Source organism: Chiloscyllium punctatum, chromosome 14, assembly GCF_047496795.1.
Source record: "Chiloscyllium punctatum isolate Juve2018m chromosome 14, sChiPun1.3, whole genome shotgun sequence".
Taxonomy (NCBI): domain Eukaryota; kingdom Metazoa; phylum Chordata; class Chondrichthyes; order Orectolobiformes; family Hemiscylliidae; genus Chiloscyllium; species Chiloscyllium punctatum.
The window spans coordinates 45,927,043-45,993,706 of record NC_092752.1 but is presented as its reverse complement, the minus strand read 5'-3'; positions in this window follow the sequence as shown (position 1 = coordinate 45,993,706).

Sequence of the window (66,664 nt, the reverse complement as noted above, 5' to 3'; positions counted from 1 at the left end):
TTCATTTCTTTACCCTAAACTTTTCACTTTTCACTTTTCACTTTTCACTTTTCTTTTCTCTTTTCTCTTTTCTCTTCTTTTGATTTCTTTACTCTTTTCACTTTTCATTTCTCTTTTCCCTTTTCTCCTCTTTTTTCTTTTCTCTTCTTTTCTCTTTTCTTTTTTCTCTCTTCTCTTTTCTCTTCTTTTCTCTTTTCAGTTCTTTTCTCTTTTCCCTTTTCTCTTCTTTACTCCTTTCCCTTTTCACTTCTTTTATTCTGTTCTCTTCTTTTCTCTTTTCTCTATTTTCTTCTGTTCTCTTTTGTCTTCTTTCCTCTGTTCCCTTTTGTCTTCTATTCTCTTTTTCTCTTTTTTCTTGTTTTGTCTTTTCTCTTTCCTCTTCTTTTCTCTTCTCTCTTCTTTTCTCTTTTCTCTTGTCCCCTCTATTTTCTTTTCTCTTTTTCCTTTTCTCTTCTTTTCTCTTTTCTCTTGACCCCTTTATTTTCTTTTCTCTTTTTCCTTTTCTCTTCTTTTCTCTTTTCTTTTTTCTCTTTTCTCTTTTCGCCTCTTTTTCTCTTTCCCCTTTTCTCTTGTTTTCTTTTTTCTCTTCTTTTCTCTTTTCTCTTCTTTTCATTTCTTTACCCTTAACTTTTCACTTTTCACTTTTCACTTTTCTTTTCTCTTTTCTCTTCTTGTCTCTTTTCTCTTTTCTCTATTCTCTTCTGTTCTCTTTTCTCTTGACCCATCTATTTTCTTTTCTCTTTTCCTTTTCTCTTCTTTTCTCTTCCCTCTTTTCTCTTCTTTTCTCTTTCCTCTTTTCTCTTCTTGTCTCTTTTCTCTTTTCTCTATTCTCGTCTGTTCTCTTTTCTCTTCTTTTCTCTTCTTTTTTCTTTTCCGTTTTTTCTCTTCTTTTCTCTTTTTCTCTTTTCTCTTCTTTTGATTTCTTTTCTCTTCTTTTGTCTTTTCACTTTTCATTTCTCTTTTCTCTTTTCTCTTCTTTTCTCTTCTTTACTCTTTTCTATTTTCTCTTCTTGTGTTTATTTTCATCTTCTTTTCTCTTTTCTCTATTCTCTTCTGTTCTGTTTTGTCTTTTTTCCTCTGTTCCCTTTTCTCCTCTATTCTTTTTCTCTTTTCCCTTGTTTTGTCTTTTCTCTTTCCTCTTCTTTTCTCTTCTCTCTTCTTTTCTCTTTTCTCTTGTCCCATCTATTTTCTTTTCTCTTTTCCTTTTCTCTTCTTTTCTCTTTTCTCTTTTCTCTTCTTTTCTATTTCCTCTTTTCTCTTCTGTTCTCTTTTCACTTTTATCTTCTTTTCTCTTTTCCCTTTTCTCTTCTGTTCTCTTTTCCCTTTACACTTCTTTTCTCTATTCTCTTTTTCTCTTTTCTCTTTTCTCTTCTTTTCTCTTCTTTTTTCGTTAACCTTTTTTCACTTCTTTTCTCCTTTTATCTTCTTTTCATTTCTTTTCTCTTCTTTTCTCTTTTCACTTTTCATTTCTCTTTTCTCTTTTCTCTTCTTTACTCTTTTTTCTCTTTTCTCTTTTCTTTTCTTTTCTCTTCTTTACTCTTTTCCCTTTTCACTTCTTTTATTCTGTTCTCTTCTTTTCTCTTTTCTCTATGTTCTTCTGTTCTCTTTTGTCTTCTTTCCTCTGTTCCCTTTTGTCTTCTATTCTCTTTTTCTCTTTTCTCTTGTTTTGTCTTTTCTCTTTCCTCTTCTTTTCACTTCTCTCTTCTTTTCTCTTTTCTCTTGTCCCCTCTATTTTCTTTTCTCTTTTTCCTTTTCTCTTCTTTTCTCTTTTCTCTTGTCCCCTTTATTTTCTTTTCTCTTTTTCCTTTTCTCTTCTTTTCTCTTTTCTTTTTTCTCTTTTCTCTTTTCTCTTCTTTTTTTCTTTTCCTTTTTCTCTTTTCCCTTTTCTCTTGTTTTCTTTTGTCTCTTCTTTTCCCTTTTCTCTTCTTTTCATTTCTTTACCCTTAACTTTTCAATTTCCCTTTTCACTTTTCATTTCTCTTTTCTCTTTTCTCTTCTTGTCTCTTTTCTCTTTTCTCTATTCGCTTCTGTTCTCTTTTCCCTTCTTTTCTCTTCTTTTTTCTTTTCCCTTTTTTCTCTTCTTTTCTCTTTTTCTCTTTTCTCTTCTTTTGATTTCTTTTCTCTTCTTTTCTCTTTTCACTTTTCATTTCGCTTTTGTCTTTTCTCTTCTTTTCTCTTTTTTCTCTTTTCTCTTTTGTCTTCTTTTCTCTTCTTTTCTCTTTCCTCTTTTCTCTTCTGTACTCTTTTCACTTTTATCTTCTTTTCTCTTTTCCCTTTACTCTTCTTTTCTCTATTCTCTTTTTCTCTTTTCTCTTCTTATCTCTTTTCCCTTTTCTCTTTTCTGTTCTTTTCTCTTTTCCCTTTTCTCCTCCTTTCTCTTTTCTCTTCTTTTCTCTTCTTTTTTCTTTTCCCTTTTTCTCTTCTGTTCTCTTTTCTCTTTTCTCTTCTTTTCATTTCTTTTCTCTTCTGTTCTCTTTTCACTTTTATTTTCTTTTCTCTTCTTTTCTCTTTCCTCTTTCCTCTTCTGTTCTCTTTTCACTTTTATCTTCTTTTCTCTTCTTTTCTCTTTTCCCTTTTCTCTTCTGTTCTCTTTTCCCTTTACTCTTCTTTTCTCTATTCTCTTTTTCTCTTTTCTCTTTTCTCTTCTTATCTCTTTTCCTTTTTCTCTTTTCTCTTCTTTTCTCTTCTTTTTTCTATTCCCCATTTTCACTTCTTTTCTCCTTTTCTCTTCTTTTCTCTTTTCACTTTTCATTTCTCTTTTCGCTTTTCTCTTCTTTACTCGTTTTTTCTCTTTTCTCTTTTCTCTTCTTTTCTCTTCTTTACTCTTTTCCCTTATCACTTCTTTTATTCTGTTCTCTTATTTTCTCTTTTCTCTATTTTCTTCTGTTCTCTTTTGTCTTCTTTCCTCTGTTCCCTTTTGTCTTCAATTCTCTTTTTCTCTTTTCTCTTGTTTTGTCTTTTCTCTTTCCTCTTCTTTTCTCTTCTCTCCTCTTTTCTCTTTTCTCTTGTCCCCTCTATTTTCTTTTCTCTTTTTCCTTTTCTCGACTTTTCTCTTTTCTCTTGTCCCCTTTATTTCGTTTCTCGTTTTCCTTTTCTCTTCTTTTCTCTTTTCTTTTTTCTCTTTTCTCTTTTCTCTTCTTTTTCTCTTTTCCTTTTTCTCTTTTTGCCTTTCTCTTGTTTTCTTTTTTCTCTTCTTTTCTCTTTTCTCTTCTTTTCATTTCTTTACCCTAAACTTTTCACTTTTCACTTTTCACTTTTCTTTTCTCTTTTCTCTTTTCTCTTCTTTTGATTTCTGTACTCTTTTCACTTTTCATTTCTCTTTTCCCTTTTCTCCTCTTTTTTCTTTTCTCTTCTTTTCTCTTTTCTTTTTTCTCTCTTCTCTTTTCTCTTCTTTTCTCTTTTCAGTTCTTTTCTCTTTTCCCTTTTCTCTTCTTTACTCCTTTCCCTTTTCACTTCTTTTATTCTGTTCTCTTCTTTTCTCTTTTCTCTATTTTCTTCTGTTCTCTTTTGTCTTCTTTCCTCTGTTCCCTTTTGTCTTCTATTCTCTTTTTCTCTTTTTTCTTGTTTTGTCTTTTCTCTTTCCTCTTCTTTTCTCTTCTCTCTTCTTTTCTCTTTTCTCTTGTCCCCTCTATTTTCTTTTCTCTTTTTCCTTTTCTCTTCTTTTCTCTTTTCTCTTGACCCCTTTATTTTCTTTTCTCTTTTTCCTTTTCTCTTCTTTTCTCTTTTCTTTTTTCTCTTTTCTCTTTTCGCCTCTTTTTCTCTTTCCCCTTTTCTCTTGTTTTCTTTTTTCTCTTCTTTTCTCTTTTCTCTTCTTTTCATTTCTTTACCCTTAACTTTTCACTTTTCACTTTTCACTTTTCTTTTCTCTTTTCTCTTCTTGTCTCTTTTCTCTTTTCTCTATTCTCTTCTGTTCTCTTTTCTCTTGACCCATCTATTTTCTTTTCTCTTTTCCTTTTCTCTTCTTTTCTCTTCCCTCTTTTCTCTTCTTTTCTCTTTCCTCTTTTCTCTTCTTGTCTCTTTTCTCTTTTCTCTATTCTCGTCTGTTCTCTTTTCTCTTCTTTTCTCTTCTTTTTTCTTTTCCGTTTTTTCTCTTCTTTTCTCTTTTTCTCTTTTCTCTTCTTTTGATTTCTTTTCTCTTCTTTTGTCTTTTCACTTTTCATTTCTCTTTTCTCTTTTCTCTTCTTTTCTCTTCTTTACTCTTTTCTATTTTCTCTTCTTGTGTTTATTTTCATCTTCTTTTCTCTTTTCTCTATTCTCTTCTGTTCTGTTTTGTCTTTTTTCCTCTGTTCCCTTTTCTCCTCTATTCTTTTTCTCTTTTCCCTTGTTTTGTCTTTTCTCTTTCCTCTTCTTTTCTCTTCTCTCTTCTTTTCTCTTTTCTCTTGTCCCATCTATTTTCTTTTCTCTTTTCCTTTTCTCTTCTTTTCTCTTTTCTCTTTTCTCTTCTTTTCTATTTCCTCTTTTCTCTTCTGTTCTCTTTTCACTTTTATCTTCTTTTCTCTTTTCCCTTTTCTCTTCTGTTCTCTTTTCCCTTTACACTTCTTTTCTCTATTCTCTTTTTCTCTTTTCTCTTTTCTCTTCTTTTCTCTTCTTTTTTCGTTAACCTTTTTTCACTTCTTTTCTCCTTTTATCTTCTTTTCATTTCTTTTCTCTTCTTTTCTCTTTTCACTTTTCATTTCTCTTTTCTCTTTTCTCTTCTTTACTCTTTTTTCTCTTTTCTCTTTTCTTTTCTCTTCTTTACTCTTTTCCCTTTTCACTTCTTTTATTCTGTTCTCTTCTTTTCTCTTTTCTCTATTTTCTTCTGTTCTCTTTTGTCTTCTTTCCTCTGTTCCCTTTTGTCTTCTATTCTCTTTTTCTCTTTTCTCTTGTTTTGTCTTTTCTCTTTCCTCTTCTTTTCACTTCTCTCTTCTTTTCTCTTTTCTCTTGTCCCCTCTATTTTCTTTTCTCTTTTTCCTTTTCTCTTCTTTTCTCTTTTCTCTTGTCCCCTTTATTTTCTTATCTCTTTTTCCTTTTCTCTTCTTTTGATTTCTTTTCTCTTCTTTTCTCTATTCACTTTTCATTTCTCTTTTCTCTTTTCTCTTCTTTTCTCTTCTTTTCTCTGTTCTCTTTTCTCTTCTTTTCTCTTCTTTACTCTTTTCTATTTTCTCTTCTTCTGTCTACTTTCATCTTCTTTTCTCTTTTCTCTATTCTCTTCTGTTCTGTTTTGTCTTTTTTCCTCTGTTCCTTTTTCTCCTGTATTCTCTTTTTCTCTTTTCTCTTGTTTTGTCTTTTCTCTTTCCTCTTCTTTTCTCTTCTCTCTTCTTTTCTCTTTTCTCTTGTCCCCTTTATTTTCTTTTCTCTTTTTCCTTTTCTCTTCTTTTGTCTTTTCTTTTTTCTCTTTTCTCTTTTCTCTTCTTTTTCTCTTTTCCTTTTTCTCGTTTCCCTTTTTTCTTGTTTTCTTTTTTCTCTTCTTTTCTCTTTTCTCTTCTTTTCATTTCTTTATCCTTAACTTTTCACTTTTCACTTTTCACTTTTCACTTTTCTTTTCTCTTTTCTCTTTTCTCTTCTTTTGATTTCTTTTCTCTTTTCACTTTTCATTTCTCTTTTCCCTTTTCTCTTCTTTTTTCTCTTCTTTTCCGTTTTCTCTTCTTTTTCTCTTCTTTTCCCTTTTCTCTTCTTTTTTCTTTTCTCTTCTTTTCTCTTTTCTTTTTTCTCTCTTCTCTTTTCTCTTCTTTTCTCTTATCAGTTCTTTTCTCTTTTCCCTTTTCTCTTCTTTTCTCTTTTCCCTTTTCTTTTCTCTTTTCTCTTTTCTCTTCTTTTCACTTTTCTTTTTTCTCTTTTCCCTTTTCTCTTTTTTTCTCTTTTCTCTGTTTTTCCCTTCATTTCTCTTTTCTCTTTTCTTTTTTGTATTCTTTTCTCTTCTATTCACTTTTCTCTTTTATCTTTTTTCTTCTTTTCTCTATTCTCTTCTTTTCTCTTTTCCTTATTCTTTTCTCTTTTCTCTTCTCTCTTCTTTTCTCTTTTTTTCTCTGTTCTCTTTTCTCTTCTTTTCTCTTCTTTACTCTTTTCTATTTTCTCTTCTTCTGTCTACTTTCATCTTCTTTTTTCTTTTCTCTATTCTCTTCTGTTCTGTTTTGTCTTCTTTCCTCTGTTCCCTTTTCTCCTGTATTCTCTTTTTCTCTTTTCTCTTGTTTTGTCTTTTCTCTTTCCTCTTCTTTTCTCTTCTCTCTTCTTTTCTCTTTTCTCTTGTCCCATCTATTTTCTTTTCTCTTTTCCCTTTTCTCTTCTTTTCTCTTTTCTCTTTTCTCTTTTTTCTCTTTCCTCTTTTCTCTTGTGTACTCTTTTCACTTTTATCTTCTTTTCTCTTCTTATCTCTTTTCCCTTTACTCTTCTTTTCTCTATTCTCTTTTTCTCTTTTCTCTACTTATCTCTTTTCCCTTTTCTCTTTTCTGTTCTTTTCTCTTTTTCCTTTTCTCCTCTTTTCTCTTTTCTCTTCTTTTCTCTTCTTTTTTCTTTTCCCTTTTTTCTCTTCTTTTCTCTTTTTCTCTTTTCTCTTCTTTTCATTTTTTTTCTCTTCTGTTCTCTTTTCACTTTTATCTTCTTTTCTCTTCTTTTCTCTTTTCCCTTTTCTCTACTGTTCTCTTTTCCCTTTACTCTTCTTTTCTCTATTCTCTATTTCTCTTTTCTCTTCTTATCTCCTTTCCCTTTTCTCTTTTCTGTTCTTTTCTCTTTTCCCTTTTCTCTTCTTTTCTCTTTTCTCTTTTCTCTTCTTTTCTCTTCTTTACTCTTTTCCCTTATCACTTCTTTTATTCTGTTCTCTTCTTTTCTCTTTTCTCTATTTTCTTCTGTTCTCTTTTGTCTTCTTTCCTCTGTTCCCTTTTGTCTTCAATTCTCTTTTTCTCTTTTCTCTTGTTTTGTCTTTTCTCTTTCCTCTTCTTTTCTCTTCTCTCCTCTTTTCTCTTTTCTCTTGTCCCCTCTATTTTCTTTTCTCTTTTTCCTTTTCTCTTCTTTTCTCTTTTCTCTTGTCCCTTTTATTTTCTTTTCTTTTTCCTTTTCTCTTCTTTTCTCTTTTCTTTTTTCTCTTTTCTCTTTTCTCTTCTTTTTCTCTTTTCCTTTTTCTCTTTTCCCTTTTCTCTTGTTTTCTTTTTTCTCTTCTTTTCTCTTTTCTCTTCTTTTCATTTCTTTACCCTAAACTTTTCACTTTTCACTTTTCACTTTTCTTTTCTCTCTTCTCTTTTCTCTTCTTTTGATTTCTTTACTCTTTTCACTTTTCATTTCTCTTTTCCCTTTTCTCTTCTTGTCTCTTTTCTCTTTTCTCTATTCGCTTCTGTTCTCTTTTCCCTTCTTTTCCCTTCTTTTTTCTTTTCCCTTGTTTTGTCTTTTCTCTGTCCTCTTCTTTTCTCTTCTCTCTTCTTTTCTCTTTTCTCTTGTCCCCTCTATTTTCTTTTCTCTTTTTCCTTTTCTCGACTTTTCTCTTTTCTCTTGTCCCCTTTATTTAGTTTCTCGTTTTCCTTTTCTCTTCTTTTCTCTTTTCTTTTTTCTCTTTTATCTTTTCTCTTCTTTTTCTCTTTTCCTTTTTCTCTTTTCCCTTTTCTCTTGTTTTCTTTTTTCTCTTCTTTTCTCTTTTCTCTTCTTTTCATTTCTTTACCCTAAACTTTTCACTTTTCACTTTTCACTTTTCACTTTTCTTTTCTCTTTTCTCTTTTCTCTTCTTTTGATTTCTTTACTCTTTTCACTTTTCATTTCTCTTTTCCCTTTTCTCCTCTTTTTTCTTTTCTCTTCTTTTCTCTTTTCTTTTTTCTCTCTTCTCTTTTCTCTTCTTTTCTCATTTCAGTTCTTTTCTCTTTTCCCTTTTCTCTTCTTTACTCCTTTCCCTTTTCACTTCTTTTATTCTGTTCTCTTCTTTTCTCTTTTCTCTATTTTCTTTTCTCTTTTCCTTTTCTCTTCTTTTCTCTTCCCTCTTTTCTCTTCTTTTCTCTTTCCTCTTTTCTCTTCTTGTCTCTTTTCTCTTTTCTCTATTCTCGTCTGTTCTCTTTTCTCTTCTTTTCTCTTCTTTTTTCTTTTCCGTTTTTTCTCTTCTTTTCTCTTTTTCTCTTTTCTCTTCTTTTGATTTCTTTTCTCTTCTTTTGTCTTTTCACTTTTCATTTCTCTTTTCTCTTTTCTCTTCTTTTCTCTTCTTTACTCTTTTCTATTTTCTCTTCTTGTGTTTATTTTCATCTTCTTTTCTCTTTTCTCTATTCTCTTCTGTTCTGTTTTGTCTTTTTTCCTCTGTTCCCTTTTCTCCTCTATTCTTTTTCTCTTTTCCCTTGTTTTGTCTTTTCTCTTTCCTCTTCTTTTCTCTTCTCTCTTCTTTTCTCTTTTCTCTTGTCCCATCTATTTTCTTTTCTCTTTTCCTTTTCTCTTCTTTTCTCTTTTCTCTTTTCTCTTCTTTTCTATTTCCTCTTTTCTCTTCTGTTCTCTTTTCACTTTTATCTTCTTTTCTCTTTTCCCTTTTCTCTTCTGTTCTCTTTTCCCTTTACACTTCTTTTCTCTATTCTCTTTTTCTCTTTTCTCTTTTCTCTTCTTTTCTCTTCTTTTTTCTTTAACCTTTTTTCACTTCTTTTCTCCTTTTATCTTCTTTTCATTTCTTTTCTCTTCTTTTCTCTTTTCACTTTTCATTTCTCTTTTCTCTTTTCTCTTCTTTACTCTTTTTTCTCTTTTCTCTTTTCTTTTCTTTTCTCTTCTTTACTCTTTTCCCTTTTCACTTCTTTTATTCTGTTCTCTTCTTTTCTCTTTTCTCTATTTTCTTCTGTTCTCTTTTGTCTTCTTTCCTCTGTTCCCTTTTGTCTTCTATTCTCTTTTTCTCTTTTCTCTTGTTTTGTCTTTTCTCTTTCCTCTTCTTTTCACTTCTCTCTTCTTTTCTCTTTTCTCTTGTCCCCTCTATTTTCTTTTCTCTTTTTCCTTTTCTCTTCTTTTCTCTTTTCTCTTGTCCCCTTTATTTTCTTATCTCTTTTTCCTTTTCTCTTCTTTTGATTTCTTTTCTCTTCTTTTCTCTTTTCACTTTTCATTTCTCTTTTCTCTTTTCTCTTCTTTTCTCTGTTCTCTTTTCTCTTCTTTTCTCTTCTTTACTCTTTTCTATTTTCTCTTCTTCTGTCTACTTTCATCTTCTTTTCTCTTTTCTCTATTCTCTTCTGTTCTGTTTTGTCTTTTTTCCTCTGTTCCTTTTTCTCCTGTATTCTCTTTTTCTCTTTTCTCTTGTTTTGTCTTTTCTCTTTCCTCTTCTTTTCTCTTCTCTCTTCTTTTCTCTTTTCTCTTGTCCCCTTTATTTTCTTTTCTCTTTTTCCTTTTCTCTTCTTTTGTCTTTTCTTTTTTCTCTTTTCTCTTTTCTCTTCTTTTTCTCTTTTCCTTTTTCTCGTTTCCCTTTTTTCTTGTTTTCTTTTTTCTCTTCTTTTCTCTTTTCTCTTCTTTTCATTTCTTTATCCTTAACTTTTCACTTTTCACTTTTCACTTTTCACTTTTCTTTTCTCTTTTCTCTTTTCTCTTCTTTTGATTTCTTTTCTCTTTTCACTTTTCATTTCTCTTTTCCCTTTTCTCTTCTTTTTTCTCTTCTTTTCCGTTTTTTCTTCTTTTTCTCTTCTTTTCCCTTTTCTCTTCTTTTTTCTTTTCTCTTCTTTTCTCTTTTCTTTTTTCTCTCTTCTCTTTTCTCTTCTTTTCTCTTATCAGTTCTTTTCTCTTTTCCCTTTTCTCTTCTTTTCTCTTTTCCCTTTTCTTTTCTCTTTTCTCTTTTCTCTTCTTTTCACTTTTCTTTTTTCTCTTTTCCCTTTTCTCTTTTTTTCTCTTTTCTCTGTTTTTCCCTTCATTTCTCTTTTCTCTTTTCTTTTTTGTATTCTTTTCTCTTCTATTCACTTTTCTCTTTTATCTTTTTTCTTCTTTTCTCTATTCTCTTCTTTTCTCTTTTCCTTATTCTTTTCTCTTTTCTCTTCTCTCTTCTTTTCTCTTTTTTTCTCTGTTCTCTTTTCTCTTCTTTTCTCTTCTTTACTCTTTTCTATTTTCTCTTCTTCTGTCTACTTTCATCTTCTTTTTTCTTTTCTCTATTCTCTTCTGTTCTGTTTTGTCTTCTTTCCTCTGTTCCCTTTTCTCCTGTATTCTCTTTTTCTCTTTTCTCTTGTTTTGTCTTTTCTCTTTCCTCTTCTTTTCTCTTCTCTCTTCTTTTCTCTTTTCTCTTGTCCCATCTATTTTCTTTTCTCTTTTCCCTTTTCTCTTCTTTTCTCTTTTCTCTTTTCTCTTTTTTCTCTTTCCTCTTTTCTCTTGTGTACTCTTTTCACTTTTATCTTCTTTTCTCTTCTTATCTCTTTTCCCTTTACTCTTCTTTTCTCTATTCTCTTTTTCTCTTTTCTCTACTTATCTCTTTTCCCTTTTCTCTTTTCTGTTCTTTTCTCTTTTTCCTTTTCTCCTCTTTTCTCTTTTCTCTTCTTTTCTCTTCTTTTTTCTTTTCCCTTTTTTCTCTTCTTTTCTCTTTTTCTCTTTTCTCTTCTTTTCATTTTTTTTCTCTTCTGTTCTCTTTTCACTTTTATCTTCTTTTCTCTTCTTTTCTCTTTTCCCTTTTCTCTACTGTTCTCTTTTCCCTTTACTCTTCTTTTCTCTATTCTCTATTTCTCTTTTCTCTTCTTATCTCCTTTCCCTTTTCTCTTTTCTGTTCTTTTCTCTTTTCCCTTTTCTCTTCTTTTCTCTTTTCTCTTTTCTCTTCTTTTCTCTTCTTTACTCTTTTCCCTTATCACTTCTTTTATTCTGTTCTCTTCTTTTCTCTTTTCTCTATTTTCTTCTGTTCTCTTTTGTCTTCTTTCCTCTGTTCCCTTTTGTCTTCAATTCTCTTTTTCTCTTTTCTCTTGTTTTGTCTTTTCTCTTTCCTCTTCTTTTCTCTTCTCTCTTCTTTTCTCTTTTCTCTTGTCCCCTCTATTTTCTTTTCTCTTTTTCCTTTTCTCTTCTTTTCTCTTTTCTCTTGTCCCTTTTATTTTCTTTTCTTTTTCCTTTTCTCTTCTTTTCTCTTTTCTTTTTTCTCTTTTCTCTTTTCTCTTCTTTTTCTCTTTTCCTTTTTCTCTTTTCCCTTTTCTCTTGTTTTCTTTTTTCTCTTCTTTTCTCTTTTCTCTTCTTTTCATTTCTTTACCCTAAACTTTTCACTTTTCACTTTTCACTTTTCTTTTCTCTCTTCTCTTTTCTCTTCTTTTGATTTCTTTACTCTTTTCACTTTTCATTTCTCTTTTCCCTTTTCTCTTCTTGTCTCTTTTCTCTTTTCTCTATTCGCTTCTGTTCTCTTTTCCCTTCTTTTCTCTTCTTTTTTCTTTTCCCTTGTTTTGTCTTTTCTCTGTCCTCTTCTCTCTTCTTTTCTCTTTTCTCTTGTCCCCTCTATTTTCTTTTCTCTTTTTCCTTTTCTCGACTTTTCTCTTTTCTCTTGTCCCCTTTATTTCGTTTCTCGTTTTCCTTTTCTCTTCTTTTCTCTTTTCTTTTTTCTCTTTTCTCTTTTCTCTTCTTTTTCTCTTTTCCTTTTTCTCTTTTCCCTTTTCTCTTGTTTTCTTTTTTCTCTTCTTTTCTCTTTTCTCTTCTTTTCATTTCTTTACCCTAAACTTTTCACTTTTCACTTTTCACTTTTCACTTTTCTTTTCTCTTTTCTCTTTTCTCTTCTTTTGATTTCTTTACTCTTTTCACTTTTCATTTCTCTTTTCCCTTTTCTCCACTTTTTTCTTTTCTCTTCTTTTCTCTTTTCTTTTTTCTCTCTTCTCTTTTCTCTTCTTTTCTCTTTTCAGTTCTTTTCTCTTTTCCCTTTTCTCTTCTTTACTCCTTTCCCTTTTCACTTCTTTTATTCTGTTCTCTTCTTTTCTCTTTTCTCTATTTTCTTCTGTTCTCTTTTGTCTTCTTTCCTCTGTTCCCTTTTGTCTTCTATTCTCTTTTTCTCTTTTTTCTTGTTTTGTCTTTTCTCTTTCCTCTTCTTTTCTCTTCTCTCTTCTTTTCTCTTTTCTCTTGTCCCCTCTATTTTCTTTTCTCTTTTTCCTTTTCTCTTCTTTTCTCTTTTCTCTTGACCCCTTTATTTTCTTTTCTCTTTTTCCTTTTCTCTTCTTTTCTCTTTTCTTTTTTCTCTTTTCTCTTTTCGCCTCTTTTTCTCTTTCCCCTTTTCTCTTGTTTTCTTTTTTCTCTTCTTTTCTCTTTTCTCTTCTTTTCATTTCTTTACCCTTAACTTTTCACTTTTCACTTTTCACTTTTCACTTTTCTTTTCTCTTTTCTCTTTTCTCTTCTTGTCTCTTTTCTCTTTTCTCTATTCTCTTCTGTTCTCTTTTCTCTTGACCCATCTATTTTCTTTTCTCTTTTCCTTTTCTCTTCTTTTCTCTTCCCTCTTTTCTCTTCTTTTCTCTTTCCTCTTTTCTCTTCTTGTCTCTTTTCTCTTTTCTCTATTCTCGTCTGTTCTCTTTTCTCTTCTTTTCTCTTCTTTTTTCTTTTCCGTTTTTTCTCTTCTTTTCTCTTTTTCTCTTTTCTCTTCTTTTGATTTCTTTTCTCTTCTTTTGTCTTTTCACTTTTCATTTCTCTTTTCTCTTTTCTCTTCTTTTCTCTTCTTTACTCTTTTCTATTTTCTCTTCTTGTGTTTATTTTCATCTTCTTTTCTCTTTTCTCTATTCTCTTCTGTTCTGTTTTGTCTTTTTTCCTCTGTTCCCTTTTCTCCTCTATTCTTTTTCTCTTTTCCCTTGTTTTGTCTTTTCTCTTCCCTCTTCTTTTCTCTTCTCTCTTCTTTTCTCTTTTCTCTTGTCCCATCTATTTTCTTTTCTCTTTTCCTTTTCTCTTCTTTTCTCTTTTCTCTTCTTTTCTATTTCCTCTTTTCTCTTCTGTTCTCTTTTCACTTTTATCTTCTTTTCTCTTTTCCCTTTTCTCTTCTGTTCTCTTTTCCCTTTACACTTCTTTTCTCTATTCTCTTTTTCTCTTTTCTCTTTTCTCTTCTTTTCTCTTCTTTTTTCGTTAACCTTTTTTCACTTCTTTTCTCCTTTTATCTTCTTTTCATTTCTTTTCTCTTCTTTTCTCTTTTCACTTTTCATTTCTCTTTTCTCTTTTCTCTTCTTTACTCTTTTTTCTCTTTTCTCTTTTCTTTTCTTTTCTCTTCTTTACTCTTTTCCCTTTTCACTTCTTTTATTCTGTTCTCTTCTTTTCTCTTTTCTCTATTTTCTTCTGTTCTCTTTTGTCTTCTTTCCTCTGTTCCCTTTTGTCTTCTATTCTCTTTTTCTCTTTTCTCTTGTTTTGTCTTTTCTCTTTCCTCTTCTTTTCACTTCTCTCTTCTTTTCTCTTTTCTCTTGTCCCCTTTATTTTCTTTTCTCTTTTTCCTTTTCTCTTCTTTTCTCTTTTCTTTTTTCTCTTTTCTCTTTTCTCTTCTTTTTTTCTTTTCCTTTTTCTCTTTTCCCTTTTCTCTTGTTTTCTTTTGTCTCTTCTTTTCCCTTTTCTCTTCTTTTCATTTCTTTACCCTTAACTTTTCAAATTTCACTTTTCACTTTTCATTTCTCTTTTCTCTTTTCTCTTCTTGTCTCTTTTCTCTTTTCTCTATTCGCTTCTGTTCTCTTTTCCCTTCTTTTCTCTTCTTTTTTCTTTTCCCTTTTTTCTCTTCTTTTCTCTTTTTCTCTTTTCTCTTCTTTTGATTTCTTTTCTCTTCTTTTCTCTTTTCACTTTTCATTTCGCTTTTGTCTTTTCTCTTCTTTTCTCTTTTTTCTCTTTTCTCTTTTGTCTTCTTTTCTCTTCTTTACTCTTTTCTATTTTCTCTTCTCTCTACTTTCATCTTCTTTTCTATTTTCTCTATTCTCTTTTGTTCTGTTTTGTCTTTTTTCCTCTGTTCCCTTTTCTCCTCTATTCTTTTTCTCTTTTCCCTTGTTTTGTCTTTTCTCTGTCCTCTTCTTTTCTCTTTTCTCTTCTTTTCTATTTTCTCTTTTCTCTTCTTTTCTCTTTCCTCTTTTCTCTTCTGTACTCTTTTCACTTTTATCTTCTTTTCTCTTTTCCTTTTACTCTTCTTTTCTCTATTCTCCTTTTCTCTTTTCTCTTCTTATCTCTTTTCCCTTTTCTCTTTTCTGTTCTTTTCTCTTTTCCCTTTTCTCCTCCTTTCTCTTTTCTCTTCTTTTTTCTTTTCCCTTTTTTCTCTTCTGTTCTCTTTTCTCTTTTCTCTTCTTTTCATTTCTTTTCTCTTCTGTTCTCTTTTCACTTTTATTTTCTTTTCTCTTCTTTTCTCTTTCCTCTTTCCTCTTCTGTTCTCTTTTCACTTTTATCTTCTTTTCTCTTCTTTCCTCTTTTCCCTTTTCTCTTCTGTTCTCTTTTCCCTTTACGCTTCTTTTCTCTATTCTCTTTTTCTCTTTTCTCTTTTCTCTTCTTTTCTCTTATTTTTTCTTTTCCCTTTTTTCACTTCTTTTCTCCTTTTCTCTTCTTTTCATTACTTTTCTCTTCTTTTCTCTTTTCACTTTTCATTTCTCTTTTCTCTTTTCTTTTCTCTTCTTTACTCTTTTCCATTTTCACTTTTTTATTCTGTTCTCTTCTTTTCTCTTTTCTCTCTTTTCTTCTGTTCTCTTTTGTCTTCTTTCATCTGTTCCCTTTTGTCTTCTATTCTCTTCTTCTCTTATCTCTTATTTTGTCTTTTCTCTTTCCTCTTCTTTTCTCTTCTCTCTTCTTTTCTCTTTTCTCTTGTCCCCTCTATTTTCTTTTCTCTTTTTCCTTTTCTCTTCTTTTCTCTTTTCTCTTGACCCCTTTATTTTCTTTTCTCTTTTTCCTTTTCTCTTCTTTTCTCTTTTCTTTTTTCTCTTTTCTCTTTTCTCCTCTTTTTCTCTTTTCCCTTTTCTCTTCTTTTCTTTTTTCTCTTCTTTTCTCTTTTCTCTTCTTTTCAATTCTTTACCCTTAACTTTTCACTTTTCACTTTTCACTTTTCACTTTTCTTTTCTCTTTTCTCTTTTCTCTTCTTGTCTCTTTTCTCTTTTCTTTATTCTCTTCTGTTCTCTTTTCTCTTGACCCATCTATTTTCTTTTCTCTTTTCCTTTTCTCTTCTTTTCTCTTCCCTCTTTTCTCTTCTTTTCTCTTTCCTCTTTTCTCTTCTTGTCTCTTTTCTCTTTTCTCTATTCTCGTCTGTTCTCTTTTCTCTTCTTTTCTCTTCTTTTTTCTTTTCCGTTTTTTCTCTTCTTTTCTCTTTTTCTCTTTTCTCTTCTTTTGATTTCTTTTCTCTTCTTTTGTCTTTTCACTTTTCATTTCTCTTTTCTCTTTTCTCTTCTTTTCTCTTCTTTACTCTTTTCCCTTTTCTCTTCTGTTCTCTTTTCCCTTTACGCTTCTTTTCTCTATTCTCTTTTTCTCTTTTCTCTTCTCTCTTCTTTTCTCTTTTCTCTTGTCCCCTCTATTTTCTTTTCTCTTTTTCCTTTTCTCGACTTTTCTCTTTTCTCTTGTCCCCTTTATTTCGTTTCTCGTTTTCCTTTTCTCTTCTTTTCTCTTTTCTTTTTTCTCTTTTCTCTTTTCTCTTCTTTTTCTCTTTTCCTTTTTCTCTTTTCCCTTTTCTCTTGTTTTCTTTTTTCTCTTCTTTTCTCTTTTCTCTTCTTTTCTCTTCTTTACTCTTTTCCCTTATCACTTCTTTTATTCTGTTCTCTTCTTTTCTCTTTTCTCTATTTTCTTCTGTTCTCTTTTGTCTTCTTTCCTCTGTTCCCTTTTGTCTTCAATTCTCTTTTTCTCTTTTCTCTTGTTTTGTCTTTTCTCTTTCCTCTTCTTTTCTCTTCTCTCTTCTTTTCTCTTTTCTCTTGTCCCATCTATTTTCTTTTCTCTTTTCCTTTTCTCTTCTTTTCTCTTTTCTCTTTTCTCTTCTTTTCTATTTCCTCTTTTCTCTTCTGTTCTCTTTTCACTTTTATCTTCTTTTCTCTTTTCCCTTTTCTCTTCTGTTCTCTTTTCCCTTTACACTTCTTTTCTCTATTCTCTTTTTCTCTTTTCTCTTTTCTCTTCTTTTCTCTTCTTTTTTCGTTAACCTTTTTTCACTTCTTTTCTCCTTTTATCTTCTTTTCATTTCTTTTCTCTTCTTTTCTCTTTTCACTTTTCATTTCTCTTTTCTCTTTTCTCTTCTTTACTCTTTTTTCTCTTTTCTCTTTTCTTTTCTTTTCTCTTCTTTACTCTTTTCCCTTTTCACTTCTTTTATTCTGTTCTCTTCTTTTCTCTTTTCTCTATTTTCTTCTGTTCTCTTTTGTCTTCTTTCCTCTGTTCCCTTTTGTCTTCTATTCTCTTTTTCTCTTTTCTCTTGTTTTGTCTTTTCTCTTTCCTCTTCTTTTCACTTCTCTCTTCTTTTCTCTTTTCTCTTGTCCCCTCTATTTTCTTTTCTCTTTTTCCTTTTCTCTTCTTTTCTCTTTTCTCATGTCCCCTTTATTTTCTGATCTCTTTTTCCTTTTCTCTTCTTTTGATTTCTTTTCTCTTCTTTTCTCTTTTCACTTTTCATTTCTCTTTTCTCTTTTCTCTTCTTTTCTCTTCTTTTCTCTGTTCTCTTTTCTCTTCTTTTCTCTTCTTTACTCTTTTCTATTTTCTCTTCTTCTGTCTACTTTCATCTTCTTTTCTCTTTTCTCTATTCTCTTCTGTTCTGTTTTGTCTTTTTTCCTCTGTTCCTTTTTCTCCTGTATTCTCTTTTTCTCTTTTCTCTTGTTTTGTCTTTTCTCTTTCCTCTTCTTTTCTCTTCTCTCTTCTTTTCTCTTTTCTCTTGTCCCCTTTATTTTCTTTTCTCTTTTTCCTTTTCTCTTCTTTTGTCTTTTCTTTTTTCTCTTTTCTCTTTTCTCTTCTTTTTCTCTTTTCCTTTTTCTCGTTTCCCTTTTTTCTTGTTTTCTTTTTTCTCTTCTTTTCTCTTTTCTCTTCTTTTCATTTCTTTATCCTTAACTTTTCACTTTTCACTTTTCACTTTTCACTTTTCTTTTCTCTTTTCTCTTTTCTCTTCTTTTGATTTCTTTTCTCTTTTCACTTTTCATTTCTCTTTTCCCTTTTCTCTTCTTTTTTCTCTTCTTTTCCGTTTTCTCTTCTTTTTCTCTTCTTTTCCCTTTTCTCTTCTTTTTTCTTTTCTCTTCTTTTCTCTTTTCTTTTTTCTCTCTTCTCTTTTCTCTTCTTTTCTCTTATCAGTTCTTTTCTCTTTTCCCTTTTCTCTTCTTTTCTCTTTTCCCTTTTCTTTTCTCTTTTCTCTTTTCTCTTCTTTTCACTTTTCTTTTTTCTCTTTTCCCTTTTCTCTTTTTTTCTCTTTTCTCTGTTTTTCCCTTCATTTCTCTTTTCTCTTTTCTTTTTTGTATTCTTTTCTCTTCTATTCACTTTTCTCTTTTATCTTTTTTCTTCTTTTCTCTATTCTCTTCTTTTCTCTTTTCCTTATTCTTTTCTCTTTTCTCTTCTCTCTTCTTTTCTCTTTTTTTCTCTGTTCTCTTTTCTCTTCTTTTCTCTTCTTTACTCTTTTCTATTTTCTCTTCTTCTGTCTACTTTCATCTTCTTTTTTCTTTTCTCTATTCTCTTCTGTTCTGTTTTGTCTTCTTTCCTCTGTTCCCTTTTCTCCTGTATTCTCTTTTTCTCTTTTCTCTTGTTTTGTCTTTTCTCTTTCCTCTTCTTTTCTCTTCTCTCTTCTTTTCTCTTTTCTCTTGTCCCATCTATTTTCTTTTCTCTTTTCCCTTTTCTCTTCTTTTCTCTTTTCTCTTTTCTCTTTTTTCTCTTTCCTCTTTTCTCTTGTGTACTCTTTTCACTTTTATCTTCTTTTCTCTTCTTATCTCTTTTCCCTTTACTCTTCTTTTCTCTATTCTCTTTTTCTCTTTTCTCTACTTATCTCTTTTCCCTTTTCTCTTTTCTGTTCTTTTCTCTTTTTCCTTTTCTCCTCTTTTCTCTTTTCTCTTCTTTTCTCTTCTTTTTTCTTTTCCCTTTTTTCTCTTCTTTTCTCTTTTTCTCTTTTCTCTTCTTTTCATTTTTTTTCTCTTCTGTTCTCTTTTCACTTTTATCTTCTTTTCTCTTCTTTTCTCTTTTCCCTTTTCTCTACTGTTCTCTTTTCCCTTTACTCTTCTTTTCTCTATTCTCTATTTCTCTTTTCTCTTCTTATCTCCTTTCCCTTTTCTCTTTTCTGTTCTTTTCTCTTTTCCCTTTTCTCTTCTTTTCTCTTTTCTCTTTTCTCTTCTTTTCTCTTCTTTACTCTTTTCCCTTATCACTTCTTTTATTCTGTTCTCTTCTTTTCTCTTTTCTCTATTTTCTTCTGTTCTCTTTTGTCTTCTTTCCTCTGTTCCCTTTTGTCTTCAATTCTCTTTTTCTCTTTTCTCTTGTTTTGTCTTTTCTCTTTCCTCTTCTTTTCTCTTCTCTCTTCTTTTCTCTTTTCTCTTGTCCCCTCTATTTTCTTTTCTCTTTTTCCTTTTCTCTTCTTTTCTCTTTTCTCTTGTCCCTTTTATTTTCTTTTCTTTTTCCTTTTCTCTTCTTTTCTCTTTTCTTTTTTCTCTTTTCTCTTTTCTCTTCTTTTTCTCTTTTCCTTTTTCTCTTTTCCCTTTTCTCTTGTTTTCTTTTTTCTCTTCTTTTCTCTTTTCTCTTCTTTTCATTTCTTTACCCTAAACTTTTCACTTTTCACTTTTCACTTTTCTTTTCTCTCTTCTCTTTTCTCTTCTTTTGATTTCTTTACTCTTTTCACTTTTCATTTCTCTTTTCCCTTTTCTCTTCTTGTCTCTTTTCTCTTTTCTCTATTCGCTTCTGTTCTCTTTTCCCTTCTTTTCTCTTCTTTTTTCTTTTCCCTTGTTTTGTCTTTTCTCTGTCCTCTTCTCTCTTCTTTTCTCTTTTCTCTTGTCCCCTCTATTTTCTTTTCTCTTTTTCCTTTTCTCGACTTTTCTCTTTTCTCTTGTCCCCTTTATTTCGTTTCTCGTTTTCCTTTTCTCTTCTTTTCTCTTTTCTTTTTTCTCTTTTCTCTTTTCTCTTCTTTTTCTCTTTTCCTTTTTCTCTTTTCCCTTTTCTCTTGTTTTCTTTTTTCTCTTCTTTTCTCTTTTCTCTTCTTTTCATTTCTTTACCCTAAACTTTTCACTTTTCACTTTTCACTTTTCACTTTTCTTTTCTCTTTTCTCTTTTCTCTTCTTTTGATTTCTTTACTCTTTTCACTTTTCATTTCTCTTTTCCCTTTTCTCCACTTTTTTCTTTTCTCTTCTTTTCTCTTTTCTTTTTTCTCTCTTCTCTTTTCTCTTCTTTTCTCTTTTCAGTTCTTTTCTCTTTTCCCTTTTCTCTTCTTTACTCCTTTCCCTTTTCACTTCTTTTATTCTGTTCTCTTCTTTTCTCTTTTCTCTATTTTCTTCTGTTCTCTTTTGTCTTCTTTCCTCTGTTCCCTTTTGTCTTCTATTCTCTTTTTCTCTTTTTTCTTGTTTTGTCTTTTCTCTTTCCTCTTCTTTTCTCTTCTCTCTTCTTTTCTCTTTTCTCTTGTCCCCTCTATTTTCTTTTCTCTTTTTCCTTTTCTCTTCTTTTCTCTTTTCTCTTGACCCCTTTATTTTCTTTTCTCTTTTTCCTTTTCTCTTCTTTTCTCTTTTCTTTTTTCTCTTTTCTCTTTTCGCCTCTTTTTCTCTTTCCCCTTTTCTCTTGTTTTCTTTTTTCTCTTCTTTTCTCTTTCCTCTTCTTTTCACTTCTCTCTTCTTTTCTCTTTTCTCTTGTCCCCTCTATTTTCTTTTCTCTTTTTCCTTTTCTCTTCTTTTCTCTTTTCTCTTGTCCCCTTTATTTTCTTATCTCTTTTTCCTTTTCTCTTCTTTTGATTTCTTTTCTCTTCTTTTCTCTTTTCACTTTTCATTTCTCTTTTCTCTTTTCTCTTCTTTTCTCTTCTTTTCTCTGTTCTCTTTTCTCTTCTTTTCTCTTCTTTACTCTGTTCTATATTCTCTTCTTCTGTCTACTTTCATCTTCTTTTCTCTTTTCTCTATTCTCTTCTGTTCTGTTTTGTCTTTTTTCCTCTGTTCCTTTTTCTCCTGTATTCTCTTTTTCTCTTTTTTCTTGTTTTGTCTTTTCTCTTTCCTCTTCTTTTCTCTTCTCTCTTCTTTTCTCTTTTCTCTTGTCCCCTCTATTTTCTTTTCTCTTTTTCCTTTTCTCTTCTTTTCTCTTTTCTCTTGACCCCTTTATTTTCTTTTCTCTTTTTCCTTTTCTCTTCTTTTCTCTTTTCTTTTTTCTCTTTTCTCTTTTCGCCTCTTTTTCTCTTTCCCCTTTTCTCTTGTTTTCTTTTTTCTCTTCTTTTCTCTTTTCTCTTCTTTTCATTTCTTTACCCTTAACTTTTCACTTTTCACTTTTCACTTTTCACTTTTCTTTTCTCTTTTCTCTTTTCTCTTCTTGTCTCTTTTCTCTTTTCTCTATTCTCTTCTGTTCTCTTTTCTCTTGACCCATCTATTTTCTTTTCTCTTTTCCTTTTCTCTTCTTTTCTCTTCCCTCTTTTCTCTTCTTTTCTCTTTCCTCTTTTCTCTTCTTGTCTCTTTTCTCTTTTCTCTATTCTCGTCTGTTCTCTTTTCTCTTCTTTTCTCTTCTTTTTTCTTTTCCGTTTTTTCTCTTCTTTTCTCTTTTTCTCTTTTCTCTTCTTTTGATTTCTTTTCTCTTCTTTTGTCTTTTCACTTTTCATTTCTCTTTTCTCTTTTCTCTTCTTTTCTCTTCTTTACTCTTTTCTATTTTCTCTTCTTGTGTTTATTTTCATCTTCTTTTCTCTTTTCTCTATTCTCTTCTGTTCTGTTTTGTCTTTTTTCCTCTGTTCCCTTTTCTCCTCTATTCTTTTTCTCTTTTCCCTTGTTTTGTCTTTTCTCTTCCCTCTTCTTTTCTCTTCTCTCTTCTTTTCTCTTTTCTCTTGTCCCATCTATTTTCTTTTCTCTTTTCCTTTTCTCTTCTTTTCTCTTTTCTCTTCTTTTCTATTTCCTCTTTTCTCTTCTGTTCTCTTTTCACTTTTATCTTCTTTTCTCTTTTCCCTTTTCTCTTCTGTTCTCTTTTCCCTTTACACTTCTTTTCTCTATTCTCTTTTTCTCTTTTCTCTTTTCTCTTCTTTTCTCTTCTTTTTTCGTTAACCTTTTTTCACTTCTTTTCTCCTTTTATCTTCTTTTCATTTCTTTTCTCTTCTTTTCTCTTTTCACTTTTCATTTCTCTTTTCTCTTTTCTCTTCTTTACTCTTTTTTCTCTTTTCTCTTTTCTTTTCTTTTCTCTTCTTTACTCTTTTCCCTTTTCACTTCTTTTATTCTGTTCTCTTCTTTTCTCTTTTCTCTATTTTCTTCTGTTCTCTTTTGTCTTCTTTCCTCTGTTCCCTTTTGTCTTCTATTCTCTTTTTCTCTTTTCTCTTGTTTTGTCTTTTCTCTTTCCTCTTCTTTTCACTTCTCTCTTCTTTTCTCTTTTCTCTTGTCCCCTTTATTTTCTTTTCTCTTTTTCCTTTTCTCTTCTTTTCTCTTTTCTTTTTTCTCTTTTCTCTTTTCTCTTCTTTTTTTCTTTTCCTTTTTCTCTTTTCCCTTTTCTCTTGTTTTCTTTTGTCTCTTCTTTTCCCTTTTCTCTTCTTTTCATTTCTTTACCCTTAACTTTTCAAATTTCACTTTTCACTTTTCATTTCTCTTTTCTCTTTTCTCTTCTTGTCTCTTTTCTCTTTTCTCTATTCGCTTCTGTTCTCTTTTCCCTTCTTTTCTCTTCTTTTTTCTTTTCCCTTTTTTCTCTTCTTTTCTCTTTTTCTCTTTTCTCTTCTTTTGATTTCTTTTCTCTTCTTTTCTCTTTTCACTTTTCATTTCGCTTTTGTCTTTTCTCTTCTTTTCTCTTTTTTCTCTTTTCTCTTTTGTCTTCTTTTCTCTTCTTTACTCTTTTCTATTTTCTCTTCTCTCTACTTTCATCTTCTTTTCTATTTTCTCTATTCTCTTTTGTTCTGTTTTGTCTTTTTTCCTCTGTTCCCTTTTCTCCTCTATTCTTTTTCTCTTTTCCCTTGTTTTGTCTTTTCTCTGTCCTCTTCTTTTCTCTTTTCTCTTCTTTTCTATTTTCTCTTTTCTCTTCTTTTCTCTTTCCTCTTTTCTCTTCTGTACTCTTTTCACTTTTATCTTCTTTTCTCTTTTCCCTTTACTCTTCTTTTCTCTATTCTCCTTTTCTCTTTTCTCTTCTTATCTCTTTTCCCTTTTCTCTTTTCTGTTCTTTTCTCTTTTCCCTTTTCTCCTCCTTTCTCTTTTCTCTTCTTTTTTCTTTTCCCTTTTTTCTCTTCTGTTCTCTTTTCTCTTTTCTCTTCTTTTCATTTCTTTTCTCTTCTGTTCTCTTTTCACTTTTATTTTCTTTTCTCTTCTTTTCTCTTTCCTCTTTCCTCTTCTGTTCTCTTTTCACTTTTATCTTCTTTTCTCTTCTTTCCTCTTTTCCCTTTTCTCTTCTGTTCTCTTTTCCCTTTACGCTTCTTTTCTCTATTCTCTTTTTCTCTTTTCTCTTTTCTCTTCTTTTCTCTTATTTTTTCTTTTCCTTTTTTTCACTTCTTTTCTCCTTTTCTCTTCTTTTCATTACTTTTCTCTTCTTTTCTCTTTTCACTTTTCATTTCTCTTTTCTCTTTTCTTTTCTCTTCTTTACTCTTTTCCATTTTCACTTTTTTATTCTGTTCTCTTCTTTTCTCTTTTCTCTCTTTTCTTCTGTTCTCTTTTGTCTTCTTTCATCTGTTCCCTTTTGTCTTCTATTCTCTTCTTCTCTTATCTCTTATTTTGTCTTTTCTCTTTCCTCTTCTTTTCTCTTCTCTCTTCTTTTCTCTTTTCTCTTGTCCCCTCTATTTTCTTTTCTCTTTTTCCTTTTCTCTTCTTTTCTCTTTTCTCTTGACCCCTTTATTTTCTTTTCTCTTTTTCCTTTTCTCTTCTTTTCTCTTTTCTCTCTTTTCTTCTGTTCTCTTTTGTCTTCTTTCATCTGTTCCCTTTTCTCCTCTATTCTCTTTTTCTCTTTTCCCTTGTTTTGTCTTTTCTCTTTCCTCTTCTTTTCTCTTCTCTCTTCTTTTCTCTTTTCTCTTGTCCCATCTATTTTCTTTTCTCTTTTCCCTTTTCTCTTCTTTTCTCTTTTCTCTTCTTTTCTCTTCTTTACTCTTTTCCCTTTTCACTTCTTTTATTCTGTTCTCTTCTTTTCTCTTTTCTCTATTTTCTTCTGTTCTCTTTTGTCTTCTTTCCTCTGTTCCCTTTTGTCTTCTATTCTCTTTTCTCTTGTTTTGTCTTTTCTCTTTCCTCTTCTTTTCTCTTCTCTCTTCTTTTCTCTTTTCTCTTGTCCCCTCTATTTTCTTTTCTCTTTTTCCTTTTCTCTTCTTTTCTCTTTTCTCTTGACCCCTTTATTTTCTTTTCTCTTTTTCCTTTACTCTTCTTTTCTCTTTTCTTTTTTCTCTTTTCTCTTTTCTCCTCTTTTTCTCTTTTCCCTTTTCTCTTCTTTTCTTTTTTCTCTTCTTTTCTCTTTTCTCTTCTTTTCATTTCTTTACCCTTAACTTTTCACTTTTCACTTTTCACTTTTCTTTTCTCTTTTCTCTTTTCTCTTCTTGTCTCTTTTCTCTTTTCTCTATTCTCTTCTGTTCTCTTTTCTCTTGACCCATCTATTTTCTTTTCTCTTTTCCTTTTCTCTTCTTTTCTCTTCCCTCTTTTCTCTTCTTTTCTCTTTCCTCTTTTCTCTTCTTGTCTCTTTTCTCTTTTCTCTATTCTCGTCTGTTCTCTTTTCTCTTCTTTTCTCTTCTTTTTTCTTTTCCGTTTTTTCTCTTCTTTTCTCTTTTTCTCTTTTCTCTTCTTTTGATTTCTTTTCTCTTCTTTTGTCTTTTCACTTTTCATTTCTCCTTTCACTTTTCATTTCTCTTTTCACTTTTCTCTTCTTTTCTCTTCTTTACTCTTTTCTATTTTCTCTTCTTGTGTTTATTTTCATCTTCTTTTCTCTTTTCTCTATTCTCTTCTGTTCTGTTTTGTCTTTTTTCCTCTGTTCCCTTTTCTCCTCTATTCTTTTTCTCTTTTCCCTTGTTTTGTCTTTTCTCTTTCCTCTTCTTTTCTCTTCTCTCTTCTTTTCTCTTTTCTCTTGTCCCATCTATTTTCTTTTCTCTTTTCCTTTTCTCTTCTTTTCTCTTTTCTCTTTTCTCTTCTTTTCTATTTCCTCTTTTCTCTTCTGTTCTCTTTTCACTTTTATCTTCTTTTCTCTTTTCCCTTTTCTCTTCTGTTCTCTTTTCCCTTTACACTTCTTTTCTCTATTCTCTTTTTCTCTTTTCTCTTTTCTCTTCTTTTCTCTTCTTTTTTCGTTAACCTTTTTTCACTTCTTTTCTCCTTTTATCTTCTTTTCATTTCTTTTCTCTTCTTTTCTCTTTTCACTTTTCATTTCTCCTTTCTCTTTTCTCTTCTTTACTCTTTTCCCTTTTCACTTCTTTTATTCTGTTCTCTTCTTTTCTCTTTTCTCTATTTTCTTCTGTTCTCTTTTGTCTTCTTTCCTCTGTTCCCTTTTGTCTTCTATTCTCTTTTTCTCTTTTCTCTTGTTTTGTCTTTTCTCTTTCCTCTTCTTTTCACTTCTCTCTTCTTTTCTCTTTTCTCTTGTCCCCTCTATTTTCTTTTCTCTTTTTCCTTTTCTCTTCTTTTCTCTTTTCTCTTGTCCCCTTTATTTTCTTTTCTCTTTTTCCTTTTCTCTTCTTTTCTCTTTTCTTTTTTCTCTTTTCTCTTTTCTCTTCTTTTTTTCTTTTCCTTTTTCTCTTTTCCCTTTTCTCTTGTTTTCTTTTGTCTCTTCTTTTCTATTTTCTCTTCTTTCCATTTCTTTACCCTTAACTTTTCACTTTTCACTTTTCACTTTTCTTTTCTCTTTTCTCTTTTCTCTTCTTGTCTCTTTTCTCTTTTCTCTATTCTCTTCTGTTCTGTTTTGTCTTTTTTCCTCTGTTCCCTTTTCTCCTCTATTCTCTTTTTCTCTTTTCCCTTGTTTTGTCTTTTCTCTTTCCTCTTCTTTTCTCTTCTCTCTTCTTTTCTCTTTTCTCTTGTCCCATCTATTTTCTTTTCTCTTTTCCCTTTTCTCTTCTTTTCTCTTTTCTCTTCTTTTCTCTTCTTTACTCTTTTCCCTTTTCACTTCTTTTATTCTGTTCTCTTCTTTTCTCTTTTCTCTATTTTCTTCTGTTCTCTTTTGTCTTCTTTCATCTGTTCCCTTTTGTCTTCTATTCTCTTCTTCTCTTATCTCTTATTTTGTCTTTTCTCTTTCCTCTTCTTATCTCTTCTCTCTTCTTTTCTCTTTTCTCTTGTCCCCTGTATTTTCTTTTCTCTTTTTCCTTTTCTCTTCTTTTCTCTTTTCTCTTGACCCCTTTATTTTCTTTTCTCTTTTTCCTTTTCTCTTCTTTTCTCTTTTCTTTTTTCTCTTTTCTCTTTTCTCCTCTTTTTCTCTTTTCCCTTTTCTCTTGTTTTCTTTTTTCTCTTCTTTTCTCTTCTTTTCATTTCTTTACCCTTAACTTTTCACTTTTCACTTTTCACTTTTCACTTTTCTTTTCTCTTTTCTCTTTTCTCTTCTTGTCTCTTTTCTCTTTTCTCTATTCTCTTCTGTTCTCTTTTCTCTTGACCCATCTATTTTCTTTTCTCTTTTCCTTTTCTCTTCTTTTCTCTTCCCTCTTTTCTCTTCTTTTCTCTTTCCTCTTTTCTCTTCTTGTCTCTTTTCTCTTTTCTCTATTCTCGTCTGTTCTCTTTTCTCTTCTTTTCTCTTCTTTTTTCTTTTCCGTTTTTTCTCTTCTTTTCTCTTTTTCTCTTTTCTCTTCTTTTGATTTCTTTTCTCTTCTTTTCTCTTTTCACTTTTCATTTCTCCTTTCTCTTTTCTCTTCTTTACTCTTTTCCCTTTTCACTTCTTTTATTCTGTTCTCTTCTTTTCTCTTTTCTCTATTTTCTTCTGTTCTCTTTTGTCTTCTTTCCTCTGTTCCCTTTTGTCTTCTATTCTCTTTTTCTCTTTTCTCTTGTTTTGTCTTTTCTCTTTCCTCTTCTTTTCACTTCTCTCTTCTTTTCTCTTTTCTCTTGTCCCCTCTATTTTCTTTTCTCTTTTTCCTTTTCTCTTCTTTTCTCTTTTCTCTTGTCCCCTTTATTTTCTTTTCTGTTTTTCCTTTTCTCTTCTTTTCTCTTTTCTTTTTTCTCTTTTCTCTTTTCTCTTCTTTTTTTCTTTTCCTTTTTCTCTTTTCCCTTTTCTCTTGTTTTCTTTTGTCTCTTCTTTTCTATTTTCTCTTCTTTCCATTTCTTTACCCTTAACTTTTCACTTTTCACTTTTCACTTTTCTTTTCTCTTTTCTCTTTTCTCTTCTTGTCTCTTTTCTCTTTTCTCTATTCTCTTCTGTTCTGTTTTGTCTTTTTTCCTCTGTTCCCTTTTCTCCTCTATTCTCTTTTTCTCTTTTCCCTTGTTTTGTCTTTTCTCTTTCCTCTTCTTTTCTCTTCTCTCTTCTTTTCTCTTTTCTCTTGTCCCATCTATTTTCTTTTCTCTTTTCCCTTTTCTCTTCTTTTCTCTTTTCTCTTCTTTTCTCTTCTTTACTCTTTTCCCTTTTCACTTCTTTTATTCTGTTCTCTTCTTTTCTCTTTTCTCTATTTTCTTCTGTTCTCTTTTGTCTTCTTTCCTCTGTTCCCTTTTGTCTTCTATTCTCTTTTCTCTTGTTTTGTCTTTTCTCTTTCCTCTTCTTTTCTCTTCTCTCTTCTTTTCTCTTTTCTCTTGTCCCCTCTATTTTCTTTTCTCTTTTTCCTTTTCTCTTCTTTTCTCTTTTCTCTTGACCCCTTTATTTTCTTTTCTCTTTTTCCTTTTCTCTTCTTTTCTCTTTTCTTTTTTCTCTTTTCTCTTTTCTCCTCTTTTTCTCTTTTCCCTTTTCTCTTCTTTTCTTTTTTCTCTTCTTTTCTCTTTTCTCTTCTTTTCATTTCTTTACCCTTAACTTTTCACTTTTCACTTTTCACTTTTCTTTTCTCTTTTCTCTTTTCTCTTCTTGTCTCTTTTCTCTTTTCTCTATTCTCTTCTGTTCTCTTTTCTCTTGACCCATCTATTTTCTTTTCTCTTTTCCTTTTCTCTTCTTTTCTCTTCCCTCTTTTCTCTTCTTTTCTCTTTCCTCTTTTCTCTTCTTGTCTCTTTTCTCTTTTCTCTATTCTCGTCTGTTCTCTTTTCTCTTCTTTTCTCTTCTTTTTTCTTTTCCGTTTTTTCTCTTCTTTTCTCTTTTTCTCTTTTCTCTTCTTTTGATTTCTTTTCTCTTCTTTTGTCTTTTCACTTTTCATTTCTCCTTTCACTTTTCATTTCTCTTTTCACTTTTCTCTTCTTTTCTCTTCTTTACTCTTTTCTATTTTCTCTTCTTGTGTTTATTTTCATCTTCTTTTCTCTTTTCTCTATTCTCTTCTGTTCTGTTTTGTCTTTTTTCCTCTGTTCCCTTTTCTCCTCTATTCTTTTTCTCTTTTCCCTTGTTTTGTCTTTTCTCTTTCCTCTTCTTTTCTCTTCTCTCTTCTTTTCTCTTTTCTCTTGTCCCATCTATTTTCTTTTCTCTTTTCCTTTTCTCTTCTTTTCTCTTTTCTCTTTTCTCTTCTTTTCTATTTCCTCTTTTCTCTTCTGTTCTCTTTTCACTTTTATCTTCTTTTCTCTTTTCCCTTTTCTCTTCTGTTCTCTTTTCCCTTTACACTTCTTTTCTCTATTCTCTTTTTCTCTTTTCTCTTTTCTCTTCTTTTCTCTTCTTTTTTCGTTAACCTTTTTTCACTTCTTTTCTCCTTTTATCTTCTTTTCATTTCTTTTCTCTTCTTTTCTCTTTTCACTTTTCATTTCTCCTTTCTCTTTTCTCTTCTTTACTCTTTTCCCTTTTCACTTCTTTTATTCTGTTCTCTTCTTTTCTCTTTTCTCTATTTTCTTCTGTTCTCTTTTGTCTTCTTTCCTCTGTTCCCTTTTGTCTTCTATTCTCTTTTTCTCTTTTCTCTTGTTTTGTCTTTTCTCTTTCCTCTTCTTTTCACTTCTCTCTTCTTTTCTCTTTTCTCTTGTCCCCTCTATTTTCTTTTCTCTTTTTCCTTTTCTCTTCTTTTCTCTTTTCTCTTGTCCCCTTTATTTTCTTTTCTCTTTTTCCTTTTCTCTTCTTTTCTCTTTTCTATTTTCTCTTTTCTCTTTTCTCTTCTTTTTTTCTTTTCCTTTTTCTCTTTTCCCTTTTCTCTTGTTTTCTTTTGTCTCTTCTTTTCTATTTTCTCTTCTTTCCATTTCTTTACCCTTAACTTTTCACTTTTCACTTTTCACTTTTCTTTTCTCTTTTCTCTTTTCTCTTCTTGTCTCTTTTCTCTTTTCTCTATTCTCTTCTGTTCTGTTTTGTCTTTTTTCCTCTGTTCCCTTTTCTCCTCTATTCTCTTTTTCTCTTTTCCCTTGTTTTGTCTTTTCTCTTTCCTCTTCTTTTCTCTTCTCTCTTCTTTTCTCTTTTCTCTTGTCCCATCTATTTTCTTTTCTCTTTTCCCTTTTCTCTTCTTTTCTCTTTTCTCTTCTTTTCTCTTCTTTACTCTTTTCCCTTTTCACTTCTTTTATTCTGTTCTCTTCTTTTCTCTTTTCTCTATTTTCTTCTGTTCTCTTTTGTCTTCTTTCATCTGTTCCCTTTTGTCTTCTATTCTCTTCTTCTCTTATCTCTTATTTTGTCTTTTCTCTTTCCTCTTCTTATCTCTTCTCTCTTCTTTTCTCTTTTCTCTTGTCCCCTGTATTTTCTTTTCTCTTTTTCCTTTTCTCTTCTTTTCTCTTTTCTCTTGACCCCTTTATTTTCTTTTCTCTTTTTCCTTTTCTCTTCTTTTCTCTTTTCTTTTTTCTCTTTTCTCTTTTCTCCTCTTTTTCTCTTTTCCCTTTTCTCTTGTTTTCTTTTTTCTCTTCTTTTCTCTTCTTTTCATTTCTTTACCCTTAACTTTTCACTTTTCACTTTTCACTTTTCACTTTTCTTTTCTCTTTTCTCTTTTCTCTTCTTGTCTCTTTTCTCTTTTCTCTATTCTCTTCTGTTCTCTTTTCTCTTGACCCATCTATTTTCTTTTCTCTTTTCCTTTTCTCTTCTTTTCTCTTCCCTCTTTTCTCTTCTTTTCTCTTTCCTCTTTTCTCTTCTTGTCTCTTTTCTCTTTTCTCTATTCTCGTCTGTTCTCTTTTCTCTTCTTTTCTCTTCTTTTTTCTTTTCCGTTTTTTCTCTTCTTTTCTCTTTTTCTCTTTTCTCTTCTTTTGATTTCTTTTCTCTTCTTTTGTCTTTTCACTTTTCATTTCTCTTTTCTCTTTTCTCTTCTTTTCTCTTCTTTACTCTTTTCTATTTTCTCTTCTTGTGTTTATTTTCATCTTCTTTTCTCTTTTCTCTATTCTCTTCTGTTCTGTTTTGTCTTTTTTCCTCTGTTCCCTTTTCTCCTCTATTCTTTTTCTCTTTTCCCTTGTTTTGTCTTTTCTCTTTCCTCTTCTTTTCTCTTCTCTCTTCTTTTCTCTTTTCTCTTGTCCCATCTATTTTCTTTTCTCTTTTCCTTTTCTCTTCTTTTCTCTTTTCTCTTTTCTCTTCTTTTCTATTTCCTCTTTTCTCTTCTGTTCTCTTTTCACTTTTATCTTCTTTTCTCTTTTCCCTTTTCTCTTCTGTTCTCTTTTCCCTTTACACTTCTTTTCTCTATTCTCTTTTTCTCTTTTCTCTTTTCTCTTCTTTTCTCTTCTTTTTTCTTTAACCTTTTTTCACTTCTTTTCTCCTTTTATCTTCTTTTCATTTCTTTTCTCTTCTTTTCTCTTTTCACTTTTCATTTCTCCTTTCTCTTTTCTCTTCTTTACTCTTTTCCCTTTTCACTTCTTTTATTCTGTTCTCTTCTTTTCTCTTTTCTCTATTTTCTTCTGTTCTCTTTTGTCTTCTTTCCTCTGTTCCCTTTTGTCTTCTATTCTCTTTTTCTCTTTTCTCTTGTTTTGTCTTTTCTCTTACCTCTTCTTTTCACTTCTCTCTTCTTTTCTCTTTTCTCTTGTCCCCTCTATTTTCTTTTCTCTTTTTCCTTTTCTCTTCTTTTCTCTTTTCTCTTGTCCCCTTTATTTTCTTTTCTCTTTTTCCTTTTCTCTTCTTTTCTCTTTTCTTTTTTCTCTTTTCTCTTTTCTCTTCTTTTTTTCTTTTCCTTTTTCTCTTTTCCCTTTTCTCTTGTTTTCTTTTGTCTCTTCTTTTCCCTTTTCTCTTCTTTTCCTTTCTTTACCCTTAACTTTTCAAATTTCACTTTTCACTTTTCATTTCTCTTTTCTCTTTTCTCTTCTTGTCTCTTTTCTCTTTTCTCTATTCGCTTCTGTTCTCTTTTCCCTTCTTTTCTCTTCTTTTTTCTTTTCCCTTTTTTCTCTTCTTTTCTCTTTTTCTCTTTTCTCTTCTTTTGATTTCTTTTCTCTTCTTTTCTCTTTTCACTTTTCATTTCGCTTTTGTCTTTTCTCTTCTTTTCTCTTTTTTCTCTTTTCTATTTTGTCTTCTTTTCTCTTCTTTACTCTTTTCTATTTTCTCTTCTCTCTACTTTCATCTTCTTTTCTATTTTCTCTATTCTCTTTTGTTCTGTTTTGTCTTTTTTTCTCTGTTCCCTTTTCTCCTCTATTCTTTTTCTCTTTTCCCTTGTTTTGTCTCTTCTCTGTCCTCTTCTTTTCTCTTTTCTCTTCTTTTCTCTTTCCTCTTTTCTCTTCTGTACTCTTTTCACTTTTATCTTCTTTTCTCTTTTCCCTTTACTCTTCTTTTCTCTATTCTCCTTTTCTCTTTTCTCTTCTTATCTCTTTTCCCTTTTCTCTTTTCTGTTCTTTTCTCTTTTCCCTTTTCTCCTCCTTTCTCTTTTCTCTTCTTTTCTCTTCTTTTTCTTTTCCCTTTTTTCTCTTCTGTTCTCTTTTCTCTTCTTTTCATTTCTTCTCTCTTCTGTTCTCTTTTCACTTTTATTTTCTTTTCTCTTCTTTTCTCTTTCCTCTTTCCTCTTCTGTTCTCTTTTCACTTTTATCTTCTTTTCTCTTTTCTCTATTTTCTTCTGTTCTCTTTTGTCTTCTTTCCTCTGTTCCCTTTTGTCTTCTATTCTCTTTTTCTCTTTTCTCTTGTTTTGTCTTTTCTCTTTCCTCTTCTTTTCACTTCTCTCTTCTTTTCTCTTTTCTCTTGTCCCCTCTATTTTCTTTTCTCTTTTTCCTTTTCTCTTCTTTTCTCTTTTCTCTTGTCCCCTTTATTTTCTTTTCTCTTTTTCCTTTTCTCTTCTTTTCTCTTTTCTTTTTTCTCTTTTCTCTTTTCTCTTCTTTTTTTCTTTTCCTTTTTCTCTTTTCCCTTTTCTCTTGTTTTCTTTTGTCTCTTCTTTTCCCTTTTCTCTTCTTTTCCTTTCTTTACCCTTAACTTTTCAAATTTCACTTTTCACTTTTCATTTCTCTTTTCTCTTTTCTCTTCTTGTCTCTTTTCTCTTTTCTCTATTCGCTTCTGTTCTCTTTTCCCTTCTTTTCTCTTCTTTTTTCTTTTCCCTTTTTTCTCTTCTTTTCTCTTTTTCTCTTTTCTCTTCTTTTGATTTCTTTTCTCTTCTTTTCTCTTTTCACTTTTCATTTCGCTTTTGTCTTTTCTCTTCTTTTCTCTTTTTTCTATTTTCTCTTTTGTCTTCTTTTCTCTTCTTTACTCTTTTCTATTTTCTCTTCTCTCTACTTTCATCTTCTTTTCTATTTTCTCTATTCTCTTTTGTTCTGTTTTGTCTTTTTTCCTCTGTTCCCTTTTCTCCTCTATTCTTTTTCTCTTTTCCCTTGTTTTGTCTTTTCTCTGTCCTCTTCTTTTCTCTTTTCTCTTCTTTTCTATTTTCTCTTTTCTCTTCTTTTCTCTTTCCTCTTTTCTCTTCTGTACTCTTTTCACTTTTATCTTCTTTTCTCTTTTCCCTTTACTCTTCTTTTCTCTATTCTCCTTTTCTCTTTTCTCTTCTTATCTCTTTTCCCTTTTCTCTTTTCTGTTCTTTTCTCTTTTCCCTTTTCTCCTCCTTTCTCTTTTCTCTTCTTTTCTCTTCTTTTTTCTTTTCCCTTTTTTCTCTTCTGTTCTCTTTTCTCTTTTCTCTTCTTTTCATTTCTTTTCTCTTCTGTTCTCTTTTCACTTTTATTTTCTTTTCTCTTCTTTTCTCTTTCCTCTTTCCTCTTCTGTTCTCTTTTCACTTTTATCTTCTTTTCTCTTCTTTTCTCTTTTCCCTTTTTTCTTCTGTTCTCTTTTCCCTTTACGCTTCTTTTCTCTATTCTCTTTTTCTCTTTTCTCTTTTCTCTTCTTTTCTCTTCCTTTTTCTTTTCCCTTTTTTCACTTCTTTTCTCCTTTTCTCTTCTTTTCATTTCTTTTCTCTTCTTTTCTCTTTTCACTTTTCATTTCTCTTTTCTCTTTTCTTTTCTCTTCTTTACTCTTTTCCATTTTCACTTTTTTATTCTGTTCTCTTCTTTTCTCTTTTCTCTCTTTTCTTCTGTTCTCTTTTGTCTTCTTTCATCTGTTCCCTTTTGTCTTCTATTCTCTTCTTCTCTTATCTCTTATTTTGTCTTTTCTCTTTCCTCTTCTTTTCTCTTCTCTCTTCTTTTCTCTTTTCTCTTGTCCCCTCTATTTTCTTTTCTCTTTTTCCTTTTCTCTTCTTTTCTCTTCTTTTTCTTTTCCCTTTTTTCTCTTCTGTTCTCTTTTCTCTTCTTTTCATTTCTTCTCTCTTCTGTTCTCTTTTCACTTTTATTTTCTTTTCTCTTCTTTTCTCTTTCCTCTTTCCTCTTCTGTTCTCTTTTCACTTTTATCTTCTTTTCTCTTTTCTCTATTTTCTTCTGTTCTCTTTTGTCTTCTTTCCTCTGTTCCCTTTTGTCTTCTATTCTCTTTTTCTCTTTTCTCTTGTTTTGTCTTTTCTCTTTCCTCTTCTTTTCACTTCTCTCTTCTTTTCTCTTTTCTCTTGTCCCCTCTATTTTCTTTTCTCTTTTTCCTTTTCTCTTCTTTTCTCTTTTCTCTTGTCCCCTTTATTTTCTTTTCTCTTTTTCCTTTTCTCTTCTTTTCTCTTTTCTTTTTTCTCTTTTCTCTTTTCTCTTCTTTTTTTCTTTTCCTTTTTCTCTTTTCCCTTTTCTCTTGTTTTCTTTTGTCTCTTCTTTTCCCTTTTCTCTTCTTTTCCTTTCTTTACCCTTAACTTTTCAAATTTCACTTTTCACTTTTCATTTCTCTTTTCTCTTTTCTCTTCTTGTCTCTTTTCTCTTTTCTCTATTCGCTTCTGTTCTCTTTTCCCTTCTTTTCTCTTCTTTTTTCTTTTCCCTTTTTTCTCTTCTTTTCTCTTTTTCTCTTTTCTCTTCTTTTGATTTCTTTTCTCTTCTTTTCTCTTTTCACTTTTCATTTCGCTTTTGTCTTTTCTCTTCTTTTCTCTTTTTTCTATTTTCTCTTTTGTCTTCTTTTCTCTTCTTTACTCTTTTCTATTTTCTCTTCTCTCTACTTTCATCTTCTTTTCTATTTTCTCTATTCTCTTTTGTTCTGTTTTGTCTTTTTTCCTCTGTTCCCTTTTCTCCTCTATTCTTTTTCTCTTTTCCCTTGTTTTGTCTTTTCTCTGTCCTCTTCTTTTCTCTTTTCTCTTCTTTTCTATTTTCTCTTTTCTCTTCTTTTCTCTTTCCTCTTTTCTCTTCTGTACTCTTTTCACTTTTATCTTCTTTTCTCTTTTCCCTTTACTCTTCTTTTCTCTATTCTCCTTTTCTCTTTTCTCTTCTTATCTCTTTTCCCTTTTCTCTTTTCTGTTCTTTTCTCTTTTCCCTTTTCTCCTCCTTTCTCTTTTCTCTTCTTTTCTCTTCTTTTTTCTTTTCCCTTTTTTCTCTTCTGTTCTCTTTTCTCTTTTCTCTTCTTTTCATTTCTTTTCTCTTCTGTTCTCTTTTCACTTTTATTTTCTTTTCTCTTCTTTTCTCTTTCCTCTTTCCTCTTCTGTTCTCTTTTCACTTTTATCTTCTTTTCTCTTCTTTTCTCTTTTCCCTTTTTTCTTCTGTTCTCTTTTCCCTTTACGCTTCTTTTCTCTATTCTCTTTTTCTCTTTTCTCTTTTCTCTTCTTTTCTCTTCCTTTTTCTTTTCCCTTTTTTCACTTCTTTTCTCCTTTTCTCTTCTTTTCATTTCTTTTCTCTTCTTTTCTCTTTTCACTTTTCATTTCTCTTTTCTCTTTTCTTTTCTCTTCTTTACTCTTTTCCATTTTCACTTTTTTATTCTGTTCTCTTCTTTTCTCTTTTCTCTCTTTTCTTCTGTTCTCTTTTGTCTTCTTTCATCTGTTCCCTTTTGTCTTCTATTCTCTTCTTCTCTTATCTCTTATTTTGTCTTTTCTCTTTCCTCTTCTTTTCTCTTCTCTCTTCTTTTCTCTTTTCTCTTGTCCCCTCTATTTTCTTTTCTCTTTTTCCTTTTCTCTTCTTTTCTCTTCTTTTTCTTTTCCCTTTTTTCTCTTCTGTTCTCTTTTCTCTTCTTTTCATTTCTTCTCTCTTCTGTTCTCTTTTCACTTTTATTTTCTTTTCTCTTCTTTTCTCTTTCCTCTTTCCTCTTCTGTTCTCTTTTCACTTTTATCTTCTTTTCTCTTTTCTCTATTTTCTTCTGTTCTCTTTTGTCTTCTTTCCTCTGTTCCCTTTTGTCTTCTATTCTCTTTTTCTCTTTTCTCTTGTTTTGTCTTTTCTCTTTCCTCTTCTTTTCACTTCTCTCTTCTTTTCTCTTTTCTCTTGTCCCCTCTATTTTCTTTTCTCTTTTTCCTTTTCTCTTCTTTTCTCTTTTCTCTTGTCCCCTTTATTTTCTTTTCTCTTTTTCCTTTTCTCTTCTTTTCTCTTTTCTTTTTTCTCTTTTCTCTTTTCTCTTCTTTTTTTCTTTTCCTTTTTCTCTTTTCCCTTTTCTCTTGTTTTCTTTTGTCTCTTCTTTTCCCTTTTCTCTTCTTTTCCTTTCTTTACCCTTAACTTTTCAAATTTCACTTTTCACTTTTCATTTCTCTTTTCTCTTTTCTCTTCTTGTCTCTTTTCTCTTTTCTCTATTCGCTTCTGTTCTCTTTTCCCTTCTTTTCTCTTCTTTTTTCTTTTCCCTTTTTTCTCTTCTTTTCTCTTTTTCTCTTTTCTCTTCTTTTGATTTCTTTTCTCTTCTTTTCTCTTTTCACTTTTCATTTCGCTTTTGTCTTTTCTCTTCTTTTCTCTTTTTTCTATTTTCTCTTTTGTCTTCTTTTCTCTTCTTTACTCTTTTCTATTTTCTCTTCTCTCTACTTTCATCTTCTTTTCTATTTTCTCTATTCTCTTTTGTTCTGTTTTGTCTTTTTTCCTCTGTTCCCTTTTCTCCTCTATTCTTTTTCTCTTTTCCCTTGTTTTGTCTTTTCTCTGTCCTCTTCTTTTCTCTTTTCTCTTCTTTTCTATTTTCTCTTTTCTCTTCTTTTCTCTTTCCTCTTTTCTCTTCTGTACTCTTTTCACTTTTATCTTCTTTTCTCTTTTCCCTTTACTCTTCTTTTCTCTATTCTCCTTTTCTCTTTTCTCTTCTTATCTCTTTTCCCTTTTCTCTTTTCTGTTCTTTTCTCTTTTCCCTTTTCTCCTCCTTTCTCTTTTCTCTTCTTTTCTCTTCTTTTTTCTTTTCCCTTTTTTCTCTTCTGTTCTCTTTTCTCTTTTCTCTTCTTTTCATTTCTTTTCTCTTCTGTTCTCTTTTCACTTTTATTTTCTTTTCTCTTCTTTTCTCTTTCCTCTTTCCTCTTCTGTTCTCTTTTCACTTTTATCTTCTTTTCTCTTCTTTTCTCTTTTCCCTTTTTTCTTCTGTTCTCTTTTCCCTTTACGCTTCTTTTCTCTATTCTCTTTTTCTCTTTTCTCTTTTCTCTTCTTTTCTCTTCCTTTTTCTTTTCCCTTTTTTCACTTCTTTTCTCCTTTTCTCTTCTTTTCATTTCTTTTCTCTTCTTTTCTCTTTTCACTTTTCATTTCTCTTTTCTCTTTTCTTTTCTCTTCTTTACTCTTTTCCATTTTCACTTTTTTATTCTGTTCTCTTCTTTTCTCTTTTCTCTCTTTTCTTCTGTTCTCTTTTGTCTTCTTTCATCTGTTCCCTTTTGTCTTCTATTCTCTTCTTCTCTTATCTCTTATTTTGTCTTTTCTCTTTCCTCTTCTTTTCTCTTCTCTCTTCTTTTCTCTTTTCTCTTGTCCCCTCTATTTTCTTTTCTCTTTTTCCTTTTCTCTTCTTTTCTCTTTTCTCTTGACCCCTTTATTTTCTTTTCTCTTTTTCCTTTTCTCTTCTTTTCTCTTTTCTTTTTTCTCTTTTCTCTTTTCTCCTCTTTTTCTCTTTTCCCTTTTCTCTTGTTTTCTTTTTTCTCTTCTTTTCTCTTCTTTTCATTTCTTTACCCTTAACTTTTCACTTTTCACTTTTCACTTTTCACTTTTCTTGTCTCTTTTCTCTTTTCTCTATTCTCTTCTGTTCTCTTTTCTCTTGACCCATCTATTTTCTTTTCTCTTCCTTTTCTCTTCTTTTCTCTTCCCTCTTTTCTCTTCTTTTCTCTTTCCTCTTTTCTCTTCTTGTCTCTTTTCTCTTTTCTCTATTCTCGTCTGTTCTCTTTTCTCTTCTTTTCTCTTCTTTTTTCTTTTCCGTTTTTTCTCTTCTTTTCTCTTTTTCTCTTTTATCTTCTTTTGATTTCTTTTCTCTTCTTTTGTCTTTTCACTTTTCATTTCTCTTTTCTCTTTTCTCTTCTTTTCTCTTCTTTACTCTTTTCTATTTTCTCTTCTTGTGTTTATTTTCATCTTCTTTTCTCTTTTCTCTATTCTCTTCTGTTCTGTTTTGTCTTTTTTCCTCTGTTCCCTTTTCTCCTCTATTCTTTTTCTCTTTTCCCTTGTTTTGTCTTTTCTCTTTCCTCTTCTTTTCTCTTCTCTCTTCTTTTCTCTTTTCTCTTGTCCCATCTATTTTCTTTTCTCTTTTCCTTTTCTCTTCTTTTCTCTTTTCTCTTTTCTCTTCTTTTCTCTTTCCTCTTTTCTCTTCTTGTCTCTTTTCTCTTTTCTCTATTCTCGTCTGTTCTCTTTTCTCTTCTTTTCTCTTCTTTTTTCTTTTCCCTTTTTTCTCTTCTTTTCTCTTTTTCTCTTTTCTCTTCTTTTGATTTCTTTTCTCTTCTTTTCTCTTTTCACTTTTCATTTCTCTTTTCTCTTCTTTTCTCTTCTTTACTCTTTTCTATTTTCTCTTCTTCTGTCTACGTTCATCTTCTTTTCTCTTTTCTCTATTCTCTTCTGTTCTGTTTTGTCTTTTTTCCTCTGTTCCCTTTTCTCCTCTATTCTTTTTCTCTTTTCCCTTGTTTTGTCTTTTCTCTGTCCTCTTCTTTTCTCTTCTCTCTTCTTTTCTCTTTTCTCTTGTCCCATCTATTTTCTTTTCTCTTTTCCTTTTCTCTTCTTTTGTCTTTTCTCTTCTTTTCTCTTTCCTCTTTTCTCTTCTGTACTCGTTTCACTTTTATCTTCTTTTCTCTTTTCCCTTTACTCTTCTTTTCTCTATTCTCTTTTTCTCTTTTCTCGTCTTATCTCTTTTCCCTTTTCTCCTTTCTGTTCTTTTCTCTTTTCCCTTTTCTCCTCTTTTCTCTTTTTTCTCTTCTTTTTTCTTTTCCCTTTTCTCCTTTCTGTTCTTTTCTCTTTTCCCTTTTCTCCTCTTTTCTCTTTTTTTCTCTTCTTTTTTATTTTCCCTTTTTTCTCTTCTTTTCTCTTTTTCTCTTTTCTCTTCTTTTCATTTCTTTTCTCTTCTGTTCTCTTTTCACTTTTATCTTCTTTTCTCTTCTTTTCTATTTCCTCTTTTCTCTTCTGTTCTCTTTTCACTTTTATCTTCTTTTCTCTTTTCCCTTTTCTCTTCTGTTCTCTTTTCCCTTTACACTTCTTTTCTCTATTCTCTTTTTCTCTTTTCTCTTTTCTCTTCTTTTCTCTTCTTTTTTCTTTAACCTTTTTTCACTTCTTTTCTCCTTTTATCTTCTTTTCATTTCTTTTCTCTTCTTTTCTCTTTTCACTTTTCATTTCTCTTTTCTCTTTTCTCTTCTTTACTCTTTTTTCTCTTTTCTCTTTTCTTTTCTTTTCTCTTCTTTACTCTTTTCCCTTTTCACTTCTTTTATTCTGTTCTCTTCTTTTCTCTTTTCTCTATTTTCTTCTGTTCTCTTTTGTCTTCTTTCCTCTGTTCCCTTTTGTCTTCTATTCTCTTTTTCTCTTTTCTCTTGTTTTGTCTTTTCTCTTTCCTCTTCTTTTCACTTCTCTCTTCTTTTCTCTTTTCTCTTGTCCCCTTTATTTTCTTTTCTCTTTTCCCTTTTCTCTTCTTTTTTCTCTTCTTTTCCGTTTTCTCTTCTTTTTTCTCTTCTTTTCCCTTTTCTCTTCTTTTTTCTTTTCTCTTCTTTTCTCTTTTCTTTTTTCTCTCTTCTCTTTTCTCTTCTTTTCTCTTATCAGGGTTCTTTTCTCTTTTCCCTTTTCTCTTCTTTTCTCTTTTACCTTTTCTTTTCTCTTTTCTCTTTTCTCTTCTTTTCACTTTTCTTTTTTGTCTTTTCCCTTTTCTCTTTTTTTCTCTTTTCTCTTTTTTCCCTTCATTTCTCTTTTCTCTTTTGTATTCTTTTCTCTTCTATTCACTTTTCTCTTTTATCTTTTGTCTTCTTTTCTCTATTCTCTTCTTTTCTCTTTTCCTTATTCTTTTCTCTTTTCTCTTCTCTCTTCTTTTCTCTACTTTTCTCTTTTTTCTCTGTTCTCTTTTCTCTACTTTTCTCTTCTTTACTCTTTTCTATTTTCTCTTCTTCTGTCTACATTCATCTTCTTTTCTCTTTTCTCTATTCTCTTCTGTTCTGTTTTGTCTTCTTTCCTCTGTTCCCTTTTCTCCTGTATTCTCTTTTTCTCTTTTCTCTTGTTTTGTCTTTTCTCTTTCCTCTTCTTTTCTCTTCTCTCTTCTTTTCTCTTTTCTCTTGTCCCATCTATTTTCTTTTCTCTTATCCCTTTTCTCTTCTTTTCTCTTTTCTCTTTTCTCTTTTTTCTCTTTCCTCTTTTGTCTTCTGTACTCTTTTCACTTTTATCTTCTTTTCTCTTCTTTTCTCTTTTCCCTTTACTCTTCTTTTCTCTATTCTCTTTTTCTCTTTTCTCTACTTATCTCTTTTCCCTTTTCTCTTTTCTGTTCTTTTCTCTTTTTCCTTTTCTCCTCTTTTCTCTTTTCTCTTCTTTTCTCTTCTTTTTTCTTTTCCCTTTTTTCTCTTCTTTTCTCTTTTTCTCTTTTCTCTTCTTTTCATTTCTTTTCTCTTCTGTTCTCTTTTCACTTTTATCTTCTTTTCTCTTCTTTTCTCTTTTCCCTTTTCTCTTCTGTTCTCTTTTCCCTTTACTCTTCTTTTCTCTATTCTCTATTTCTCTTTTCTCTTCTTATCTCCTTTCCCTTTTCTCTTTTCTGTTCTTTTCTCTTTTCCCTTTTCTCCTCTTTTCTCTTTTCTCTTCTTTTCTCTTCTTTACTCTTTTCCCTTATCACTTCTTTTATTCTGTTCTCTTCTTTTCTCTTTTCTCTATTTTCTTCTGTTCTCTTTTGTCTTCTTTCCTCTGTTCCCTTTTGTCTTCAATTCTCTTTTTCTCTTTTCTCTTGTTTTGTCTTTTCTCTTTCCTCTTCTTTTCTCTTCTCTCTTCTTTTCTTTTTTCTCTTGTCCCCTCTATTTTCTTATCTCTTTTTCCTTTTCTCTTCTTTTCTCTTTTCTCTTGTCCCCTTTATTTTCTTTTCTCTTTTTCCTTTTCTCTTCTTTTCTCTTTTCTTTTTTCAATTTTCTCTTTTCTCTTCTTTTTCTTTTCCCTTTTCTCTTGTTTTCTTTTTTCTCTTCTTTTCTCTTTTCTCTTCTTTTCATTTCTTTACCCTTAACATTTCACTTTTCACTTTTCTTTTCTCTTTTCTCTTCTTATCTCTTTTCTCTTTTCTCTATTCTCTTCTGTTCTCTTTTCTCTTCTTTTCTCTTATTTTTTCTTTTCCCTTTTTCTCTTCTTTTCTCTTTTTCTCTTTTCTCTTCTTTTGATTTCTTTTCTCTTCTTTTCTCTTTTCACTTTTCATTTCTCTTTTCTCTTTTCTCTTCTTTTCTCTTCTTTTCTCTGTTCTCTTTTCTCTTCTTTTCTCTTCTTTACTCTTTTCTATTTTCTCTTCTTCTGTCTACTTTCATCTTCTTTTCTCTTTTCTCTATTCTCTTCTGTTCTGTTTTGTCTTTTTTCCTCTGTTCCTTTTTCTCCTGTATTCTCTTTTTCTCTTTTCTCTTGTTTTGTCTTTTCTCTTTCCTCTTCTTTTCTCTTCTCTCTTCTTTTCTCTTTTCTCTTGTCCCATCTATTTTCTTTTCTCTTTTCCCTTTTCTCTTCTGTTCTCTTTTCTCTTTTCTCTTTTTTCTCTTTCCTCTTTTCTCTTCTGTACTCTTTTCGCTTTTATCTTCTTTTCTCTTCTTTTCTCTTTTCCCTTTACTCTTCTTTTCTCTATTCTCTTTTTCTCTTTTCTCTACTTATCTCTTTTCCCTTTTGTTCTTTTCTGTTCTTTTCTCTTTTCCCTTTTCTCCTCTTTTCTCTTTTCTCTTCTTTTTTCTTATCCCTTTTTTCTCTTCTTTTCTCTTTTTCTCTTTTCTCTTGTTGTGTCTTTTCTCTTTCCTCTTCTTTTCTCTTCTCTCTTCGTTTCTCTTTTCTCTTGTCCCCTCTATTTTCTTTTCTCTTTTTCCTTTTCTCGACTTTTCTCTTTTCTCTTGTCCCCTTTATTTTCTTTTCTCGTTTTCCTTTTCTCTTCTTTTCTCTTTTCTTTTTTCTCTTTTCTCTTTTCTCTTCTTTTTCTCTTTTCCTTTTTCTCTTTTCCCTTTTCTCTTGTTTTCTTTTTTCTCTTCTTTTCTCTTTTCTCTTCTTTTCATTTCTTTACCCGAAACTTTTCACTTTTCACTTTTCACTTTTCACTTTTCACTTTTCACTTTTCTTTTCGCTTTTCTCTTTTCTCTTCTTTTGATTTCTTTTCTCTTTTCACTTTTCATTTCTCTTTTCCATTTTCTCTTCTTTTTTCTTTTCTCTTCTTTTCTCTTTTCTTTTTTCACTCTTCTCTTTTCTCTTCTTTTCTCTTTTCAGTTCTTTTCTCTATTCCCTTTTCTCTTCTTTACTCTTTTCCCTTTTCACTTCTTTTATTCTGTTCTCTTCTTTTCTCTTTTCTTCTGTTCTCTTTTGTCTTCTTTCCTCTGTTCCCTTTTGTCTTCTATTCTCTTTTTCTCTTTTCTCTTGTTTTGTCTTTTCTCTTTCCTCTTCTTTTCTCTTCTCTCTTCTTTTCTCTTTTCTCTTGTCCCCTCTATTTTCTTTTCTCTTTTTCCTTTTCTCTTCTTTTCTCTTTTCTCTTGACCCCTTTATTTTCTTTTCTCTTTTTCCTTTTCTCTTCTTTTCTCTTTTCTTTTTTCTCTTTTCTCTTTTCTCTTCTTTTTCTCTTTTCCTTTTTCTCTTTTCCCTTTTCTCTTGTTTTCTTTTGTCTCTTCTTTTCTCTTTTCTCTTCTTTTCATTTCTTTACCTTTAACTTTTCACTTTTCACTTTTCACTTTTCTTTTCTCTTTTCTCTTTTGTCTTCTTGTCTCTTTTCTCTTTTCTCTATTCGCTTCTGTTCTCTTTTCTCTTCTTTTCTCTTCTTTTTTCTTTTCCCTTTTTTCTCTTCTTTTCTCTTTTTCTCTTTTCTCTTCTTTTGATTTCTTTTCTCTTCTTTTCTCTTTTCACTTTTCATTTCTCTTTTCTCTTTTCTCTTCTTTTCTCTTTTTTTCTCTTTTCTCTTTTCTCTTCTTTACTCTTCTTTACTCTTTTCTATTTTCTCTTCTGTCTACTTTCATCTTCTTTTCTCTTTTAAGACCATAAGACCATAAGACATAGGAGTGGAAGTCAGGCCATTCGGCCCATCGAGTCCACTCCGCCATTCAATCATGGCTGCTGCGCATTTCAGCACCACTTGCCAGCGTTCTCCCCGTAGCCCTTAATTCCTCTAGACAACAAGAACCTATCAATCTCGGCCTTGAAGACATCTAGCGTCCCGGCTTCCACTGCACTCCGTGGCAATAAATTCCACAGGCCCACCACTCTCTGGCTGAAGAAATGTCTCCGCATTTCCGTTCTGAAATGACCCCCTCTAATTCTAAGGCTGTGTCCACGGGTCCTAGTCTCCTCGCCTAACAGAAACAATTTTCTAGCATCCACCTTCTCAAAGCCATGTATTATTTTGTACGTCTCTATTAGATCTCCCCTTAATCTTCTAAACTCCAACGAATACAATCCCAGTATCCTCAGCTGTTCCTCATATGCTAGACCTGTCATTCCAGGGATCATCCGTGTGAATCTCCGCTGGACACGTTCCAGTGCCAGTATGTCCTTCCTGAGGTGTGGGGACCAAAACTGGTCACAGTACTCCAAATGGGGCCTAACCAGAGCTTTATAAAATCTTAGTAGTACATCTCTGCTTTTATATTCCAACCCTCTTGAGATAAGAGACAACATTGCATTCGCTTTCTTAATCACAGACTCAACCTGCATGTTTACCTTTAGAGAATCCTCGACTAGCACTCCCAGATCCCTTTGTGCTTTGGCTTTATTAAGTTTCTCACCATTTAGAAAGTAGTCCATTCCTATATTCTTTTTGCCAAAGTGCAAGACCTCGCACTTGCTCACGTTAAATTCCATCAGCCATTTCCTGGACCACTCTCCCAACCTGTCTAGATCCTTCTGTAGCCTCCCCACTTCCTCAGTAGTACCTGCCTGTCTACCCAACTTTGTATCATCGGCAAACATCGCTAGAATGCCCCCGGTTCCCTCATCCAAATCATTAATATATAATGCGAACAGCTGTGGCCCCAGCACCGAACCCTGCGGGACACCGCTCGTCACCGGCTGCCATTCTGAAAAAGAACCCTTTATCCCAACTCTCTGCCTTCTGTTGATAGCCAATCCTCAATCCATCCCAGCAGCTCACCTCGAACACCATGGGCCCTCACCTTGCTCAGCAGTCTCCTGTGTGGCACCTTATCAAAGGCCTTTTGAAAGTCCAGATAGACCACATCCACTGGGTTCCCCTGGTCTAACCTACTTGTTACCTCTTCAAAAAATTCCAACATGTTTGTCAGGCATGACCTCCCTTTACTAAATCCATGTTGACTTGTTCTAATCAGACTCTGCTCTTCCAAGAATTTAGAAACCTCATCCTTAATGATGGATTCTAGAATTTTACCAACAACCGAGGTTAAGCTGATTGGCCTATAATTTTCCATCTTTTGCCTTGATCCTTTCTTGAACAAGGGGGTTACTACAGCCATCTTCCAATCGTCCGGGAGCTTTCCTGACTCCAGTGACTCTTGAAAGATCTCAACCAATGCCTCTGCTATTTCCTCAGCAACCTCTCTCAGAACTCTAGGGTGTATCCCATCGGGGCCAGGAGATTTATCAATTTTAAGACTTTTTAACATTTCTAGCACTATCTCTTTCGTAATGGCAACCATACTCAACTCGGCCCCGTGATATTACTCCTGTCTTCCACTGTGAAAACTGACGCAAAGTACTCTATTCTCTTCTGTTCTGTTTTGTCTTTTTTCCTCTGTTCCCTTTTCTCCTCTATTCTCTTTTTCTCTTTCCCCTTGTTTTGTCTTTTCTCTTTCCTCTTCTTTTCTCTTCTCTCTTCTTTTCTCTTTTCTCTTCTCTCTTCTTTTCTCTTTTCTCTTTTACATTTCTCTTCTTTTCTCTTTTCTCTTTTCTCTTCTTTTCTCTTTCCTCTTTTCTCTTCTGTACTCTTTTCACTTTTATCTTCTTTTCTCTTTTCCCTTTACTCTTCTTTTCTCTATTGTCTTTTTCTCTTTTCTCTTCTTATCTCTTTTCCCTTTTCTCTTTTCTGTTCTTTTCTCTTTTCCCTTTTCTCCTCTTTTCTCTTTTCTCTTCTTTTGTCTTCTTTTTTCTTTTCCCTTTTTTCTCTTCTTTTCTCTTTTTCTCTTTTCTCTTCTTTTCATTTCTTTTCTCTTCTGTTCTCTTTTCACTTTTATCTTCTTTTCTCTTCTTTTCTCTTTCCTCTTTTCTCTTCTGTTCTCTTTTCACTTTTATCTTCTTTTCTCTTCTTTTCTCTTTTCCCTTTTCTCTTCTGTTCTCTTTTCCCTTTACTCTTCTTTTCTCTATTCTCTTTTTCTCTTTTCTCTTTTCTCTTCTTTTCTCTTCTTTTTTCTTTACCCTTTTTTCACTTCTTTTCTCCTTTTCTCTTCTTTTCATTTCTTTTCTCTTCTTTTCTCTTTTCACTTTTCATTTCTCTTTTCTCTTTTCACTTCTTTTATTCTGTTCTCTTCTTTTCTCTTTTCTCTATTTTCTTCTGTTCTCTTTTGTCTTCTTTCCTCTGTTCCCTTTTGTCTTCTATTCTCTTTTTCTCTTTTCTCTTGTTTTGTGTTTTCTCTTTCCTCTTCTTTTCTCTTCTCTCTTCTTTTCTCTTTTCTCTTGTCGCCTCTATTTTCTTTTCTCTTTTTCCTCTTCTCTTCTTTTCTCTTTTCTCTTGTCCCCTTTATTTTCTTTTCTCTTTTTCCTTTTCTCTTCTTTTCTCTTTTCTATTTTCTCTTTTCTCTTTTCTCTTCTTTTTCTTTTCCCTTTTCTCTTGTTTTCTTTTTTCTCTTGTTTTCTCTTTTCTCTTCTTTTCATTTCTTTACCCTTAACTTTTCACTTTTCACTTTTCACTTTTCACTTTTCTTTTCTCTTTTCTCTTTTCTCTTCTTTTGATTTCTTTTCTCTTTTCACTTTTCATTTCTCTTTTCTCTTCTTTACTCTTTTTTTCTCTTTTCTCTTTTCTCTTCTATTCTCTTCTTTACTCTTTTCCCTTTTCACTTCTTTTATTCTGTTCTCTTCTTTTCTCTTTTCTCTATTTTCTTCTGTTCTCTTTTGTCTTCTTTCCTCTGTTCCCTTTTGTCTTCTATTCTCTTTTTCTCTTTTCTCTTGTTTTGTCTTTTCTCTTTCCTCTTCTTTTCTCTTCTCTCTTCTTTTCTCTTTTCTCTTGTCCCCTCTATTTTCTTTTCTCTTTTTCCTTTTCTCTTCTTTTCTCTTTTCTCTTGTCCCCTTTATTTTATTTTCTCTTTTTCCTTTTCTCTTCTTTTCTCTTTTCTTTTTTGTCTTTTCTCTTCATTTTCTCTTTTTCTTTTTCTCTTTTCCCTTTTCTCTTGTTTTCTTTTTTCTCTTCTTTTCTCTTTTCTCTTCTTTTCATTTCTTTACCCTTAACCTTTCACTTTTCACTTTTCACTTTTCACTTTTCTTTTCTCTTTTCTCTTCTTTTGATTTCTTTTCTCTTTTCACTTTTCATTTCTCTTTTCCCTTTTCTCTTCTTTTATCTCTTCTTTTCCCTTTTCTCTTCTTTTTTCTCTTCTTTTCCCTTTTCTCTTCTTTTTTCTTTTCTCTTCTTTTCTGTTTTCTTTTTTCTCTTTTCTCTTCTTTTCTCTTTTCAGTTCTTTTCTCTTTTCCCTTTTCTTTTCTCTTTTCTCTTCTTTTCACTTTTCTATTTTCTCTTTTCCCTTTTCTCTTTTTTTCTCTTTTCTCTTTTTTTCCCTTCATTTCTCTTTTCTCTTTTCTCTTTTGTATTCTTTTCTCTTCTATTCACTTTTCTCTTTTATCTTTTGTCTTCTTTTCTCTATTCTCTTCTTTTCTCTTTTCCTTATTCTTTTCTCTTTTCTCTTCTCTCTTCTTTTCTCTCTTCTCGTCCTTTCTCTTCTTTTCTCCTTTCTCTTCTTTTCTTTATATATTCTCTTTTCGCTTTCTCTTTTCTCTTCTTTTCTCTTTCCTCTTTTCTCTTCTGTTCTCTTTTCACTTTTACCTTCTTTTCTCTTTTCCCTTTTTCTCTTCTGTTCTCTTTTCCCTTTACTCTTCTTTTCTCTATTCTCTTTTTCTCTTTTCTCTTCTTATCTCTTTTGCCTTTTCTCTTTTCTCTTCTTTTCTCTTCTTTTTTCTTTTCCCTTTTTTCACTTCTTTTCTCCTTTTCTCTTCTTTTCACTTTTCACTTTTCACTTTTCTTTTCTCTTTTCTCTTTTCTCTTCTTTTGATTTCTTTTCTCTTTTCACTTTTCATTTCTCTTTTCCCTTTTCACTTCTTTTTTCTCTTCTTTTCCCTTTTCTCTTCTTTTTTCTTTTCTCTTTTCTTTTTTCTCTCTTCTCTTTGCTCTTCTTTTCTCTTATCAGTTCTTTTCTCTTTTCCCTTTTCTCTTCTTTTCTCTTTTCCCTTTTCTTTTCTCTTTTCTCTTTTCTCTTCTTTTCACTTTTCTTTTTTCTCTTTTCCCTTTTCTCTTTTTTTCTCTTTTCTCTTTTTTTCCCTTCATTTCTCTTTTCTCTTTTCTTTTTTGTATTCTTTTCTCTTCTATTCACTTTTCTCTTTTATCTTTTGTCTTCTTTTCTCTATTCTATTCTTTTCTCTTTTCCTTATTCTTTTCTCTTTTCTCTTCTCTCTTCTTTTCTCTCTTTTCGTCCTTTCTCTTCTTTTCTCTTTTCTCTTGTTTTCCTTATATATTCTCTTTTCGCTTTCTCTTTTCTCTTCTTCTCTCTTCTTTTCTCTTCCTCTTTTCTCTTCTGTTCTCTTTTCACTTTTATCTTCTTTTCTCTTTTCCCTTTTCTCTTCTGTTCTCTTTTCCCTTTATCTTCTTTTCTCTATTCTCTTTTTCTCTTTTCTCTTTTCTCTTCTTGTCTCTTTTCCCTTTTCTCTTTTCTCTTCTTTTCTCTTCTTTTTTCTATTCCCCTTTTTCACTTCTTTTCTCCTTTTCTCTTCTTTTCATTTCTTTTCTCTGCTTTTCTCTTTTCACTTTTCATTTCTCTTTTCTCTTTTCTCTTCTTTACTCGTTTTTTCTCTTTTCTCTTTTCTCTTCTTTTCTCTTCTTTACTCTTTTCCCTTTTCACTTCTTTTATTCTGTTCTCCTCTTTTCTCTTTTCTCTATTTTCTTCTGTTCTCTTTTGTCTTCTTTCCTCTGTTACCTTTTGTCTTCTATTCTCTTTTTCTCTTTTCTCTTGTTTTGTCTTTTCTCTTTCCTCTTCTTTTCTCTTCTCTCTTCTTTTCTCTTTTCTCATGTCCCCTCTATTTTGTTTTCTCTTTTTCCTTTTCTCTTCTTTTCTCTTTTCTCTTGTCCCCTTTATTTTCTTTTCTCTTTTTCCTTTTCTCTTCTTTTCTCTTTTCTTTTTTGTCTTTTCTCTTCTTTTTCTCTTTTCCTTTTTCTCTTTTCCCTTTTCTCTTGTTTTCTTTTTTCTCTTCTTTTCTCTTTTCTCTTCTTTTCATTTCTTTACCGTTAACTTTTCACTTTTCACTTTTCACTTTTCACTTTTCTTTTCTCTTTTCTCTTTTCTCTTCTTTTGATTTCTTTTCTCTTTTCACTTCTCATTTCTCTTTTCCCTTTTCTCTTCTTTTTTCTCTTCTTTTCCCTTTTCTCTTCTTTTTTCTTTTCTCTTCTTTTCTCTTTTCTTTTTTCTCTTTTCCCTTTTCTCTTTTTTTCTCTTTTCTCTTTTTTCCCTTCATTTCTCTTTTCTCTTTTCTTTTTTGTATTCTTTTCTCTTCTATTCACTTTTCTCTTTTATCTTTTGTCTTCTTTTCTCTATTCTATTCTTTTCTCTTTTCCTTATTCTTTTCTCTTTTCTCTTCTCTCTTCTTTTCTCTCTTTTCGTCCTTTCTCTTCTTTTCTCTTTTCTCTATTTTCTTCTGTTCTCTTTTGTCTTCTTTCCTCTGTTCCCTTTTGTCTTCTATTCTCTTTTTCTCTTTTCTCTTGTTTTGTCTTTTCACTTTCCTCTTCTGTTCTCTTCTCTCTTCTTTTCTATTTTCTCATGTCCCCTCTATTTTCTTTTCTCTTTTTCCTTTTCTCTTCTTTTCTCTTTTCTCTTGTCCCCTTTATTTTCTTTTCTCTTTTCCCTTTTCTCTTTTTTTCTCTATTCTCTTTTTTTCCCTTCATTTCTCTTTTCTTTTTTGTATTCTTTTCTCTTCTATTCACTTTTCTCTTTTATCTTTTGTCTTCTTTTCTCTATTCTATTCTTTTCTCTTTTCCTTATTCTTTTCTCTTTTCTCTTCTCTCTTCTTTTCTCTCTTTTCGTCCTTTCTCTTCTTTTCTCTTTTCTCTTGTTTTCTTTATATATTCTCTTTTCGCTTTCTCTTTTCTCTTCTTATCTCTTCTTTTCTCTTCCTCTTTTCTCTTCTGTTCTCTTTTCACTTTTATCTTCTTTTCTCTTTTCCCTTTTCTCTTCTGTTCTCTTTTCCCTTTACTCTTCTTTTCTCTATTCTCTTTGTCTCTTTTCTCTTCTTATCTCTTTTCCCTTTTCTCTTTTCTCTTCTTTTCTCTTCTTTTTTCTATTCCCCTTTTTCACTTCTTTTCTCCTTTTCTCTTCTTTTCATTTCTTTTCTCTTCTTTTCTCTTTGCACTTTTCATTTCTCTTTTCTCTTTTCTCTTCTTTACTCGTTTTTTCTCTTTTCTCTTTTCTCTTCTTTTCTCTTCTTTACGCTTTTCCCTTTTCACTTCTTTTATTCTGTTCTCCTCTTTTCTCTTTTCTCTATTTTCTTCTGTTCTCTTTTGTCTTCTTTCCTCTGTTCCCTTTTGTCTTCTATTCTCTTTTTCTCTTTTCTCTTGTTTTGTCTTTTCTCTTTCCTCTTCTTTTCTCTTCTCTCTTCTTTTCTCTTTTCTCATGTCCCCTCTATTTTGTTTTCTCTTTTTCCTTTTCTCTTCGTTTCTCTTTTCTCTTGTCCCCTTTATTTTCTTTTCTCTTTTTCCTTTTCTCTTCTTTTCTCTTTTCTTTTTTGTCTTTTCTCTTTTCTCTTCTTTTTCACTTTTCCTTTTTCTCTTTTCCCTTTTCTCTTGTTTTCTTTTTTCTCTTCTTTTCTCTTTTCTCTTCTTTTCATTTCTTTACCCTTAACTTTTCACTTTTCACTTTTCACTTTTCACTTTTCTTTTCTCTTTTCTCTTTTCTCTTCTTTTGATTTCTTTTCTCTTTTCACTTTTCATTTCTCTTTTCCCTATTCTCTTCTTTTTTCTCTTCTTTTCCCTTTTCTCTTCTTTTTTCTTTTCTCTTCTTTTCTCTTTTCTTTTTGCTCTCTTCTCTTTTCTCTTCTTTTCTCTTATCAGTTCTTTTCTCTTTTCCCTTTTCTCTTCTTTTCTCTTTTCCCTTTTCTTTTCTCTTTTATCTTTTCTCTTCTTTTCACTCTTCTTTTTTCTCTTTTCCCTTTTCTCTTTTTTCTCTTTTCTCTTTTTTCCCTTCATTTCTCTTTTCTCTTTTCTTTTTTGTATTCTTTTCTCTTCTATTCACTTTTCTCTTTTATCTTTTGTCTTCTTTTCTCTATTCTATTCTTTTCTCTTTTCCTTATTCTTTTCTCTTTTCTCTTCTCTCTTCTTTTCTCTCTTTTCGTCCTTTCTCTTCTTTTCTCTTTTCTCTATTTTCTTCTGTTCTCTTTTGTCTTCTTTCCTCTGTTCCCTTTTGTCTTCTATTCTCTTATTCTCTTTTCTCTTGTTTTGTCTTTTCACTTTCCTCTTCTGTTCTCTTCTCTCTTCTTTTCTCTTTTCTCATGTCCCCTCTATTTTCTTTTCTCTTTTTCCTTTTCTCTTCTTTTCTCTTTTCTCTTGTCCCCTTTATTTTCTTTTCTCTTTTTCCTTTTCTCTTCTTTTCTCTTTTCTTTTTTCTCTTTTCTCTTCTTTTTCTCTTTTCCTTTTTCTCTTTTCCCTTTTCTCTTGTTTTCTTTTTTCTCTTCTTTTCTCTTTTCTCTTCTTTTCATTTCTTTACCCTTAACTTTTCACTTTTCACTTTTCACTTTTCACTTTTCTTTTCTCTTTTCTCTTTTCTCTTCTTTTGGTTTTTTTTCTCTTTTCACTTTTCATTTCTCTTTTCCCTTTTCTCTTCTTTTTTCTCTTCTTTTCCCTTTTCTCTTCTTTTTTCTTTTCTCTTCTTTTCTCTTTTCTTTTTTCTCTTTTCCCTTTTCTCTTTTTTTCTCTTTTCTCTTTTTTCCCTTCATTTCTCTTTTCTCTTTTCTTTTTTGTATTCTTTTCTCTTCTATTCACTTTTCTCTTTTATCTTTTGTCTTCTTTTCTCTATTCTATTCTTTTCTCTTTTCCTTATTCTTTTCTCTTTTCTCTTCTCTCTTCTTTTCTCTCTTTTCGTCCTTTCTCTTCTTTTCTCTTTTCTCTATTTTCTTCTGTTCTCTTTTGTCTTCTTTCCTCTGTTCCCTTTTGTCTTCTATTCTCTTTTTCTCTTTTCTCTTGTTTTGTCTTTTCACTTTCCTCTTCTGTTCTCTTCTCTCTTCTTTTCTATTTTCTCATGTCCCCTCTATTTTCTTTTCTCTTTTTCCTTTTCTCTTCTTTTCTCTTTTCTCTTGTCCCCTTTATTTTCTTTTCTCTTTTCCCTTTTCTCTTTTTTTCTCTATTCTCTTTTTTTCCCTTCATTTCTCTTTTCTTTTTTGTATTCTTTTCTCTTCTATTCACTTTTCTCTTTTATCTTTTGTCTTCTTTTCTCTATTCTATTCTTTTCTCTTTTCCTTATTCTTTTCTCTTTTCTCTTCTCTCTTCTTTTCTCTCTTTTCGTCCTTTCTCTTCTTTTCTCTTTTCTCTTGTTTTCTTTATATATTCTCTTTTCGCTTTCTCTTTTCTCTTCTTATCTCTTCTTTTCTCTTCCTCTTTTCTCTTCTGTTCTCTTTTCACTTTTATCTTCTTTTCTCTTTTCCCTTTTCTCTTCTGTTCTCTTTTCCCTTTACTCTTCTTTTCTCTATTCTCTTTGTCTCTTTTCTCTTCTTATCTCTTTTCCCTTTTCTCTTTTCTCTTCTTTTCTCTTCTATTTTCTATTCCCCTTTTTCACTTCTTTTCTCCTTTTCTCTTCTTTTCATTTCTTTTCTCTTCTTTTCTCTTTTCACTTTTCATTTCTCTTTTCTCTTTTCTCTTCTTTACTCGTTTTTTCTCTTTTCTCTTTTCTCTTCTTTTCTCTTCTTTACTCTTTTCCCTTTTCACTTCTTTTATTCTGTTCTCCTCTTTTCTCTTTTCTCTATTTTCTTCTGTTCTCTTTTGTCTTCTTTCCTCTGTTCCCTTTTGTCTTCTATTCTCTTTTTCTCTTTTCTCTTGTTTTGTCTTTTCTCTTTCCTCTTCTTTTCTCTTCTCTCTTCTTTTCTCTTTTCTCATGTCCCCTCTATTTTGTTTTCTCTTTTTCCTTTTCTCTTCTTTTCTCTTTTCTCTTGTCCCCTTTATTTTCTTTTCTCTTTTTCCTTTTCTCTTCTTTTCTCTTTTCTTTTTTGTCTTTTCTCTTTTCTCTTCTTTTTCACTTTTCCTTTTTCTCTTTTCCCTTTTCTCTTGTTTTCTTTTTTCTCTTCTTTTCTCTTTTCTCTTCTTTTCATTTCTTTTCCCTTAACTTTTCACTTTTCACTTTTCACTTTTCACTTTTCTTTTCTCTTTTCTCTTTTCTCTTCTTTTGATTTCTTTTCTCTTTTCACTTTTCATTTCTCTTTTCCCTTTTCTCTTCTTTTTTCTCTTCTTTTCCCTTTTCTCTTCTTTTTTCTTTTCTCTTCTTTTCTCTTTTCTTTTTGCTCTCTTCTCTTTTCACTTCTTTTCTCTTATCAGTTCTTTTCGCTTTTCCCTTTTCTCTTCTTTTCTCTTTTCCCTTTTCTTTTCTCTTTTCTCTTTTCTCTTTTCTCTTCTTTTCACTTTTCTTTTTTCTCTTTTCCCTTTTCTCTTTTTTTCTCTTTTCTCTTTTTTCCCTTCATTTCTCTTTTCTCTTTTCTTTTTTGTATTCTTTTCTCTTCTATTCACTTTTCTCTTTTATCTTTTGTCTTCTTTTCTCTATTCTATTCTTTTCTCTTTTCCTTATTCTTTTCTCTTTTCTCTTCTCTCTTCTTTTCTCTCTTTTCGTCCTTTCTCTTCTTTTGTCTTTTCTCTATTTTCTTCTGTTCTCTTTTGTCTTCTTTCCTCTGTTCCCTTTTGTCTTCTATTCTCTTTTTCTCTTTTCTCTTGTTTTGTCTTTTCACTTTCCTCTTCTGTTCTCTTCTCTCTTCTTTTCTCTTTTCTCATGTCCCCTCTATTTTCTTTTCTCTTTTTCCTTTTCTCTTCTTTTCTCTTTTCTCTTGTCCCCTTTATTTTCTTTTCTCTTTTTCCTTTTCTCTTCTTTTCTCTTTTCTTTTTTCTCTTTTCTCTTTTCTCTTCTTTTACTCATTTCCTTTTTCTCTTTTCCCTTTTCTCTTGTTTTCTTTTTTCTCTTCTTTTCTCTTTTCTCTTCTTTTCATTTCTTTACCCTTAACTTTTCACTTTTCACTTTTCACTTTTCACTTTTCTTTTCTCTTTTCTATTTTCTCTTCTTTTGATTTCTTTTCTCTTTTCACTTTTCATTTCTCTTTCCCCTTTTCTCTTCTTTTTTCTCTTGTTTTCCCTTTTCTCTTCTTTTTTCTTTTCTCTTCTTTTCTCTTTTCTTTTTTCTCTCTTTTCTCTTTTCTCTTCTTTTCTCTTATCAGTTCTTTTCTCTTTTCCCTTTCTCTTCTTTTCTCTTTTCCCTTTTCTTTTCTCCTTTCTCTTTTCTCTTCTTTTCACTTTTCTTTTTTCTCTTTTTCCTTTTCTCTTTTTTTCTCTTTTCTCTTTTTTCCCTTCATTTCTCTTTTCTCTTTTCTTTTTTGTATTCTTTTCTCTTCTATTCACTTTTCTCTTTTATCTTTTGTCTTCTTTTCTCTATTCTATTCTTTTCTCTTTTCTTTTTGCTCTCTTCTCTTTTCTCTTCTTTTCTCTTATCAGTTCTTTTCTCTTTTCCCTTTTCTCTTCTTTTCTCTCTTTTCGTCCTTTCTCTTCTTTTCTCTTTTCTCTTGTTTTCTTTATATATTCTCTTTTCGCTTTCTCTTTTCTCTTCTTCTCTCTTCTTTTCTCTTCCTCTTTTCTCTTCTGTTCTCTTTTCACTTTTATCTTCTTTTCTCTTTTCCCTTTTCTCTTCTGTTCTCTTTTCCCTTTACTCTTCTTTTCTCTATTCTCTTTTTCTCTTTTCTCTTTTCTCTTCTTATCTCTTTTCCCTTTTCTCTTTTCTCTTCTTTTCTCTTCTTTTTTCTATTCCCCTTTTTCACTTCTCTTCTCCTTTTCTCTTCTTTTCATTTCTTTTCTCTTCTTTTCTCTTTTCACTTTTCATTTCTCTTTTCTCTTTTCTCTTCTTTACTCGTTTTTTCTCTTTTCTCTTTTCTCTTCTTTTCTCTTCTTTACTCTTTTCCCTTTTCACTTCTTTTATTCTGTTCTCTTCTTTTCTCTTTTCTCTATTTTCTTCTGTTCTCTTTTGTCTTCTTTCCTCTGTTCCCTTTTGTCTTCTATTCTCTTTTTCTCTTTTCTCTTGTTTTGTCTTTTCTCTTTCCTCTTCTTTTCTCTTCTCTCTTCTTTTCTCTTTTCTCATGTCCCCTCTATTTTGTTTCCTCTTTTTCCTTTTCTCTTCTTTTCTCTTTTCTCTTGTCCCCTTTATTTTCTTTTCTCTTTTTCCTTTTCTCTTCTTTTCTCTTTTCTTTTTTGTCTTTTCTCTTTTCTCTTCTTTTTCTCTTTTCCTTTTTCTCTTTTCCCTTTTCTCTTGTTTTCTTTTTTCTCTTCTTTTCTCTTTTCTCTTCTTTTCATTTCTTTACCCTTAACTTTTCACTTTTCACTTTTCACTTTTCACTTTTCTTTTCTCTTTTCTCTTTTCTCTTCTTTTGATTTCTTTTCTCTTTTCACTTTTCATTTCTCTTTTCCCTTTTCTCTTCTTTTTTCTCTTCTTTTCCCTTTTCTCTTCTTTTTTCTTTTCTCTTCTTTTCTCTTTTCTTTTTGCTCTCTTCTCTTTTCTCTTCTTTTCTCTTATCAGTTCTTTTCTCTTTTCCCTTTTCTCTTCTTTTCTCTTTTCCCTTTTCTTTTCCCTTTTCTCTTTTTTTCTCTTTTCTCTTTTTTCCCTTCATTTCTCTTTTCTCTTTTCTTTTTTGTATTCTTTTCTCTTCTATTCACTTTTCTCTTTTATCTTTTGTCTTCTTTTCTCTATTCTATTCTTTTCTCTTTTCCTTATTCTTTTCTCTTTTCTCTTCTCTCTTCTTTTCTCTCTTTTCGTCCTTTCTCTTCTTTTCTCTTTTCTCTTGTTTTCTTTATATATTCTCTTTTCGCTTTCTCTTTTCTCTTCTTCTCGCTTCTTTTCTCTTCCTCTTTTCTCTTCTGTTCTCTTTTCACTTTTATCTTCTTTTCTCTTTTCCCTTTTCTCTTCTGTTCTCTTTTCCCTTTACACTTCTTTTCTCTATTCTCTTTTTCTCTTTTCTCTTTTCTCTTCTTATCTCTTTTCCCTTTTCTCTTTTCTCTTCTTTTCTCTTCTTTTTTCTATTCCCCTTTTTCACTTCTGTTCTCCTTTTCTCTTCTTTTCATTTCTTTTCTCTTCTTTTCTCTTTTCACTTTTCATTTCTCTTTTCTCTTTTCTCTTCTTTACTCGTTTTTTTCTCTTTTCTCTTTTCTCTTCTTTTCTCTTCTTTACTCTTTTCCCTTTTCACTTCTTTTATTCTGTTCTCCTCTTTTCTCTTTTCTCTATTTTCTTCTGTTCTCTTTTGTCTTCTTTCCTCTGTTCCCTTTTGTCTTCTATTCTCTTTTTCTCTTTTCTCTTGTTTTGTCTTTTCTCTTTCCTCTTCTTTTCTCTTCTCTCTTCTTTTCTCTTTTCTCATGTCCCCTCTATTTTGTTTTCTCTTTTTCCTTTTCTCTTCTTTTCTCTTTTCTTTTTTGTCTTTTCTCTTTTCTCTTCTTTTTCTCTTTTCCTTTTTCTCTTTTCCCTTTTCACTTGTTTTCTTTTTTCTCTTCTTTTCTCTTTTCTCTTCTTTTCATTTCTTTACCCTTAACTTTTCACTTTTCACTTTTCACTTTTCACTTTTCTTTTCTCTTTTCTCTTTTCTCTTCTTTTGATTTCTTTTCTCTTTTCACTTTTCATTTCTCTTTTCCCTATTCTCTTCTTTTTTCTCTTCTTTTCCCTTTTCTCTTCTTTTTTCTTTTCTCTTCTTTTCTCTTTTCTTTTTGCTCTCTTCTCTTTTCTCTTCTTTTCTCTTATCAGTTCTTTTCTCTTTTCCCTTTTCTCTTCTTTTCTCTTTTCCCTTTTCTTTTCTCTTTTCTCTTTTCTCTTCTTTTCACTCTTCTTTTTTCTCTTTTCCCTTTTCTCTTTTTTCTCTTTTCTCTTTTTTCCCTTCATTTCTCTTTTCTCTTTTCTTTTTTGTATTCTTTTCTCTTCTATTCACTTTTCTCTTTTATCTTTTGTCTTCTTTTCTCTATTCTATTCTTTTCTCTTTTCCTTATTCTTTTCTCTTTTCTCTTCTCTCTTCTTTTCTCTCTTTTCGTCCTTTCTCTTCTTTTCTCTTTTCTCTATTTTCTTCTGTTCTCTTTTGTCTTCTTTCCTCTGTTCCCTTTTGTCTTCTATTCTCTTATTCTCTTTTCTCTTGTTTTGTCTTTTCACTTTCCTCTTCTGTTCTCTTCTCTCTTCTTTTCTCTTTTCTCATGTCCCCTCTATTTTCTTTTCTCTTTTTCCTTTTCTCTTCTTTTCTCTTTTCTCTTGTCCCCTTTATTTTCTTTTCTCTTTTTCCTTTTCTCTTCTTTTCTCTTTTCTTTTTTCTCTTTTCTCTTTTCTCTTCTTTTACTCTTTTCCTTTTTCTCTTTTCCCTTTTCTCTTGTTTTTTTTTCTCTTCTTTTCTCTTTTCTCTTCTTTTCTCTTATCAGTTCTTTTCTCTTTTCCCTTTTCTCTTCTTTTCTCTTTTCCCTTTTCTTTTCTTTTTTCTCTTTTCCCTTTTCTCTTTTTTTCTCTTTTCTCTTTTTTTCCCTTCATTTCTCTTTTCTCTTTTCTTTTTTGTATTCTTTTCTCTTCTATTCACTTTTCTCTTTTATCTTTTGTCTTCTTTTCTCTATTCTATTCTTTTCTCTTTTCCTTATTCTTTTCTCTTTTCTCTTCTCTCTTCTTTTCTCTCTTTTCGTCCTTTCTGTTCTTTTCTCTTTTCTCTATTTTCTTCTGTTCTCTTTTGTCTTCTTTCCTCTGTTCCCTTTTGTCTTCTATTCTCTTATTCTCTTTTCTCTTGTTTTGTCTTTTCACTTTCCTCTTCTGTTCTCTTTTCTCTTCTTTTCTCTTTTCTTTTTTCACTGTTCTCTTTTCTCTTCTTTTCTCTTTTCAGTTCTTTTCTCTATTCCCTTTTCTCTTCTTTACTCTTTTCCCTTTTCACTTCTTTTATTCTGTTCTCTTCTTTTCTCTTTTCTCTTTTCTTCTGTTCTCTTTTGTCTTCTTTCCTCTGTTCCCTTTTGTCTTCTATTCTCTTTTTCTCTTTTCTCTTGTTTTGTCTTTTCTCTTTCCTCTTCTTTTCTCTTCTCTCTTCTTTTCTCTTTTCTCTTGTCCCCTCTATTTTCTTTTCTCTTTTTCCTTTTCTCTTCTTTTCTCTTTTCTCTTGACCCCTTTATTTTCTTTTCTCTTTTTCCTTTTCTCTTCTTTTCTCTTTTCTTTTTTCTCTTTTCTCTTTTCTCTTCTTTTTCTCTTTTCCTTTTTCTCTTTTCCCTTTTCTCTTGTTTTCTTTTGTCTCTTCTTTTCTCTTTTCTCTTCTTTTCATTTCTTTACCTTTAACTTTTCACTTTTCACTTTTCACTTTTCTTTTCTCTTTTCTCTTTTGTCTTCTTGTCTCTTTTCTCTTTTCTCTATTCGCTTCTGTTCTCTTTTCTCTTCTTTTCTCTTCTTTTTTCTTTTCCCTTTTTTCTCTTCTTTTCTCTTTTTCTCTTTTCTCTTCTTTTGATTTCTTTTCTCTTCTTTTCTCTTTTCACTTTTCATTTCTCTTTTCTCTTTTCTCTTCTTTTCTCTTTTTTTCTCTTTTCTCTTTTCTCTTCTTTACTCTTCTTTACTCTTTTCTATTTTCTCTTCTGTCTACTTTCATCTTCTTTTCTCTTTTAAGACCATAAGACCATAAGACATAGGAGTGGAAGTCAGGCCATTCGGCCCATCGAGTCCACTCCACCATTCAATCATGGCTGCTGCGCATTTCAGCACCACTTGCCAGCGTTCTCTCCGTAGCCCTTAATTCCTCTAGACAACAAGAACCTATCAATCTCGGCCTTGAAGACATCTAGCGTCCCGGCTTCCACTGCACTCCGTGGCAATAAATTCCACAGGCCCACCACTCTCTGGCTGAAGAAATGTCTCCGCATTTCCGTTCTGAAATGACCCCCTCTAATTCTAAGGCTGTGTCCACGGGTCCTAGTCTCCTCGCCTAACAGAAACAATTTTCTAGCATCCACCTTCTCAAAGCCATGTATTATTTTGTACGTCTCTATTAGATCTCCCCTTAATCTTCTAAACTCCAACGAATACAATCCCAGTATCCTCAGCCGTTCCTCATATGCTAGACCTGTCATTCCAGGGATCATCCGTGTGAATCTCCGCTGGACACGTTCCAGTGCCAGTATGTCCTTCCTGAGGTGTGGGGACCAAAACTGGTCACAGTACTCCAAATGGGGCCTAACCAGAGCTTTATAAAGTCTTAGTAGTACATCTCTGCTTTTATATTCCAACCCTCTTGAGATAAGAGACAACATTGCATTCGCTTTCTTAATCACAGACTCAACCTGCATGTTTACCTTTAGAGAATCCTCGACTAGCACTCCCAGATCCCTTTGTGCTTTGGCTTTATTAAGTTTCTCACCATTTAGAAAGTAGTCCATTCCTATATTCTTTTTGCCAAAGTGCAAGACCTCGCACTTGCTCACGTTAAATTCCATCAGCCATTTCCTGGACCACTCTCCCAACCTGTCTAGATCCTTCTGTAGCCTCCCCACTTCCTCAGTAGTACCTGCCTGTCTACCCAACTTTGTATCATCGGCAAACATCGCTAGAATGCCCCCGGTTCCCTCATCCAAATCATTAATATATAATGCGAACAGCTGTGGCCCCAGCACCGAACCCTGCGGGACACCGCTCGTCACCGGCTGCCATTCTGAAAAAGAACCCTTTATCCCAACTCTCTGCCTTCTGTTAGATAGCCAATCCTCAATCCATCCCAGCAGCTCACCTCGAACACCATGGGCCCTCACCTTGCTCAGCAGTCTCCCGTGTGGCACCTTATCAAAGGCCTTTTGAAAGTCCAGATAGACCACATCCACTGGGTTCCCCTGGTCTAACCTACTTGTTACCTCTTCAAAAAATTCCAACATGTTTGTCAGGCATGACCTCCCTTTACTAAATCCATGTTGACTTGTTCTAATCAGACTCTGCTCTTCCAAGAATTTAGAAACCTCATCCTTAATGATGGATTCTAGAATTTTACCAACAACCGAGGTTAAGCTGATTGGCCTATAATTTTCCATCTTTTGCCTTGATCCTTTCTTGAACAAGGGGGTTACTACAGCCATCTTCCAATCGTCCGGGAGCTTTCCTGACTCCAGTGACTCTTGAAAGATCTCAACCAATGCCTCTGCTATTTCCTCAGCAACCTCTCTCAGAACTCTAGGGTGTATCCCATCGGGGCCAGGAGATTTATCAATTTTAAGACTTTTTAACATTTCTAGCACTATCTCTTTCGTAATGGCAACCATACTCAACTCGGCCCCGTGACACCCTTCAATTTTTGGGATATTACTCCTGTCTTCCACTGTGAAAACTGACGCAAAGTACTCTATTCTCTTCTGTTCTGTTTTGTCTTTTTTCCTCTGTTCCCTTTTCTCCTCTATTCTCTTTTTCTCTTTCCCCTTGTTTTGTCTTTTCTCTTTCCTCTTCTTTTCTCTTCTCTCTTCTTTTCTCTTTTCTCTTCTCTCTTCTTTTCTCTTTTCTCTTTTACATTTCTCTTCTTTTCTCTTTTCTCTTTTCTCTTCTCTTTCCTCTTTTCTCTTCTGTACTCTTTTCACTTTTATCTTCTTTTCTCTTTTCCCTTTACTCTTCTTTTCTCTATTGTCTTTTTCTCTTTTCTCTTCTTATCTCTTTTCCCTTTTCTCTTTTCTGTTCTTTTCTCTTTTCCCTTTTCTCCTCTTTTCTCTTTTCTCTTCTTTTGTCTTCTTTTTTCTTTTCCCTTTTTTCTCTTCTTTTCTCTTTTTCTCTTTTCTCTTCTTTTCATTTCTTTTCTCTTCTGTTCTCTTTTCACTTTTATCTTCTTTTCTCTTCTTTTCTCTTTCCTCTTTTCTCTTCTGTTCTCTTTTCACTTTTATCTTCTTTTCTCTTCTTTTCTCTTTTCCCTTTTCTCTTCTGTTCTCTTTTCCCTTTACTCTTCTTTTCTCTATTCTCTTTTTCTCTTTTCTCTTTTCTCTTCTTTTCTCTTCTTTTTTCTTTACCCTTTTTTCACTTCTTTTCTCCTTTTCTCTTCTTTTCATTTCTTTTCTCTTCTTTTCTCTTTTCACTTTTCATTTCTCTTTTCTCTTTTCTCTTCTTTACTCTTTTTTTTCTCTTTTCTCTTTTCTCTTCTTTTCTCTTCTTTACTCTTTTCCCTTTTCACTTCTTTTATTCTGTTCTCTTCTTTTCTCTTTTCTCTATTTTCTTCTGTTCTCTTTTGTCTTCTTTCCTCTGTTCCCTTTTGTCTTCTATTCTCTTTTTCTCTTTTCTCTTGTTTTGTGTTTTCTCTTTCCTCTTCTTTTCTCTTCTCTCTTCTTTTCTCTTTTCTCTTGTCGCCTCTATTTTCTTTTCTCTTTTTCCTCTTCTCTTCTTTTCTCTTTTCTCTTGTCCCCTTTATTTTCTTTTCTCTTTTTCCTTTTCTCTTCTTTTCTCTTTTCTATTTTCTCTTTTCTCTTTTCTCTTCTTTTTCTTTTCCCTTTTCTCTTCTTTTCTTTTTTCTCTTGTTTTCTCTTTTCTCTTCTTTTCATTTCTTTACCCTTAACTTTTCACTTTTCACTTTTCACTTTTCACTTTTCTTTTCTCTTTTCCCTTTTCTCTTCTTTTGATTTCTTTTCTCTTTTCACTTTTCATTTCTCTTTTCTCTTCTTTACTCTTTTTTTCTCTTTTCTCTTTTCTCTTCTATTCTCTTCTTTACTCTTTTCCCTTTTCACTTCTTTTATTCTGTTCTCTTCTTTTCTCTTTTCTCTATTTTCTTCTGTTCTCTTTTGTCTTCTTTCCTCTGTTCCCTTTTGTCTTCTATTCTCTTTTTCTCTTTTCTCTTGTTTTGTCTTTTCTCTTTCCTCTTCTTTTCTCTTCTCTCTTCTTTTCTCTTTTCTCTTGTCCCCTCTATTTTCTTTTCTCTTTTTCCTTTTCTCTTGTTTTCTCTTTTCTCTTGTCCCCTTTATTTTATTTTCTCTTTTTCCTTTTCTCTTCTTTTCTCTTTTCTTTTTTGTCTTTTCTCTTCATTTTCTCTTTTCCTTTTTCTCTTTTCCCTTTTCTCTTGTTTTCTTTTTTCTCTTCTTTTCTCTTTTCTCTTCTTTTCATTTCTTTACCCTTAACTTTTCACTTTTCACTTTTCACTTTTCACTTTTCTTTTCTCTTTTCTCTTCTTTTGATTTCTTTTATCTTTTCACTTTTCATTTCTCTTTTCCCTTTTCTCTTCTTTTATCTCTTCTTTTCCCTTTTCTCTTCTTTTTTCTCTTCTTTTCCCTTTTCTCTTCTTTTTTCTTTTCTCTTCTTTTCTGTTTTCTTTTTTCTCTTTTCTCTTCTTTTCCCTTTTCAGTTCTTTTCTCTTTTCCCTTCTCTCTTCTTTTCTCTTTTCCCTTTTCTTTTCTCTTTTCTCTTCTTTTCACTTTTCTATTTTCTCTTTTCCCTTTTCTCTTTTTTTCTCTTTTCTCTTTTTTTCCCTTCATTTCTCTTTTCTCTTTTCTCTTTTGTATTCTTTTCTCTTCTATTCACTTTTCTCTTTTATCTTTTGTCTTCTTTTCTCTATTCTCTTCTTTTCTCTTTTCCTTATTCTTTTCTCTTTTCTCTTCTCTCTTCTTTTCTCTCTTCTCGTCCTTTCTCTTCTTTTCTCCTTTCTCTTCTTTTCTTTATATATTCTCTTTTCGCTTTCTCTTTTCTCTAATTTTCTCTTCTTTTCTCTTTCCTCTTTTCTCTTCTGTTCTCTTTTCACTTTTACCTTCTTTTCTCTTTTCCCTTTTTCTCTTCTGTTCTCTTTTCCCTTTACTCTTCTTTTCTCTATTCTCTTTTTCTCTTTTCTCTTCTTATCTCTTTTCCCTTTTCTCTTTTCTCTTCTTTTCTCTTCTTTTTTCTTTTCCCTTTTTTCACTTCTTTTCTCCTTTTCTCTTCTTTTCATTTCTTTTCTCTTCTTTTCTCTTTTCACTTTTCATTTCTCTTTTCTCTTTTCTCTTCTTTATTCTTTTTTCTCTTTTCTCTTTTCTCTTCTTTTCTCTTCTTTACTCTTTTCCCTTTTCACTTCTTTTATTCTGTTCTCTTCTTTTCTCTTTTCTCTATTTTCTTCTGTTCTCTTTTGTCTTCTTTCCTCTGTTCCCTTTTGTCTTCTATTCTCTTTTTCTCTTTTCTCTTGTTTTGTCTTTTCACTTTCCTCTTCTGTTCTCTTCTCTCTTCTTTTCTCTTTTCTCATGTCCCCTCTATTTTCTTTTCTCTTTTTCCTTTTCTCTTCTTTTCTCTTTTCTCTTGTCCCCTTTATTTTCTTTTCTCTTTTTCCTTTTCTCTTCTTTTCTCTTTTCTTTTTTCTCTTTTCTCTTTTCTCTTCTTTTACTCTTTACCTTTTTCTCTTTTCCCTTTTCTCTTGTTTTCTTTTTTCTCTTCTTTTATCTTTTCTCTTCTTTTCATTTCTTTACCCTTAACTTTTCACTTTTCACTTTTCACTTTTCACTTTTCTTTTCTCTTTTCTCTTTTCTCTTCTTTTGATTTCTTTTCTCTTTTCACTTTTCATTTCTCTTTTCCCTTTTCACTTCTTTTTTCTCTTCTTTTCCCTTTTCTCTTCTTTTTTCTTTTCTCTTCTTTTCTCTTTTCTTTTTTCTCTCTTCTCTTTTCTCTTCTTTTCTCTTATCAGTTCTTTTCTCTTTTCCCTTTTCTCTTCTTTTTTCTTTACCCTTTTCTTTTCTCTTTTCTCTTTTCTCTTCTTTTCACTTTTCTTTTTTCTCTTTTCCCTTTTCTCTTTTTTTCTCTTTTCTCTTTTTTTCCCTTCATTTCTCTTTTCTCTTTTCTTTTTTGTATTCTTTTCTCTTCTATTCACTTTTCTCTTTTATCTTTTGTCTTCTTTTCTCTATTCTATTCTTTTCTCTTTTCCTTATTCTTTTCTCTTTTCTCTTCTCTCTTCTTTTCTCTCTTTTCGTCCTTTCTCGTCTTTTCTCTTTTCTCTTGTTTTCCTTATATATTCTCTTTTCGCTTTCTCTTTTCTCTTCTTCTCTCTTCTTTTCTCTTCCTCTTTTCTCTTCTGTTCTCTTTTCACTTTTATCTTCTTTTTTCTTTTCCCTTTTCTCTTCTGTTCTCTTTTCCCTTTACACTTCTTTTCTCTATTCTCTTTTTCTCTTTTCTCTTCTTATCTCTTTTCCCTTTTCTCTTTTCTCTTCTTTTCTCTTCTTTTTTCTATTCCCCTTTTTCACTTCTTTTCTCCTTTTCTCTTCTTTTCATTTCTTTTCTCTTCTTTTCTCTTTTCACTTTTCATTTCTCTTTTCTCTTTTCTCTTCTTTACTCGTTTTTTCTCTTTTCTCTTTTCTCTTCTTTTCTCTTCTTTACTCTTTTCCCTTTTCACTTCTTTTATTCTGTTCTCCTCTTTTCTCTTTTCTCTATTTTCTTCTGTTCTCTTTTGTCTTCTTTCCTCTGTTCCCTTTTGTCTTCTATTCTCTTTTTCTCTTTTCTCTTGTTTTGTCTTTTCTCTTTCCTCTTCTTTTCTCTTCTCTCTTCTTTTCTCTTTTCTCATGTCCCCTCTATTTTGTTTTCTCTTTTTCCTTTTCTCTTCTTTTCTCTTTTCTCTTGTCCCCTTTATTTTCTTTTCTCTTTTTCCTTTTCTCTTCTTTTCTCTTTTCTTTTTTCTCTTTTCTCTTCTTTTTCTCTTTTCCTTTTTCTCTTTTCCCTTTTCTCTTGTTTTCTTTTTTCTTTTCTTTTCTCTTTTCTCTTCTTTTCATTTCTTTACCCTTAACTTTTCACTTTTCACTTTTCACTTTTCACTTTTCTTTTCTCTTTTCTCTTTTCTCTTCTTTTGATTTCTTTTCTCTTTTCACTTTTCATTTCTCTTTTCCCTTTTCTCTTCTTTTTTCTTTTCTCTTCTTTTCTCTTTTCTTTTTGCTCTCTTCTCTTTTCTCTTCTTTTCTCTTATCAGTTCTTTTCTCTTATCCCTTTTCTCTTCTTTTCTCTTTTCCCTTTTCTTTTCTCATTTCTCTTTTCTCTTCTTTTCACTTTTCTTTTTTCTCTTTTCCCTTTTCTCTTTTTTTCTCTTTTCTCTTTTTTCCCTTCATTTCTCTTTTCTCTTTTCTTTTTTGTATTCTTTTCTCTTCTATTCACTTTTCTCTTTTATCTTTTGTCTTCTTTTCTCTATTCTATTCTTTTCTCTTTTCCTTATTCTTTTCTCTTTTCTCTTCTCTCTTCTTTTCTCTCTTTTCGTCCTTTCTCTTCTTTTCTCTTTTCTCCATTTTCTTCTGTTCTCTTTTGTCTTCTTTCCTCTGTTCCCTTTTGTCTTCTATTCTCTTTTTCTCTTTTCTCTTGTTTTGTCTTTTCACTTTCCTCTTCTGTTCTCTTCTCTCTTCTTTTCTCTTTTCTCATGTCCCCTCTATTTTCTTTTCTCTTTTTCCTTTTCTCTTCTTTTCTCTTTTCTCTTGTCCCCTTTATTTTCTTTTCTCTTTTCTCTTTTTTTCTCTTTTCTCTTTTTTTCCCTTCATTTCTCTTTTCTTTTTTGTATTCTTTTCTCTTCTATTCACTTTTCTCTTTTATCTTTTGTCTTCTTTTCTCTATTCTATTCTTTTCTCTTTTCCTTATTCTTTTCTCTTTTCTCTTCTCTCTTCTTTTCTCTCTTTTCGTCCTTTCTCTTCTTTTCTCTTTTCTCTTGTTTTCTTTATATATTCTCTTTTCGCTTTCTCTTTTCTCTTCTTATCTCTTCTTTTCTCTTCCTCTTTTCTCTTCTGTTCTCTTTTCACTTTTATCTTCTTTTCTCTTTTCCCTTTTCTCTTCTGTTCTCTTTTCCCTTTACTCTTCTTTTCTCTATTCTCTTTTTCTCTTTTCTCTTTTCTCTTCTTATCTCTTTTCCCTTTTCTCTTTTCTCTTCTTTTCTCTTCTTTTTTCTGTTCCCCTTTTTCACTTCTTTTCTCCTTTTCTCTTCTTTTCATTTCTTTTCTCTTCTTTTCTCTTTTCACTTTTCATTTCTCTTTTCTCTTTTCTCTTCTTTACTCGTTTTTTCTCTTTTCTCTTTTCTCTTCTTTTCTCTTATTTACTCTTTTCCCTTTTCACTTCTTTTATTCTGTTCTCCTCTTTTCTCTTTTCTCTATTTTCTTCTGTTCTCTTTTGTCTTCTTTCCTCTGTTCCCTTTTGTCTTCTATTCTCTTTTTCTCTTTTCTCTTGTTTTGTCTTTTCTCTTTCCTCTTCTTTTCTCTTCTCTCTTCTTTTCTCTTTTCTCTTGTCCCCTTTATTTTCTTTTCTCTTTTTCCTTTTCTCTTCTTTTCTCTTTTCTTTTTTGTCTTTTCTCTTTTCTCTTCTTTTTCACTTTTCCTTTTTCTCTTTTCCCTTTTCTCTTGTTTTCTTTTTTCTCTTCTTTTCTCTTTTCTCTTCTTTTCATTTCTTTACCCTTAACTTTTCACTTTTCACTTTTCACTTTTCACTTTTCTTTTCTCTTTTCTCTTTTCTCTTCTTTTGATTTCTTTTCTCTTTTCACTTTTCATTTCTCTTTTCCCTTTTCTCATCTTTTTATCTTCTTTTCCCTTTTCTCTTCTTTTTTCTTTTCTCTTCTTTTCTCTTTTCTTTTTGCTCTCTTCTCTTTTCTCTTCTTTTCTCTTATCAGTTCTTTTCTCTTTTCCCTTTTCTCTTCTTTTCTCTTTTCCCTTTTCTTTTCTCTTTTCTCTTTTCTCTTCTTTTCACTTTTCTTTTTTCTCTTTTCCCTTTTCTCTTTTTTTCTCTTTTCTCTTTTTTCCCTTCATTTCTCTTTTCTTTTTTGTATTCTTTTCTCTTCTATTCACTTTTCTCTTTTATCTTTTGTCTTCTTTTCTCTATTCTATTCTTTTCTCTTTTCCTTATTCTTTTCTCTTTTCTCTTCTCTCTTCTTTTCTCTCTTTTCGTCCTTTCTCTTCTTTTCTCTTTTCTCTATTTTCTTCTGTTCTCTTTTGTCTTCTTTCCTCTGTTCCCTTTTGTCTTCTATTCTCTTTTTCTCTTTTCTCTTGTTTTGTCTTTTCACTTTCCTCTTCTGTTCTCTTCTCTCTTCTTTTCTATTTTCTCACGTCCCCTCTATTTTCTTTTCTCTTTTTCCTTTTCTCTTCTTTTCTCTTTTCTCTTGTCCCCTTTATTTTCTTTTCTCTTTTTCCTTTTCTCTTCTTTTCTCTTTTCTTTTTTCTCTTTTCTCTTTTCTCTTCTTTTACTCATTTCCTTTTTCTCTTTTCCCTTTTCTCTTGTTTTCTTTTTTCCTCTTCTTTTCTCTTTTCTCTTCTTTTCATTTCTTTACCCTTAACTTTTCACTTTTCACTTTTCACTTTTCACTTTTCTTTTCTCTTTTCTCTTTTCTCTTCTTTTGATTTCTTTTCTCTTTTCACTTTTCATTTCTCTTTTCCCTTTTCTCTTCTTTTTTCTCTTCTTTTCCCTTTTCTCTTCTTTTTTCTTTTCTCTTCTTTTCTCTTTTCTTTTTTCTCTCTTTTCTCTTTTCTCTTCTTTTCTCTTATCAGTTCTTTTCTCTTTTCCCTTTTCTCTTCTTTTCTCTTTTCCCTTTTCTTTTCTCTTTTCTCTTTTCTCTTCTTTTCACTTTTCTTTTTTCTCTTTTCCCTTTTCTCTTTTTTTCTCTTTTCTCTTTTTTCCCTTCATTTCTCTTTTCTCTTTTCTTTTTTGTATTCTTTTCTCTTCTATTCACTTTTCTCTTTTATCTTTTGTCTTCTTTTCTCTATTCTATTCTTTTCTCTTTTCCTTATTCTTTTCTCTTTTCTCTTCTCTCTTCTTTTCTCTCTTTTCGTCCTTTCTCTTCTATTCTCTTTTCTCTTGTTTTCTTTATATATTCTCTTTTCGCTTTCTCTTTTCTCTTCTTCTCTCTTCTTTTCTCTTCCTCTTTTCTCTTCTGTTCTCTTTTCACTTTTATCTTCTTTTCTCTTTTCCCTTTTCTCTTCTGTTCTCTTTTCCCTTTACTCTTCTTTTCTCTATTCTCTTTTTCTCTTTTCTCTTTTCTCTTCTTATCTCTTTTCCTTTTTCTCTTTTCTCTTCTTTTCTCTTCTTTTTTCTATTCCCCTTTTTCACTTCTTTTCTCCTTTTCTCTTCTTTTCATTTCTTCTCTCTTCTTTTCTCTTTTCACTTTTCATTTCTCTTTTCTCTTTTCTCTTCTTTACTCGTTTTTTCTCTTTTCTCTTTTCTCTTCTTTTCTCTTCTTTACTCTTTTCCCTTTTCACTTCTTTTATTCTGTTCTCTTCTTTTCTCTTTTCTCTATTTTCTTCTGTTCTCTTTTGTCTTCTTTCCTCTGTTCCCATTTGCCTTCTATTCTCTTTTTCTCTTTTCTCTTGTTTTGTCTTTTCTCATTCCTCTTCTTTTCTCTTCTCTCTTCTTTTCTCTTTTCTCATGTCCCCTCTATTTTGTTTTCTCTTTTTCCTTTTCTCTTCTTTTCTCTTTTCTCTTGTCCCCTTTATTTTCTTTTCTCTTTTTCCTTTTCTCTTCTTTTCTCTTTTCTTTTTTGTCTTTTCTCTTTTCTCTTCTTTTTCTCTTTTCCTTTTTCTCTTTTCCCTTTTCTCTTGTTTTCTTTTTTCTCTTCTTTTCTCTTTTCTCTTCTTTTCATTTCTTTACCCTTAACTTTTCACTTTTCACTTTTCACTTTTCACTTTTCTTTTCTCTTTTCTCTTTTCTCTTCTTTTGATTTCTTTTCTCTTTTCACTTTTCATTTCTCTTTTCCCTTTTCTCTTCTTTTTTCTCTTCTTTTCCCTTTTCTCTTCTTTTTTCTTTTCTCTTCTTTTCTCTTTTCTTTTT